The following is a 72,089-nucleotide window of genomic DNA, read 5'->3' as shown; positions in this document are numbered from 1 at the left end:
ACACCACAACAGTACCCAATAAGTGTCAATACTAACCTCGATCAAGTAGTGACGAGATCAGGTCAGGGCCCTACTGGTATAAATATAATGAAATAAGACAGAAAGAATATAACAGTAAAATAAATACGGAAATCTAACAGGAATAGAACTCAATGGAAGCCAACAACTCAGAACACTGTAATAGCAACAGGGGAATCTCCTGGGATACCATCACATAGTCCCAAATGTAAATGTGCAGGGGGATCTCCCGGAATACCATTCCGTAGTCCAAAAGTAAATATGCAGCTCAACCAAACAAAGATAACAGTTACAGCAAGAAACCGCAATTTAGGCTAAGTCTGAGTCAAGGAAGAACAGAAAATTTCACTAAAACATGCTGCACAAAGTTCAGATAGGCAGTCAAGGCAGTTAAGATAGTTAAGGCACGTAGGTATGCTTTCCTAGACTACACAGGATAGTTACATATGCTAGTGTTGCTAAAGTAAGGAAAAACATATATTTTCTTAAATGAAAATGGGGGGTTTTCAACAAATAGCCCATGTACGTACTCGTCACCTCACGTACACAACGCTCATATATCAAACAGTCCCAAAATCCTAGGGGAGTTCCCCCACACAAGGTAAGGCAAGCCACTTACCTCGAACCAAGTTCAATCAATCCGAAACAATGCTCTTTCCATGAATATCCGACTCTAAATGGCTCAAATCTAGCCAAAACCAATTAAAACTAATCTAGCTAACGAAATCAAAGCTAAGACAGGAAATTAGAAAAATGCCAAAAAAGCCTCCCCGGGCCCATGTCTGGGAATCGGGTAAAAATCAAAATTATGAACACCCATTCACTCAAGAGTTCACTCGTACCAATATTATCCAAATCCAATGCCAAAATCCCACTCAAAACTCATAAATTTGATTGGGGAACTTTCCCCCCATGTTCACAACATTCTCACTCAAATTTCTTGATTAAATGAAGAAAACAACAATAGATTGATGAAATGCAACCAAAATCGAGTGAGGAATCGTTACCCACAAGTTTCCTCTGAAAATCCCTCGAAATTTCGCCTCAATCGGAGCTCTCTAGGTCCAAAAAAGATAATGAAATCAAACCCTCGAATTCTCTCTTTTCTGCCCAGCAAACTCGCTTCTGCAAGCCCATAACCGCACCTGTAGAAAAACCATCGCAGGTGTGGACTTCACTTAAGGTCCAAAATTCACATTTGTGACACACGGGTTGCACCTGCGCACCTGCTCCTCCGGAAGCCTATCCGCATCTGCGACCATTCAGCTTTAGGCCTTCCACTTCTGCGCTCCACCTTCCGCAGAAGCGACTCTGCTTCTGTGGTCCCTTTCTCGCACCTGCTCCCACAGACCAAACTCCTTTAATCCGCACATATGCCCTATGGCTCGCTTCTGTAGGCTCGCACCTGCGGTCAATCTTGCACAGGTGCAATTACAACAGATGCAGCACACTTTAGCCATTTCTCCCAAAGCTCAACTTCAATATTTGATCCGTCCAATCCTAAAATACCATACAAACTTAGTCGAGCCCTCAAATCACATCAAACACACTAAAACACAAATCACCCTCCAATCCAAACTTAATGAACTTAAAACTTCAAATTTCTATAACGGATGTCGAAACCAACCAAACCACGTCTGATTGATCTCAAATGTTTCACACAAGTCACATTCAACACTGCGGACCAACTTCAACTTCCGAAATCGGATTCCAACCCCGATATCCAAATTTCCACTACCAGCCCAAAACTTCAAAAGTTTGACTTTTGCCATTTCAAGCTTAAATAAGCTACAGGCCTCACAAACACAATCTGGACATGCCCCTAAGCCCAAAATCACCCCACGGAGCTAACGGAATCGATGGAACTCCATTTCAAAGTCGTCTTCACATAGTTTCGACTACGGTCCAAATTTTAAGGCTTAAGCTCCCATTTAGGGACTAAGTGTCGCAAAACACTCCAAAAACATAAAGGAAACCTCCCAGCACGTCAAAATAGCATAAATAAATATGGAGAAAACAATTAATAGGGGATCGGGGCTCTAACTCTCAAAACAATCGGCCAGGTCGTTACAAATATATGAATTATTGTGCGATTCAAATACCTTATAACAAGGCCCTATTATCATATTAAGAACTCTTATTCTTACCCCAAAAGTATTGCTATGGCAATTCACTTCCCTTTGGCGAACTTCGTCAAAAAGTATTTTCTTTGATTTGAATAACCCTGAATTCTTATGAAACTTACTTATCACCTCAATAAAACTCTCTTAAACTTTTGGATGGATCATAAACTCTCTGGGCTTATATTAGTTAACAAATGATGCAGTTGAAAGTATGGGGTTTAAAAAAATGAAAACAACCTACCTTTGGAAAGAGCAGTGCTAGTGGCTTCTATTATGTTCGGGTACCAATAAATGTGGGTGGCATAATGTTGGCCAATATCACTTTAGTAGCACAACAGGGTAACACTTCCTACCCCTACCCCAGCACCATCATGGAGTACTTGATAGATGCCAAACTGGAGTCCAAACCATTTGATACTAAAATTAAGCCTACCGGCCCCTTTGATCTGTACAAGTTGCAAAACCCCAGGAACCTAAAGAAGATCTACCAGCCTTCCACTACTACTACCCAGTCTGATGAGTCTATAGTAGTAGCTCCCGGTCCCTCTGATATCCCTTCCTTTTCAGCTGAGCCTTCTACCCTTGCCAGAGACACTGCTTCTGAGCCACCAATATCCCCTTCTCCATTCCATACACCAGCTCTAAGGCCGGTTCCTATGCCTACTGGACCACTATCTACATTGCAGGTTTCTCAGAAATTGGTGAGTTTTAACAACCAGATGCAGACAGCTATGTCAAAGTTTTTTGAGCTATCTAGTGCAATTACGGGACAGTCCTATACACAGTTAGACTCCTCTGACATTGATATGAAGATCACCAAGGTCTTGGACAACTAGAAGGTGATTATGGACACACTTGTTCAGCATGGTGCAGTGATTGAAAGGTTGACTAAGTAGGTGAAGAAGATGAGGAAACCTCAAGCCAGCAAGAAGTTTAGTTGTTGTGGGCTGAAGTGACTAGGATAGTTGAGGAAGGCAACTTGACATTTAACATGTTGATTGACCTTGTGCAGTCTCACCCAGCTCAGACTTCTCAGGATGCCAAGACCTCTCAGGCTGAAGAGCCTTCCCTGCATCCATCACAACTACTAAGGTACATGACACGTTCATATCTCAAGTAGCTCCCATGGATGATGATGATACCATCTAGCTAGCTGATCTAGCTAGGATTGGCCCAACTAGTAATACCATGATTGTATATGGCAAAATCGGAGGGTCTAATTCCTCATCATCGAGGCGCCCCAGATAATCATCTTGAAGGCTCGAGGCTGCAAGGCTATGGTCGAGTTTTCTCCCTCGAGGTTCATCGATGCTCGGCCTAAGGACAATGTTGACCACGATTGTGATAGAAATGGGGAGTTCTCAAGGTACATGACTAGGACTAACATAGCCTAGTGGACTATCCTAGCCCTAAATTAGGGTGTCATGTAGTTGTCCCATTACTTTATCTTTATAATTAATGCATTTTGTACTATATTAGGATTCCCCTCATATATAAAGGAGATCCTTACCATCTTAGATAGGCATGTTGCTTCAGCTGCTCCACACAAAATATACAAGAAACATTCTCTTTGCTCTTATTTATTAGCTTCATTGTTGTTCATCATTTATTGCTTATCATTGGCCATAAACAGCCTTTGTTGATTTTATTATAACTATTTCCCATACTTTGACCACCCCCGATAGCTCCCAGCCGAGCTCCGGAATCGACCTCGAGGCCCCTGAATCGACAAGCTCAAGACCCCGATAATTAACCTATCGGTTTGATTATCACTCTATCTTTAACTCTCATTTCGTTTCTAAGTTTCACATACATAGCATCAGCTGCTTAACAAACTAACATAAAAATAGATCACGTATTTTTAGAGTCCCATAATCAAATTTAATTGTTATTACCATTTTCACGGTAAACAGCTTGGCGCCCACCGTGGGGCTAAAAATAATAGTGATTATTTTCTTGCTGGTTTTACTACATGACACAAGTTATCTTTCACGCTTTCTCTTGTCCAAGATCTTTGATTTCAAGTCGAAATGTCTAATTCAGTGAATGGAGGCAAAAACAGCAATCTTGAGGACCACGAGAAAAACGGTGTGGCTGTTCTAGGTGTTGGTGTGCCATCACAAAACCCTGGGAATGCACCAGAGCCAGTTCCCGTAGACGCGGTCTCATGCGACGCCCAACGCATCGACATAAGCTCCCACACTGACAAGAATGTGCGCCAAGGGGATCTAAAAGAAGCTCAAAAAACCCCAACCAGGGAAGAATGGGAGGTTAGCCTTCATGTCATTTTTGAAATGTTGCAGGCACAACCGCTGGCTATTGCTCAGCTACAAAGTCACCAGAAAACTCCTAGCATGGTAGCACCGAGGATAGCTCCCTCATCCGAACAGGTACTAGAGAGATCGAGCAATAACGGGCCGATGACCCATCCCGTCATCGTAAAAATGCTCGAGGACCTCACCAAAAGGATCGAATCGGGCGAGAAAATAATAGAAGCCAATGACAAGAAGGTCGAGACCTACAACTCCAGGGTCGACCAAATTTCGGGCGCACCCCCAATCCTAAAAGGTGTGTATTTGAAGAAGTTCATACAAAGGTCGTTCCCAGAGGAAGCGGCCTCGAAACCCATTCCAAAGAAGTTCAAAATGCCAGAACTACCAAAATACAATGGGACCTCAAACCCCAATGAGCACGTTACTGCTTACACTTGCGCAGTGAAGGGCAACGACATAAAGGACGATGAGATCGGGTCCGTCTTGCTAAAAACGTTCGGGGAAACACTCTCGAAGGGAGCCATGATGTGGTATCACAACCTAGCTCCTAACTCCATAGACTCATTTGTCGTGCTGGCAGACTCCTTCGTAATGGAAAATATCGGTTCCATCAAAGTAGCAATAAGGAAATCTGATGTATTCAAGATCAAGCAGAGGGAGAGCAAAATGCTGCAAGAGTTTATATCTCAATTTCAAACGGAACAAATGGAACTATTGTCAGTCTCCGATGACTGGGAAGTAAAGGCCTTCACTCAGGGGCTGAATAAACGAAGCTCGGTGGCTTCGAAGCAGCTGAAACAGAATCTGGCCGAGTATCCCGCTGTGACCTGGTTGGACATCCACAACCGATACCAGTCAAAGATCAGGGTCGAAGACGACCAGCTAGGATCCCCCTCGGGCTCAGTATACCCAAGTAGGCTTTTGGCAAAGGAACCAAAGCCAAACAAAGAAAGATATCAGTCATACACTGAAGACAGAAAGAACGCCCCGAGGAGCAACCCACCTCACAATGATCGAAGGATAGACCGAGGACAGAATCCTCGGGGACTCATCAACAGAGCTAGATTCGATAGGAACATGGGTCCAACAAAGGCACGTCGCTTATTATATTACAACTTCAATGTAGATGTATCAGACATTGTTTTCACCATCAGCAAAATCAGAGATGCCAGGTGGCATAGGCCAATGTAATCAGATATCTCGCAAAGAAATCATAACTTAGTGTGTGAATTTCACAACACACAAAGCCACAGGACCGAGGATTGCCACCAACTCCGAGAAGAGGTAGCCCGACTACTTAACAAAGGTCACCTCCAGGAATTCCTCAGTGACCGAGCCAAAAATCAGTTCCAAGAAAGAGAGGTGGCCAAGAAGAACAAGACGAATGATCCACAACATGTCATCCACATGATATTGGGAGGCATCGATGCCCCACAGGAGCCCGTGATGAGAAAAACAAAAATACCTATCGTCAGGGAAAAGCGAACTCAGGGATACATACCCGAGGATGCTCTCACATTCAACAACAAGGACATCGAGACCTTGTCTCAGCTTCATAACGACCCACTAGTAATCTCTTTCCTTGTAAATACGATTCAAATTAAACGTGTACTTGTGGATCCAGGTAGCTCGGCCAATGTTATCAGGTCAAGGGTGATAGAGCAGCTCGGACTGCTTGCCCAAATCGTGCTTGCCACTCTATTCCTCAATGGATTCAACATGGCAAGTGAAACAACGAAATGAAAAAACACCCTCCCAATTAACGTGGCTGGCACAACCTAGAATGCCAAATTCCATCATCGATGGAGACATGATATACAATGCTTTGCTCGGGAGTCCGTGGATACACTGCATGAGAGCAGTACCATCCACCCTCCATAAAATGATGAAATTCCCGACAAATGATGGGATAAAAATCGTCTACGCAGAGCAGCATGCGGCAAAGAAAATGTTCGCGGTGCGTGATGTAGCGCCAATACTTCCACCATCAAAGGAGCCAAAGGATAAGCAAATGGTAAAATAGCGATGACAAGTTACATTTTTGGATACGCCCTACTTAATGAAACGAAGGACCGTACCGAGTCCTCATAATAAACGATTGAGTCACACCGAGATCTGAAGCGCCGTTTGTACTAAGGTATGACCGTTTCCCTTTTTCAGTTGCATTTTATACTAACCAGAATACAGGTATCTAGCCAAAACAACCGAATCTCTTCCCGGCCTGAAGGCCTTAGGTTTCAAAAGCATGCGTTGTACTCTTTTCCTTCGGCTAGGTTTCATCCCGAGAAGGGTTTTACCGGCAAGGTTTTTAACGAGGCAACATCTATATGCTACCTAAGGAAGATCCAACAAGTATTCAAGGCTTCTTTTGCAATCAACCTCGAACACTGGGGGGCATCCCCCCGGAAGGTCATCCACTTGGAAAAGCTAAGAAACGCCAAATGGGGTCCTAATAGGAAAATGATGTACTGGGCCAAACGGTCGAACGAACCGTGTCCGTATAGTCGGGCCCCTTGATGGCGAAAACATGTACACTTGTACCAAATAATTGAAGAATAATTTTAATCAAAGCATCTCACACTCTAAAAAAAGCTCGGCGCCTTCATAAAAATGACCCCTTCGCCGAAAACATCCCTAACACTCGGGGATTGACATCAACAATTTAGCACCTGAACGACCTCCAGGTAAGGACTCCATATTTGTAAGCCCTCGATGAGACAACGTGAAAACCACGAAACGTATCCAAAATCGAAAAGTGCCCTGAATACTCGGAGATTGGCATCAAAATCCCAAAAAATGCACGACCTCAAGGTTGGGATCGCCAAAATCGTAAGTCCTCAGTGAGGCAATACCAAGTTTACAAGTAATGGCTCCCGATTCAAGAAACCTTCAACGACTTGGGGACTGCCGTCAAACACCATCTCCATCGACTTATAAAAACCCGAGGCCATAAGACCCCAAGTGGGCAGACTCGATCTTGTAAGACCTATATAAGGCAGCAACAATATATGTAAGACCTCAAGCAAGGCATGAACAATACTTGTACCAAGTATCCAAAACTGTAAGACCTCAAAGGCATGTAAAACTTGTAAGACCTTACTAAAGGCATAAACTCGATCTCAAAGTTTTGGCTATATATCGAACTTATAAGACCCCTAAAAAGGCATACTCTCGATATAGATGTCGAAACTAATTTACTCTGGACTCAAAGGCTCCGACCGAACACAAATGATGCTGGTCACACGGCTGTACCAGCCGAACTAATGCGACTCGGGGGCGCCCGACCGTCGCTACAAAATCACAGACCTTCAATTACTTAGAATATACTTCGAAAAGAACCGGTTAAACAGGCTACCCTTGATATAGGCAAAAGAGCTTCGACCATGTCAGCTCCTAAACATCGGATTTGAGATGCTCAGCCTCCGAGCCAAACCTCCAGAGGTGCTCGATCATCGCCATATAACGGCTCACAATCAAGGCTTTTTATTAATCCGTCGAAGAGTCAGGCAAACATTATTTCAAAAAGTCCTTATCAAGGGAAAAATAAAGCCCATATAAAAGGTCGCATCGGCCTAAGGCATAAGAGCCATTGTCGCCAGCCCACACAATTACAAAACTTAAGGGTCGAATGAGCTCGAGTCGTAACCCGATTCGGAGACTGAACCCAAAATAGTTAACTAAAGACGCCTAAGAGCGAAGCGTAAGAGCCATTGTCACCAGTCTAGTGAGCCTCAAGGCCACATGCATAAAAGGTCGCTTCGACCCAAGGCGTAAGAGCCACTGTCGCCAGCCCACACAAATACAAAACTTGAGGGTCGAATAAGCTCGAGTGGAAACCCGATTCAGAGACTGAACCCAAAATAGTTAACTAAAATGTCGTATTGAACAAGCGCGTAAGAGCCTACGGGCCAGCATAATGAGCCCCAGGTCCATATCACGAATCTAAGGATCCCTACCAACTCAAAGACCAATTCACCTAGCCAAATTCAAGATAGAAAGAGATACAAAAGAAATAAAGCCGCAAGGTTTTCTTTTATACACAAATGCAAAAAAAAACAAAATCTCCATCTACAAACATAATTTGAAAATGTTACATACAGATGGAAAAATATATTCCCCCCCCCCCCCGGGGGCTACGGCCTGCCGGCCTCATTTTCCCTTTCTTCAGCATCGTCCAAAAGTAACCAGGCATCACACTCGTCCGCCCTCACTCACGTTAACTCTTCCGAGAGAGAAAAACCCCTAGCACGGATCTCCTCGAGGGTCTTTCTTTGAGATTTGCAGTGAGCATATTCTTCAATCCTCTCTTCGCGGTAGAGGATCCTTCTCAACTCAGCTTGAGCATTGGTAACATCCTTTGAATAGATCGCCATCTCCTGGTCAGCACTAGTTCGGCACATTACATCTTCAGCCCGGGCATCAACGATCTCAGCCCTGACCTTCAAAAGCTCGGACTCGAGCTCTGCAATCATTTCTGTCTAAACCAAAGTGTTATCACGGGCTAAGCTAAGTTGAGCCTCAAAAGCGGGGACTTTAGCCAGAGCATCCTTCCCCTCTAAAGCCTAAGCCTTTGCCCGAGCTTTTAGCTCATCATGCTCACGCCTAGACCAGCTAACTCTATCCTGAAGGTGCTCCAGGGCCTCCATCTTTTTCTACAACTAAAATAAACAAAGCGTTAGCCTCAGAAGCCAGAAGGTGAAATGTACACTCACCCGGGACAGAAAATCACCTGCTCATTCAAGTGGTTCTCGTAACTCAAGCTCCGGCCCACCTCATACTGCACGTATACCAACTTGACTTCCTTTTCATCACAAAGGATCCTAAGGGATCTCTTCTCATCCAGAACATTCCATAGCCTGGCTTCACAATGAAGCAGCCCGGACATAAGCTTGTCGAATGCCTGCAAAAGAAAACCCAATAAGGAAGGGAAGGCACGAAGCTCGAAAGACCTATGCCGAAACTCACCACAAAGTGAATCCGCTGGGCTTCCTCGAAGGCCGAGCGCACATCTGCCGAACTAGTTTCCTCAGCTCTGAAAGGATCGACTCCGGTCGAGGCACGGTCGCTCGGTGTACGCAACCCCGGATTCCTAGTATCCCTCGATGTACTATCAAGGGGAAAAGAAGGCAACAGTGGCGGGGAAGCCATCTTTCCAAAATTAGGAACCGCATATGCGGCAGGCTCGGACAATGCTCCCGCTCTGAAGCCCCGATCCCGTTTTGACTTGCTTTGAGCGCCATCGCCTTGTAAAAGCATTTATCACTTATCGTTGTCATTCTTTAGCCCGAAAGCTAGCAACCCTTCCCCCTCTATAGAGGAGCGCGGCCTCACCTCGAAAGGATCTCCAATGCCTGCAGCAGCAAGATTAATACGCATAAAGGGAAAATGCCTCTCCAAACGAAGGAAGGGAGAGGAAAAAATAGCACAACACCCATCATGATGTTTTGCCGCCCATCTGCCCCGGGACAAAGCCCGCCACTTGCGCTCATCATAGGTTGAATGGGTCACCAACTTTCGAACCCAATTCGGCAAATCAAGAACGTCGCAGCGCCCATGAAACCGCTGTAGAAAAAGAAAAAAAGTCACGGTTACGAAACCAGCTTTCACCATAGACAAAATTGAGAAGGCACGGGGTGTACTACTTACGTGTATAGTTCCATTCCTCAAGGAATGGTATAAGCTCCACAGGGATAATGTCAGCAGTCCGTACTCGGACGAAGCGACTCATCCACTCCCGGTCTCCATCTTTCTCATCATCAACAATGAAGGGCGTGATCGATTGACATCGCAAGGTTAGTAGACCTCGATGGTGAAAGGGCCGGTACAGCCTAATAAGATGACTGAGCATAAATTCAAGCCCCGCCTTCTCCACGAAAAATCTCACCATCAATGTTGTTCGCAAATATGACGAATGGATCTACGCCAAGGTAACCTGATATATTAAACAGAAGTCAAGCACAACCCTATCAAGGGGGCCCAGTGTGAAAGGATACATGTACACATTCAAAAATCCATCGGCACGATCCGTGATGCCCTCATCCGGGGAAAATGTCTGTAACACTACTTTCTCCCCCATCCGCAGTCTTTTCTCACTAACTCAAGGTGCTCTTCTCCTATCAAAGAAGTACTTCAAAGTATACTCTAGTTGGTCCTGAATGCCGGAGGCGGAACTCTCCCCTCTCTGCCGAACAGACCCCGATGTAGCAGCAATGACTATGGCAAAAATTAGAAAACTAAAGTGGGAATCTATGCAAGTGAGTTAGCACTGAGATAATGAAAGGCCTAACGCAAGAAAAGAAGGGCAACTACTTCAAATGGTGGAATCTCCAAAGGAGCAGAAACAACTCTATTTACATTGAAAAAATGGCGACAATCCGCCTACCTTAAGGTCGATTACAAACGCTGACCGATGTCACCAAATTGCCTCAAAAACTTGGCAACCATATCATACATTAGGCAATGCCATGTAAATGTTTCGAGAGCGGAAATCCCTATATCATCACTAGTCCCGAGGTGGTACACGACCTCGAGGACCTTCATCAGAAAGAAGTTAGACTCTAGGATGCCAATAACATTGTCACCAGTCTCGAGGTGGTACCCAACCTCGAGGTCCTCTATCAGAAAAAAGTTAGGCTCTAGGAAGCCAATAACATCGTTGCCAGTCCCAAGGTGGTACTCAACCTCGAGGACCTCCATCAATAAAAAGTTAGGCTCTAGAAAGTCAATAACACTATCACCAGCCCCGAGGCAGTACCCGACCTTGAGGACATCCATCAGAAAGGAGTTAGGCTTTAGGAAGCCAATAACATCATCACTAGTCCCGAGGTGGTACCGACCTCGAGGACCTCCATCAAAAAAGAGTTAGGCTCCAGTAGGCCAATGACATCATTACAAGGCTCGAGGTGGTACCCGACCTCGTGGAATTTTGCTAAAAATGAGTTAGGCTCCAAGGAAATATGCACTTAAACTCCATCCGTATGGGCTTGGCCCCAGGGTACCGACTGAGTTCAGACAAACCCTCTTTCTGGATCTATTTGCCTATACCAAGATCAAAGCAAGTTTCCAAGAGGTCCAGATATGAACGAACCTCCACCCAGCGTCTGCCCTCGAAACCTCAAAGGCAGTCCCTATCCACGGGCCTCCGAGCAAATTTCCCCTCAAAGGTTACCACGGAGCCTAAGTGATAAATCATGGTTCCAAGGATCGAAGCGTTATTTCCATTCAACTTGAAATAAGGGTCCTGATGACCCGAGTTTATCGGTCCAATCCAAGCTCAATCCAAGGAACGATGAAGGGCTCCACGAGAAGTTGTGTTAATCAATCAGAAATCAGGAAAAAGCACTAACATCTGGGCCTGATATTGGCACCGACCGTTAGGGTCATACATTTAGAATCTCCATAAACCTAAATAAAGGGAAATACAACAAGCATCGAAGACAAATTTGAAGAGACTTCTTTGTATTCCTTACATATGATTACAAAAGCCCATGAAGGGTCCTTACACATAAACAAAGAAGAGAAAAAGTACACATGTAGCAAAAGACAAGGGCCTAATCTATTCTAAAAGGTTTTCCCTTGGCAGAAGCATCTTCGAGCATCATCTCCTCGGGCATGCATCCTCAACAGCAACATATTCGACCGCCACCTCCTCTGGGGTTTCATCTCGGTCCTCCAGGGTAATATCTTTGAGGGCAAAGATGAAGAAGAGGAAAAGGCGAAGATGAAGAAGAGGAAAGTGATGCAGAAGAAGCAAAAAAAAGAGACATAGCCCGCCGAAGCCAGAGGTTGAAGATTCGGCGGGCATCAACCCAACTTGCACGGTTGTTCCGGGTCTGCCTTCTGGGACATTGTGCCATGAAATTCTAATGGCCGGTGGTGCCATTTTATCCCTTGGAAAACCAAGGGGATGAAGTGCCACACTAGGTCAGGGTAGGAGAGTGAGCAGCGGAGTACAGTCCAAACGCTCTCCTGAGCAGTGATGTAGAGTCCAAACATCCTCCTAAGTCGGAAGAAGTCGGCCCTTCTTTCTCATTACCTCAAACTACCAACGATAGTAGCAACAACCTTAACAACAACAACAACAGCAACAAGACTGTATAATCTCGCTCGGCAAAGAAAAGCCCAGTCAAAAGGCCATGACGTGTCTGGTAAGAACTTCGCCATAAGACCTTAAGGCCGTAGACCCCAAACATGGTGTGCAGCAATGGGGGAGGATAGTGAGAAGAAAGGGATGTAAAGGTTTTGAAAGGCACTTAGATAAAAGATAGTACCGGAAGGCCCCCATTTATAGGGGGTGATAGCATGGCCAAAAACGCCATCAATGCCTTTGAAATATGGACCGGCAGGCGTAATCAATGTGCCATTGGAAACTGGATCGACAGTGGTACGGTCATGTTGGAGAATGGGAATCGGCAGCGCATTGAATGACGCTGGAAAGACAAGTCCATGGGATGTCCCGGGTGTCGTGAAAGCTTACGTCATAAGTATGATATCATCAACGTGACATCATTGCAGGAAGTCGGAAGAGTTAGATGTCAAAATCATTTCGTATCACTCCTCTCTAAGAAATGCGGGGACTATCTATATACGGCAAAATCAGGAGGGTCCAATTACTCATCATCGAGGCGCCCCAAATAATCATCTCGAAGGCTCTAGGCTGCAAGTCTATGGTCGATTTTCCTCTCTCAAGGTTCGTTGATGCTCGGCCTAAGGACAATGTTGACCACGGTTGTGATAGAAATGGGGAGTTCTCAAGGTACACGGCTCTGACTGACAGAGCCTAGTGGACTACCCTAGCCCTAAATTAGGGTGTCATGTATTTGTCCTATCACTTTATCTTTGTAATTAATGCATTTTGTACTATATTAGGATTCCCCTCATATATAAAGGACATCCTTACTATTTTAGAATGGCATGTTGCTTTAGCTGCTTCACACGAAATATACAAGAAACATTCTCTTTGCTCTCATTTATTATCTTCATTGTTGTTCATCATTTATTGCTTATCATTGGCCATAAAGAGCCTTCGTTGATTTTATTATAATTGTTAGCCATACTTTGACCACCCCCGATAGCTCCCAGCCGAGCTCTAGAATCGACCTCGAGGCCCCCGAATCGACAAGCTCAAGGTCCCAATAATTAACCTATCGGTTTGATTATCACTCTATCTTTAACTCTCATTTCGTTTATAAGTTTCATATACATAGCATCAGCTTCTTAACAAACTAGCATAAAAATAGATCACGTATTTTTAGAGTCTCATAATCAAATTTAATTGTTATTACCATTTTTACGGTAAACAATGATAACTTAGGATACTTAGGGATTTTCTTCTCCCCTATCTGCTCTTTGATTTTGTCTTATTAAGCATTGGGGACAATGCTTACTTTTTTTTGGGTGTGGAGAATTTGATTGACTGATACATTTGATGATACTGGAATGTAATAGTTGGATGACTTATTTTGTTTATTTTAGTAGTTTGCTACATTTAGTAGTAATCTATAATTTTGTATGTTTTGGTAATGTAAATATTATGCTTGTCTTTTTTGTCATTGATAATTAGCCTTTGGTTTTCTTAATGCCAAGGTTTTTTCCAAAGGAGGTCTCTTGTGTGAGCTAGGTGACTTTTCCCGAGGATGGATAGTGTAACCACTTTTATCCCATATGGTATCCTTCCCTGGACTAAAAAACCTTCATTACAACCCGAAAGAAGTACTATTTAATTTTGAACTAAGTATGCTTACATTATTGGAGATTTACATAAGGGGAAAGCCTTATGGTACTTCAAGCTTAACTTGTGATATTTTTTTGTGAGAGAAGAGTGAAACTTTTGTTGCACTAGAAATTGAGTGTTCAAATTTCAAGTGAGCAATACAAATGGAAGATAGAAGAGGAAGGGTTTGGAGTCCACCATGAATCCTTGATGAATGAAGTTAACTCATGAGGCTCAAATGTTACACTAGAATTACATAAGATGAGCAAATTGCAGCTTTTTGAAAAAAATAATGCCTTGTTTAGAATGCATGAGTGTTGTGGGTAATTAGTGGTCCAAACTGAGTATAAATAACTTGTGGGTGACTCCTTGAAATGATCATACAACGTGGGATGGAGGGAGATAATCTAGTTGCTTGGGATAAGCAAAGATTTAAGTTTGGTGGGGTTGATAAGTGTGGATTTTAACCACTTATTATTACCTTCTTGCCATTATTTTTTGTCGGAAAGTACTAATTTTTGTCTCTGGATCTAATAAAGATGGTTGAATTGTAGGTGTGCTAAAGAATGTAAGCTCAATGAAGAAATATGACTGAAAAAGGAGATGTTCTAGCCAAGTTTAGCAAAGTGGAGAAGTGATAAGATAACTGAGGTCTGAAGAATTCCACTTGTGGTTGCAAAAGCAAGTGTGATCCACAGAAGATGAAATGTGGTTGCAGAAGAAGAATTGATGCTTCAAGGATTTTTGGCAGAAGTGTGGTCCGCAGACTAAAATGCGCGATCACACTTGATCCGCAAAAGAGGTTCGCACTGATAAGCTTGAATGATTAGAGAATGAGCAATTGAAAAAGTTTGAAGCTTCCTCAAATGCAGCCCACAAAAATTTAAGTGCGGCCATAGAAGTTGAAGAGCGACGGTAGAACTTCTTCGATTGAAAGCACAAGCAACATTAACCCAGCAAAGTGCGGACCACAGAAGTTGAAGTGCGGCCGCAGAACCCTTCGAAGGGCAATTTTATCAAAGATTTTAGGAGTACTATAAATAGGACTTTATGACTTTTTTAGAGCATCTTTTCATTTTAGCAGCTAGTAGTTCGTTATTTTTAGCCATTTGGAATAATTTTAAGCTACAATTAGAGAGGATCATCTACTCTTTCAATTATTTTAGTTTTGTGTCTTTAATTTCTTCTTTTTTTTTCTTTTTTCCATGTCTATTAACATGAGTTGCTAGATTTTTATTTAGGGTTGTGATCCACCTCTAGTGTGTAAAACTTATGGGTATTTAATATTATGCTTTTTATTGATTGGGTTAGTGGTATTTAGCCTTGTTTATACTTTAAAGTTAAGAATTGAAGGTTGCAAACATTAATTCATGCCTATTTGAATTTGTTCTTACTTGGGAAAGAGGAATTTAGTCTAGGCAAACTTGGCTAACAAGAAATTGAACTAGATGAGTTATTGATTAGTTTAATTAAAGAATTTGAACTCGAAATAGGGATAATCTATCTTGGACTCATTTTTAATTGCATTTACAGCTACCCATTTCTCCTCGGGAGAGCTAAATTGGGCGTAATCACTCCTTAACTGAGAGGTATTGAGTGAGTACTTAGGTATTGAGAGTCATAACAACCCCGATACACCTAGCAAGCACAAATTTACTTTACCATTAAGTTTATACCTAGGTTAAGGTTACAACCCTAGGCTTTTCTCTATTTGATAAAACTTCAAAAACATTTCAATTATTACTTGTTTGTTAGATTAGTAAAAAATCCTTAGTAGTTTAATTAGCAAACATTTATACACACGTTTATTTGGAAGTGAAATTTAGTTATTTTGAGTTTCTCTCTTAAGTATTTACCTTAACACCTAATCTCAGATAAAATCAATCACTTCTAATTCTCCAATCTTCATGAAAGCACATGTTTCTACCCATTTAGTAAATTAATCAGTCAAAACAAAAATAAATTTTACCTATCTGGGTCCTTGAGGAAAAGGACCACTATATCCATCCCCTATTTCATGAACGTCCATGGTGACACTACTGAATGGAAAAGTTCTACCGGGTGATGTACCATTTGAGCAAGACATTGGCTTTATTATATTTTTGCACAAATGCCTTTGCATCTTGCTCCATTTGGGGCCAATAATAACCAGCTCTCATTAATTTAAACACCAATGGGTCTGCACCGGAGTGATTGCCACAAACTCCTTCGTGAACTTTCCCCATCACATAATCAGCTTTTGTTGGTCCTAAGCACCGAGCCAAAGGACCCTGAAAATACCTCCGGTATAATTTTCCATCAACAAGATAATACGGGGCAGCTTTTGTTAGTAATGCCCAAGAGGATTTAGATTCATCAGGCAGATTACCATGTTGTCCAATCCCAAACCAGGTTTGTTGAGTTGACTTCGCAATAGCCACTCATGTTTAGGATCGAATACAACTGTTGAACAACTACATCAAAATCTATGCCTTTCATCTCCGTAGATGAACCTAAATTATCAACACCTCCGCTTCCATATTCTCCTCTCTTGGAATATGGATCACTGACCACTCCCTGAACCAGGAAAGCAAAATTTGAGCTTTATTTAAGTACTATTGCATGCGCTTTTTGTTTCATCAAAAATCCCATATATTTAATGTATCACCAACTGGGAGTCGCACTTCACTTTGATCACCATGGAGTCTAGTCCCTAGGCTAATTCAAGTCCTGCAACCATAGCCTCAAATTCGGCTTCATTATTAGTTAAAAGAATTGCTCAAATAGCCTATCTCAGGATTTCTCCCGAATGAGTGATTAATACTATCCCAAGACTAGAACCTTTTACGTTGGGTATGTCATCCATAAATAAAATCTACATACCGGAAGCAATCCCCATATAAGAACTGCTTCTTTTATAGCTAAAGACATCATCCCGGACTAAAATCAGCCACAAAGTCATCCAAAAGTTGTGACTTAATCACAGTCTGAGGTGTATACTCAGTATCAAATTTACTAATTTCAACTACCCATTTAACCAATCGGCCTGATAACTCGGGTTATAAAGGACGCTCCTTAGGGAAAAATTTATCACAATGGCTATGGATAACATTGAAAGTAGGGTCTAAGCTTTCAAGAGGCGATTACAAGAACTAGAGCAAACTTTTCCATGTGTGGATAATGTGTTTCCACGCCTGACAGTATTTCACTAACATAATATATATGGAATTGCGTACTTCTTCATCCCGGACCAGAACTGCACTCATTGGAACTTCTAATACTGTTATATAAAATAATAACTGCTCTCCATCCTTTGGTTTAGACATTAAAGGAGGATTGGACCAATACCTCTTCAAGTCGTTTAATGCTTACTGGCATTCCATTGTCCATGAAAAGTCATTCTTCTTCTTTAATGAAAAGAATCGATGACATTTCTCAGATGAACTTGATATGAATCTGCTAAGGGCCGTCAACCTACCGATCAACGTTTGAACTTCCTTTACACTCTTCAATTGGTTAGGATAATCTCTGTGGCTTTAATCTTATCAAGATTTACTTCAATTCCTTTTTGGGAAACCAAGAAGCCAAGAAACTTCCTAGACCCAACTTCGAAAGCGCATTTCTCCGGGTTAAGTTTCATGTTGTACTTCCTTAGGATGTCGAATGTTTCTTGAATACGGGTCAAATGATCCCCTGCACTTAGAAATTTAACTAACATGTCATCAATGCAAACTTCCATGGTTTTACCGATTTGACATTACATTTTATTAACGAGCCTCTGATAAGTGGCTCCAGCATTTTTAAGCCCAAAAGGCATCATATTGTAATAATATGTACCAAATATTGTAATAAATAAAGCTTTTCTTGATCCTCCGGGTGTATCTTAATTTGATTATACCCAAAGTATGCATCAAAGAAACTTATCTCATCAACTCCTGCACAGCCGTAGCATCGATCATTTGGTCAATGTTTGGCAATGGAAAAGAATCGTTAGGGAAAACCTTATTTAAATCCTTGCAGTCTATACACGTTCTAAATTTATTATTCTTTTTGGGTACGCTACTATTTAGCTAACAATCAAGATAATCTACTTCACGCATTGAATCTATATTAAGCAACTTAGTTACCTCCTCTTTCACAAACCTATTTTTGACCTCGGCTATCAGACGCTTCTTCTGCTTTATCGAAAAAAAAATTAAGATCCAAACTTACCTTGTGGATCACTACTTCTAGTGGAATACCTTTCATATCTGAATGATACCATACAAAACAATTAATGATAACTTTAAGAAATTCAATAACTTTGATCCTGAGTTCAGGACTCAACCCCATTCTCAAGTAAACCTTTCTTTCTGGACCCAACTTCAAAAGTGCATTTTTCCGGATTAAGTTTCATGTTGTACTTCCTTAGGATGTCGAATGTTTCTTGAAGATGGGTCAAATGATCCCAGAGAGGCATAACTAACATGTCATCAATATAAAGTTCTATGGTTTTACCAATTTGACATTCAAACATCTTATTTAACAAGCCCCTAATAAGTGACTCTAACATTTTTAAGCCCAAAAGACATCACATTGTAACAAAATATACCAAAATTTAAAATAAATGAAGTTTTTTCTTGATCCTACGAGTGCATCCTAATTTGATTATTCCCGGAGTATGCATCAAGAAAACTCATCAACTCATGCCAGTCGTAGCATCGATCATTTGGTTGATGTTTGGCAATGGAAAAAAATCCTTAGGGCAAGCTTTATTTAAAACTTTGTAGTCTATACACATTCTAACTTTATTATTCTTTTTGGGTACGATTACTATATTATCTAACCAATCAAGATAATCTACTTCACATATTGAACATATATTAAGCAACTTGGTTACCTCCTCTTTCATAAACATGTTTCTGAACACGGCTATTGGACGCTTTCTCTGTTTTATCAAAGGAATATTAGGTCCAAACTTAGCTTGTGGACAGCCACTTCTAGTGGGATAATGTTATATCTAAATGAAAACATGCAAAACAATCAATGTTAGCTTTTAAAAAATCAATAACTTTGAGCCTAAGTTCGGGACTAAACCTCATTCCCAAGTAAACCTTTCTTTTCAAAAATTATGGGAACAAAGCGATTTGTTCAAGCTCTTCTACAATTGAGTTTGTTGCGTCTTTTTTTTCCGGTACCTGGTAAATATCTAACGTCTTTTCATCATTATCGTCTCTTGTCATAACTAAAAGGAAGTTGACACCGATTTCTATAGTTGTTATTTATTGATTCCATCCGCCCTACTACTGGACAAAGTGACAGTATTGATCTCCCTTGCAGTAGGTTGATCACCCCTAATATGCTTGATCTCATCAGGTATCGGGAATTTTAACTTTTGATGATAGGTAGACGTCACAACCTTCATTTCGTAGATCTATGGTCTACCAAGAATCAAATTGTGACCTATATCGCCATCCACAACTTCAAACAAAGTGGATTTCGTCACCCCTTTGGCATGTGTAGGAAATACGATCTCTCATCGGGTCACCACGCTTGTTAGGTTGAACCCAGCAAGAAGCTTTGTCGCTGGAACTATGTTTCCAATAAGCTTTACTTGTTCAAAGACCCTCAATTGGATAATATGGATGAACCACCTGGATCAACCAACATACACTTAATTTTAAAATTAAAAACATTTAAAGATATTACTAGAGCATCATTGTATGGTAAAATAAGGCCATCGGCATCTTCCTCCGTGAAGATAATTTCATCATCTTCTGATGCTTCCCTAATCCTCTTGCCATAAGTGACTGATATCTTCGTCTTTTTTTATAGCTAAAAATGTTATACCATTTACTTCAACCCCACCAAAAATCATGTATATTGTTAGGCAGGGAGACCCCATGGTTGATTTTGCCATTTTTGTTTTATCCCAATTCCTAATGTAATTGCTCTTAGCCTGGTCACTTAAAAACTCTCTAAGATTACCGTTCTTCAACAACATCGCTATCTCTTCACGAAGGTGCCGAATGTCCCTAGTCTATGACCATGTGTACCTAGTACTCACAACACAGATTAAGATCCCTTTGACTGGGGTCTAATCGAATTGGCTTTGGGAACCTTGCTTCCTTGATGTTTCTCATAGCTGAAACCAACTCCACCAAACTAATACTAAAATTTTAATCTGATAACGGGGGGTTATCTAGAATCCCGGGACCCTGATGGTTCTTTATCTTGCAAGGTTCTCCTACTTTGTCTGTGATTTGTCCTTTTGTCTGGTCCAAGTCTTTCGGTCACGACCCAAGCCGATTGGCCGCAATGGGTGCCCCAATCCTACATGTCGAAAATCCTTAAGCATGCGTTTAAGATATAAACATGAATAACATATGTGAGGGAAACCCATCCAAAAGGGATATGTACATATACATGCGGAATACACGTAGGCAAGCTGGCAAGGCTGTTATAGACTACTATATACCCAAAACTAAAAAGTCGACAAGGCCACATACTATCCAACTGTACAAAATTGTCTACATACCTCTAATAGAAATACAACTATACAAAGACAGGACTGAGCCACGTTGCACCCATATATGTATACAAGCATATCGTACCAAAATCAAAAGCAACTCTGTATCAAGTGGAGCACGCCAACTCTTGCTGATCAAGGATCCTAAGAAGGGGGACCATGTCGCAACCCTTTTTTCCTCTCTTTTGATGGGGCAGACCGGGTTTCGACATTCACAGGGTGTAATGACTCATCTCCTTTTGGGAATTGGGTATTTGAAGAGTCGCCACCTAACGGATTATGGTGCGTTAGGGCACCTAAAGTGATTAACCCTTGGGTTGGGTTACATTACCATAAATTAGGGTAAGGGCTCGAAGTAACCTCGAGGGAAGGGTGTTAGGGACCCCTCTTGGTCCACAACTGTGGGTCCCAACTGAACTTATATTCACAAATTAGTCCATTACAAGTAAACAGTTGAATCAAATAGGTCGCAAGCAAAACACATTGGGACAACTCAAGTAGTAAGGTTTGGACAAGTTGTAAAACAAAGGTTTAAATAAAAAGGGAATCTGGTAAAGAGGGATCCTAGGTTGGTTATCCGATAGGATCACCCCACACAATGTCCGGTAAACACTCCTCAATGAGGGGCTACACGTGACATTAGCGCGTAGTCATCATATCCCATATCTACCCTTCCTATCCCCTTATTGGTCATGCAAAGTGAGTGTTTGGTCAACAATTTCTATTGCATGCTGCTACCCGTCCCTTCTTAATGGTCCTGGAGGGAGTTAGGACCTCTACCTACAGTTAATTCTAGACGTACCCCTAAGTTTTTAAAAGGCAAAAATTCTAAGGCGACAATCAAAAACACTTAGGACTTTCAACACATAAAGGGAGTAATTAGAGGCTCAGATTTTCCTCCTCAAACAAACACATAAGCAGCACGACTCAAGCATAGTGAAGGTCTTTTATTAGACAATGTCTTAAAGCAGGATACCTAGGTGAATATGCATAAGACAAATAACCTCTTTCAGACTCAAAAGTTATAACCCTAGCAATTGCCTATGGATTTTTTAAAAGCCTGTTAGGATCATAAAACATTAAGCAATAGGGACGGTTTCGGAGAATGCAGTTTTAAAAATGCCCTAAGGGCTTGCCTATATGCAGAGTAATGATGTCTATATTAATACAGAAACAAAGCAGGTTTTGAAATGGATTTCTGTAATACTTATAGGCATGATATCTAATGAAATTGAGGCAGTTTGAAAGAACTTGTTTTAGGAAATATGTAATACTTAATAAAACCAATTCAGAAATGAACTAGGCGTGATCAAGTTGACTTATTTAGACTAATTTAGATTGAAAGGCAGAATTTCGAATATGATTTCCTATAGGCATGATATCTAAGTGTAATACTGATTTTAACGATTTGCAGGCATGGAAACATACATAACACTCGTTGCACCAGAATCTGGATTAAGTCCTATAGGCATGGCATCTATAAGTTAATCCGATTTTTTAAGACATTGAAAGCATGATTCTTATTACAAAATTATCTGAATCCTATAGGCATGGTTTCTAGACGTGACAAGATGTAAAACCTTATAAGCCTGATTTCTACTTAGTAGAGCAAACAGATTTAAAAGAAAGATCCTAGGAGCATGATTTCTACCTGTATTACCCCATAAAGCATGTATCTACTCACCCTTTTCACTAAATACTCCAATATCTATTTACAAGTTATTACAGGCCAATGAATGAATTACACAAGTAAATAAAAATCAAGAATCTATTCTATAGGGAGCCTTCAATTAGGCCCAGATTCCCCAAAGCCTCCAATGACCTCATATGCCTCAATTCCATAGACAATGACATAGTCTAGGTGCATCAAAGTTCCTTAAGGATCTCAAGGATCCCGGGCAGTGCTTACATATAGACTTGGTAACCAAAATTGAACAAGTACAGTGTGGAAGGGCCAGCCTCAGTATGCCAGAGTTCAGAGGGTTCTCAAGAGGATCCCAAGGCAATACACATACTAGAGGGGGCAGAACTTATTAACTAAGAGTAGAGTGAAAGTGATTTACACAAGTTGGAAGGTTTTAGTAGAAAACTGTATTAAAGCAAAAGTCTTTTTGAAAGTAATTTAGTAAAGCAACAGAGACTGTTTGAAAAAGAGATTGGAGTAGTTAACAAAGTCCAAACACCTTAGGATAAGTTCATACACAGCCAGGAGTCAAAGTATCAAGGCAGGTTTAGTAGTCACAAACAGGGGTAAAAGGGGGCTTTGGAATACATAGGACACATAATTAAGCAAAGATCTGGGGATTAGTATAGCCATGCACAAAAGTAGCTAACTAGACATAGTCAAAAAATCAGACATAAAGAAAAGGCTCACATGCAGGGGGATAGGGATTTGGGGACTTCATGGTGGTAAACACATAACAAGTAAGAGATGATTGGAGTAGACATGCTCAGAAACAAACAGAAGGGGAAATATACTGATCTAAAGGGAGGGGAAGACATGATAACATGCTAATAATGTAACCCTCAACTATAAGTTTCACAACAAAACCACAAATAAAAGCAAACTAGAAACAAGATGAACTGAAACAATAAGAGAATCATATTGTTGTTGGAACTTTGAATTGAAACTAGGACATACCAGTAAAGAGGATAGTGAGCAGAATAAAAGAATAAGAGAACACAAATGGTTAGCCTTGGCTTGCAGCTGGCTAACTTAAAGCAGTAGCAAGTAGCACAAGAGAGAGAGCAGAAATTTTTAAGTATGGGAGATAGTTTTTGAACCAAGAGTTCGTGTGTGTGTGTGTTAATGAGAGAGCATATATATAGTTTGAAACTAGTAGAATAATAAGGTAAGAATCAAAATCAAGCAGTAATTGGAACTAGGTATCAATTAGTATAAAATTAGTAGAAGTACTCCCATTATTAAGGGAGTTAATTTCAAACGGTAAAGACAAATAAGGAAAGAGATCACATATGACTAGAATATAACACACAAGGAAATAGTTTCAGCATAGTGCAAGTATAGAACATGTAATTAAGGCTAAGTACATAATATCTCAATTAAGGAAATAACAGAAGAGTCGGTTGACAGCATAGTCGACCATAATAAGGCAAGGAAAACAACTTAGAGGCTAAAAATCATTAGAGAATATTACAAGAGATTATAAGGATATCAATCATAGGGAATCAAGGATTCCGATATATAATAGTACTGATTAGGGGGGAATTACCATAAATTTCTATGAACAAACGGAATAAACACACGATAGGCAAGAAGAGGCAAAAATCAGAAACCCTAATAGCACAGTAGGGTAAAAATCACACAAAATTAGGGATTCGCATGGAACATAGTACTGATTAGAGGAGTTTAATAGAATAAACATAGTAGAGGTAGAAAAAGCAAAAAAATTAGAAACCCTAATGAGCATAGTAGGGTAAAATCACAGAAAACTCAGGGATTCATAAGAAGCAAGCAAACATATAGATTAAACGAACAAATCATCAAATCCAGACTCCGAACCCAGGGTTAAGACCAAGAGCTAGGGTTTTCACATAGACGAGTTGAAAAAGGAGTAGAAACACAGAATCAGTCGAGATATGAAAAGGATAGAGGTTTAAACATAAAGAAAAATCGGTTTAAACAAGTGTAGAAGAAACTCCGAGAAACCCTAACTTTAAAGAAAGTAAAAACATCTTGAAGTTGATGATTTTTTAAAGAGGTTCGAGAACAGTGTAAAACATAGAAGGAATAGACTTGAATCATTTAAAAATGGCCCAGATCTAAGAGATACATATGAAAATTAGGGTTTCAAAAGAAACCTAAATAGAGTTGGAAGAACCTGCTTAAAACTTCAAAGATCGTAACAAATATAGTGTGACTTTGCCCAAAATCACACCGGAGAAGCCAAGAACAGCCAAAACAGCAATCATAGATACAAGTCGGCATGGCCCAGGGCTCTTGAAGGCCTCAGAGAGGATGAGCAGGGCAATGGAGGAGTCATTGGAGGCTTGGGGTTGAAGAGTGGTCGTCAGAGAAAACCAGAGAAGGGAGGCGGTTGAAAAGGATTTAAGGTTAGGTTGAGAGGAGAGAGGAGACGAGAGGTTTCAGAGGCAGCAAGCTTTGAGGAATGACTAGGGTTAGGGGGTATTAGGATTAAAAAAGGAAAGGGATCGTATGGACCGTTGATCTGGGAGATCAACGGCCAGGATTTGATTGGGTAGATGGGTTCCGGGTTTGGGTAAGCGTGTATAGGGTCTGGGTCAGGTAATTTGGTAGGAAATTGGGCTGGGGTTGGATTCAATTTAGGCTATAATTGAAAGCCAAATCAGGCTATAATTTAAATAGCTACTTTTCACTATTTAATTTATAATAAGTAATAAACAATTTTTGAAAAATAATTTTCCATACCAAAATGATTTAAAATATGTAATTATTATTTTAAAAATATATGGACCTATTTTATGCATATAAAATATAATTATACATTAAATGGGCTAACATTGCAATTATATGCAATTTAGCTTAAAAATACCAAATGTAATTATAAAAATGCATAAAAAATATATTAACCATATTTTGGTATAAGTATAGAAATTAAATAAATAAATCATCATAACAATAATTTGGGGAATAATTATTGGGATTTTATGAATAAAAGGGGAGGAAATAAATCAATTTAAATCCTTAAAATTATGGAAAAAATTATAAAAATCTTTTGCATGATTATATATGCATATATATGCTATTTCAAAGGTATTTATGCATATAAAAATATATAGGAAAAAATTGGGTATCAACAGACCGTCAGCTTGCCTACCTACACCTGCGGGCATGAAATGCAGGCGCCGGAAAATAGAGCGTCAGTACGAATAATGTACTGAGTATGTGAGGCATGAAAATCAGTACATAAAAGACATAGATGAAACATGGAATAAAGAAATCTATTTGTAAATCTGAATAACTTTACAAATTCTGGAACATTTATAATGCCATGTACGTGCGTATACATGTCGTGTCATGCATAGGTGTAGGTGTACATAACATCATCAAGCCTCTGAGGGCATCCATCATATCGTCTTGGCCACTATGGGCAGTATCATCAACATATACCAACTGATCAGGTGGTGGTGCATATATAACGCTGTAACCTTTTCCCATATCCCATATACATATAAATACGCATATATAACGACATCTGGTCAAGGGTCGATGTACATGTATAAATGCATGAAAATATGTTAATAATCTCAATATTTCTTTCGGATAAACTTTATCAACTACGTATTAATTTGAGACCCATGAACAGAAAATATAATAATATGTCACATGGGGAATCAAGAACACAGAAACCCCTAGTATTTCTATGAATAGAGTCATTTATGAAAACTCTGCATTTGCTCGTTTCTTCTGTATAACTTGGATCATGCCAAAAAGAAAGAAGGGATAGTCTTAACGTATCTGCGATTCTCTTGAAAAAGATTACACCGTACTCCCTTAAAATTGTAAAATCTCACGTTAATTTAAATTGTTGAAGGTCTTGGGATGCTCATATGACTTTCGGTTGTCACATACAACATCATATTATGGTGCTTTCATACTTTAAATTTTTCTGCCAACTCTTGCAACTAAGAAGGGCTTAAAAGTTAACTTGGTTGAGAGCTTTTTACATGAACAACTAAAGGATGACTTGAAATTATGTCCACTGCTTCTAACTAGATTGCACTTGTGTGAAGCTTATTTGGAAGTCAAATTGCTTGGATAAGCTGGTAATGTCTGGTTTTGAGAATGTTTTCAATTGAATTAGGAAGAGGTATATGACTCTTACTTTATGACTAAGAATGTTTTGATTTTTTTTGTCCAAAAGAAAATGAAACCGAGACTTGTAATAAGTCTTATATGTTAGAGTCCTAGTCACCTTAGGTAGCCACCTAGCTCATATGACTACTTAGTCATATGTATAAATGGTGGCATACTGCCACGTTTTTTTTGGGGAGGGATTTTTAGTCTTATCTGATAATTTATTAGTTAACTAGGTAATGTCCCGTTATCTGATAATTAATCAATTACCCGCATAATTAAGAAATGTTTCAAATTACTTAAAATTCTACTCATTTTTAATATACTTTATACATCATACTATCACAGTCATATGGTACTAGTCCATAAGTATCTGTATTATAGCTCGGACCGTATTTTATCCCAAATCGACAACCTTCAACGAAACTCATTTTCTTTAATTCTTGTATCCTATACCCTTCATGGCACTTACTTATCGTTTGTTATAAATAGCATAAATATGTTAACCCTAAGATAATCTTATCCCCGAGTCTACGTCGATTAACTGAAGATGAAACTTTAACGTACGAAAACACGAGATGTAACATCCTTCCCCCCTTAGAAACATTTGTCAACTCCCCGGGATCTATATAACTTTGGCAGAGTCACCTTTGTAACAATACTACTACCAACTCTTCTTGTAGAAACTCAATAATTCAACGCCACATAGGACCACAATCACCAATAACGACAATGGCCTCACACGACCAATAACAATAACTAAAACAAGAATCCATACACGTACCTTAAGGTTGTGATGTCTCAGCTGGACCCTTCGCTGGAGGAGGAAATAAGTAGGGATATCTAGACTTCATGTCTTCCTCGGCCTCCAAAATTATTTCTTCCACGTTGTTGTTTCTCCAAAGTACTTTCACTGAAGCTACATCTTTAGTTCTCAATCTCCGAACTTGTCTGTCTAATATAGAAATGGGAGTTTCTTCATATGATAGTTGCTCTATGACCTGAACGTTGTCAACTGACACAACTCTGGAAGGATCTCCGATACATTTACGGAGCATAGACACATGAAAGATTGGATGTACACAATCCAAGTCAGAAGGCAAGTCTAGCCCATATGCTACCTGGCCTACCTTACGTATGATCTTATATGGTCCAATGTACCGAGGGCTAAGTTTTCCCCTTTTTTCAAACCTCATAACGACTTTCATTGGTGATACCTTTAGGAATACCCAGTCGTCAACCTAAAATTCGAAGTCTCACCATCGATTATCTGTATAAGACTTCTGACGGCTTTGAGCTACTAATATCCTTTCCTGTATAAGCTTAATTTTCTCAATTGTCTGATGTATCAATTATGGTCCTACTAACGTAGTTTCCCCAACATCGAACTACCCTATAGGCGACCTACACTTCCATCCATAAAGATCTTCATATGGAGCCATATGAATGCTAGAATGGTAGTTATTATTATATGCAAACTCAATAAGTAACAGATGATCATCCCATCTACCTTTGAAGTCTATCACAAAAGCTCGTAACATATCTTCAAGTGTCTAAATAGTATGCTCAGCCTGTCCATCTATCTGGGGATGAAATGTTGGACTAAGACTTACCTGAGTCCCCAATCCTTTTTGGAAGGACCTCCAGAAATTAGCTGTAAACTGAGCTCCTCTATCCGAGATAATAGATACAGGGACACCATGCAGTCATACTATCTCCTTAGTATAAAGCCTTGCATAATCCTTTGCAGAATATGTAGTCCTAACGGGCAGAAAGTGGGCTGACTTTCTAACTCTATCAACAATCACCCATATCGAATCGAACTTACGCTGGGTACGAGGTAAGACTACGATGAAATCCATATTGATTACTTTCCATTTCTAAGTCGGAATCTCCATATGCAATAATCCAGCGGGTTTCTGATGCTCAATCTTAACTTGTTGATAGTTAAGACACTGATCAACAAACTTCGCTATATCCTTTTTTATTTTATCCTACCAATATACTTCCCTGATATCATGATACATCTTTTTCGCTCCTAGATGGATAGAATAACGAGAATAGTGAGTTTCTCCCATAACCTACCGATGCAACCCTACAACATTAGGGACATATAAATGCCCTCGATATCTAAGGACACCATCTTCTGTAATTTCAAATGGTGTCTTCTCCTTCTAAGGGGTGGTGTCCCTATAATGAACTAACATAGGATTCTTGTACTGGTGTTCCTTGACTTTAGTTACTAAAGAGGACGTTCCCATTTCCTAAATGGTAGTTCCAATATCACCTAAGTCCAGTAACCAAACTCCAAGACTAGCTAACTGATGAATCTCATGGGCTATTTCCCTCTTTTCTGGTTGTAAATATGACAAGCTAACCATAGATCTATGGTTGATGGCGTCGGCTACTATGTTTGCCTTCCCCAGATGGTATAAAATAACAATATCATAGTCTTTAAGTAGCTCCAAGCATCTCCTTTGACATAAATTCAATTCCTTTTGCTTGAAGATATACTGAAGGCTCTTATGATCCGTATAGATATCAACATGAATACCATACAATTAGTGTCTCCATATCTTTAGTGCATGAACCACCGTGGCTAACTCTAAATCGTGGGTCGGGTAGTTCTTCTCGTGCTTTCTTAGCTGTCTAGAAGCATAAGCTACAAACTTACCATGTTACATCAGCATACAACCCAGCCCAACGCCTGATGCATCACAATAGATAACATAATCATCGGTCCCTTCTGGGAGCGTTAGAACCGGTACTGAAGTTAATCTGTCCTTCAATGCCTGGAAACTTCATTTGCAAGCATCAGTCCATTGAAACTTTGCTCCCTTCTAAGTCAACTTTATCAAAGGTGCTGAAAAGGAAAAAAATCCCTCTACAAACCTCCTGTAATAGCCTGCCAAACCGAGAAAGCTACAAACCTCCGTCGGTGTTGTGGGCCTAGGCCAAGTCTTTACTGCCTCAATCTTTTGTGTATCCACCTGGATGCCTTCACCCGAAATGATATGCCCAAGGAAAGCTACAGAGTTCAACCAGAATTCACATTTAGAGAATTTTGCATACAACTTCCCCTTTTGTAGAACTCTGAGCACAGTATGCAAATGATTCGCATGATCAGCCTATGAACGAGAATACACCAATATATCATCGATAAATACAATTATGAACAGATCTAAAAAGGGTCGGAACACACAGTTCATCAAATCCATCAATACTGCTGGGGCATTATCAAACCGAACGACATAACATGAAACTCAAAGTGCCAGTATCTGGTCCTGAATGTTGTCTTCGAAATATTTTTCTCCTTAACTCTTGCCTGATGGTACCTGAACCTCAAGTCTATCTTTGAAAAACACTTGGCACCTTGCAACTGATCAAATAAATCATCAATCCTCGGGAGCATGTACTTATTCTTGCTCGTCACCTTATTCAACTGTCTATAATCGATACACATCCGTAAGGAACCATATTTATTCCTCACAAATAACACCGGTGCTCCCCACGGTGATGTACTAGGTCAGATAAAGCCTTTTTCAAGCAAGTCCTTTAGTTGTTCCTTACTCTTTCAGCTCTGCGAGGCCATTCTATAGGGAGGAATAGATATTGGATGAGTATCTGGTAGTAGGTCAATAGCAAACTCAATTTCTCACTCTGGCAGAAGACCCGAAAGTTCATCTGGAAAAACATCGGGAAACTCATTAACCACAGGGATGGACTGAATGGTTGGTGACTCTACTTCCATATCCTGAACCCGAAATAAGTGATAAATATAGCCCTTTCTGATCATCTTCCTTGCCTTGATATAGGAAATAAATCTACCTCTTGGCGATGCTGTATTACCTTTCCACTCCAAAACGGGCTCCCCTGGAAATTGAAATCGAACTATCTTTGATATATAATCAACGTTGGCATGACAAGAAGCCAACCAATCCATACCCATTATAACATCAAATTCTACCATCTCTAACTCGATTAGGTCCGCTATGGTAGATCGACTATGAACTATTATTATACAACCCTTATATACTCGCTTAGCTACCACTGAGTCCCCAACAAGTGTAGATACCTCAAAACGTTTAACCAATTCAGGTTTTATTCCAAACATACTAGCAACCAACGGAGTAAAATATGATAAGGTGGAACCTGGGTCAATCAGTGCATATACGTCATATGAGAAAACTGATAATATACATGTAACAACATCAGGTGATGGCTCCTGATCCTATTGTCTTGCCAACGCATAAATGTGGTTCTGAGGACCGCTCGAGCTAGATGATCTACCTCTGCCTAAACCACGACTTATTGGTACTTGTGAACCTTTACCGGGGGGCGTACTGATGATGACGAACCAGCTACAGATCCCGCTAGTTGAGCTATGATTGCATCACCTCTCATTAGATAATCCCTCATAACGTGGCCTGGATAACCACAAGTATAGCAAACACCAAACCCTATACGGAACAGCCCAGCATGCTGCTTACCACACTGAGCACATCATGGCAAGGGCGGCCTCATCTGACTTGACTCACCCCTATACTGAGAACCTGAGGCCCTGAAATTCTAACTAGACCCTGAATACGTGGAACGATCAAATATCTTACCGCCAAACTAAGGGCACGCGCTAGCTGATGGATGGGCTAGATACCTCGGGTATTGTTGCCTCTGACCACCTCGAAACTCACCAGAATGACCTGAAGACCTTGCTCTCTTATTCTGGGCCCTATCATGCTTACGATTCATCCTATGCTTCTGCTTACGCCCATCTACACTCTGAGCGTATGCCTGAATACGAGAAATATCCATGCCCGGCTGAAGTGAGACCGACATACAATCATTAAGCAAGTGCAGCTCTAATCCCATCACAAACTGGTGAACCCGATCCTCCATCTTAGATATAATAGTGGAAGCATACCTAGCCAATGAATCAAACTGAAGACTATACTCCAGAACACTCATGTTACCCTTTCGTAGGGTCAAGAACCTATCAACTCTGGCCCGCCTAAGATCTGGTGGCAGATAATGATGAAGAAAAGTTTCTGTAAACTCCTGCCATACTGCTGGAGGGGCATCCTCACCTTTGGACAATTCCCAAGACTCGTACCAATTAACTGTAACATCTCGGAGTCTATAAGAAGCTATCTCAGCGGACTCAGTCACAGTGGCCTTCATTACCCTTAATGTCCTCTATATTCTATCAATAAATACCTGAGGGTCTTCATTTGGATCTGCCCTAGTAAATACCAGAGGGTCTAAATTAATGAAATCACGAACCCTCGCACTAACGGACCTATCCACATGACCAATACCTACTTCCTGACGCCGAGCCTGCTCAGCTACTAATCAAGTTAATAGCTGAATATCATCTCTCATTTCCTGACCTAGTGCATCTGGCTGAGGGCTGAATGTACAGGGGCGGGTACTGGAGCTGGTGCCCTTCGGAGCCCTTCTGGAAAGGACAGGGTATGTGAAGTTTGAGATGGAATCTCACTATGAGACTCTCCCCGAGCCCTAGTAGCTCGTGGTGCTCGACTAGTAGTCCCACCAGCTATAGACTTTCCCTTCTGGGCGGCTGTAGTCTTCGGAGGCATTGCTAAAAACGTAACATATAGGAACATGAATTCTTATATCACACGATCTAAGACAAAAAAAGAAGATAACATCCTATATGTCATGTAGCCTCCTGTTTATAAGTGCGGTGCACAACAAACCCATAAACAAGACTCTACTAGACACGGTCTTTAGACAACTCTAAGACAGAATTGCTCAATACCACTTTTGTCACGACCCAAACTGATGGGCCACGATGGGTGCCCGAATCCTACAAGTCGAAAATCCTTAAGCATGCATTTAAGATATAAACATGAATAACATATATGAGGGAAACCCATTCAAAATTCATATGTACATATACATGCGGAATATAGTGGGCGAGCCGGCAAGGCTGTTATAGATAATTATATACCCAAAACTAAAAGCCGACAAAGCCACATACTATCTAACTGTGCATAACTGTCTACAGACCTCTAGCAGAAATACAAATGTACAAAGACGGAACTGAGCCATATCGTACCCATATATGTATACAAACATATCGTACCAAAATCAAAAGCAGCTCCAGAACAAGTGGAGCATGCCAACTCTCGTTGATCAAGGATCCTAAGAAAGGGGACCATCAGATTGCCTACCTGCACCTGAAGGCATGAAACGCAGTCCCTGGGGAATAGGGCGTCAGTACGAATAATATACTGAGTATGTGAGGCATGAAAATCAGTACTTAAAAGACATAGATGAAATATGGAATAAAGAAATCCATCTGTAAACATGAATAACTTTGTAAATTCTGAAACATTTATAATGTCATGCACGTGCGTATAAATGTGTGTCACACATAGGTATAGGTGTACATAACATCATCAAGCCTCTGAAGGCATCCCATCATATTGTCTCGGCCACTGTGGGCAAATATCATCAACATATACCAACTGATCAGGTGGTGGTGCGTCTATAACGCTGCAACTTTTTCTCATATCCCATATACATATATACACATATAAATACGCGTATATAATGCCATCTGGTCATGGGTCGATGTACATGTATAAATGCATGAAATGCATAAAAATATGTTAATAATCTCAATATTCCTTTCGGATAAACTTTATCAACTGCGTATTATTGAGACCCATGAACAGAAGATATAATAATATGTCACATGGGGAATCGGCAACACAGAGACCCCTAGTATTTTTATGAATAGAGTCGTTTATGAAAACTGTGTGTTTTCTCGTTTCTTCTGTATAACTTGGATCATGCCAAAAAAAAGAAGGGATAGCCTTAACATATCTGAGTCGATTCTCTTAAGAAAGATTACATTGTACTCCCTTAAAATTATAAAATCTCATGTTAATTTAAATTGTTGAAGGTCTTGGGATGCTCATATGACTTTCGGTTGTCACATACAACATTATATTGTGGTTCTTTCATACTTTAATTTTTCTGCCAACTCTTGCAACTAAGAAGGGCATAAAAGTTAACTTGGTTGAGAGCTTTCTACATAAACAAATAAAGGATGACTTGAAATTCTGTCCACTTTTTCTAACTAGATTGCACTTGCGTGAATCTTATTTGGAAGTTAAATTGCTTGGATAAGTTGGGAATGTCTGGTTCTGAGAACGTTTTCAATTTGAATTAGGAAGAAGTATATGACTCTTACTTTATGATTATGAATGTTTTGATTTTTTTGTCCAAAAGAAATGAAACCAACACTTGTAATAAGTCTTACATGTTAAAGTCCTATTCACCTTAGGTAGCCACCTAAGCTCATATGACTACTTAGTCATATGTATAAATTGTGGCTTACTGCCACATTTTTGGGAGGGGGGATTTTTAGTCTTATCTGATAATTTATTAGTTAATTAGGTAATGTTCTGTTACCCGATAATTAACCAATTACCTGCATAATTAAAAAATGTCTCAAAGTACTTAAAATTCTACTCATTTTTAACATATTTTATACATCATACTATCACGGTCATATGGTACCTTGTATGGTACTAGTCTATAAGTATCGGGTATTATAGCTCGGACCATATTTTATCCCAAATCAATAACCTTCAACAAAACTCATTTTCTTTAATTCGTGTATCATATATCATTCATGGCACATACTTATCGTTTGTTATAAATAGCATAAATACGTTAACCTCAAGATAATGTTATCCCCGAGTCTAAGTCGATTAACTGAAGATGAAACTTTAACGTACAAAAACGCGAGATGTAATACTTTCCGATGACTAAAAACCTCTAACTCCACGCCATTGACCTGACCGAGTATCAGACCTGTTGTTTGACAGATAAGGTTGAAAACAATTCATGGATGGTCTCCGATCCATATCAAGATCGTTCTTGAATTTTTCTTGATTCCGATCATGATTACGACACTTAGATGACACCGAAGAACCCAACTGGTCATCTTCAATTCTAATTTTTGATTCATAGCGATTAGGTATATCAGCCCATGTAGTTTCCTGAAATTCTAATAGACTTTCTTTTAATTCCTTGAGGTATTGAAGCTTAAGGTATTGAGACCTTTGGTGAATGCCTCCACTGCCCATTCATCTGGTACTGCCGGCAACAACATTCTCTCTTTTTGAAACTGGATCACGAACTCTCGAAGCAACTCAGAATCTCCTCAAGCAATTCTAAATATATTCGCCTTCCTGGCTTGGACCTTTTTTGCTCCAGCATAAGCTTTATTGAAAGAATATGTAAGTATTTGAAAAGAATCAATTGAATATTCAAGTAAAAGTGAATATCAAGTTAAAGCTCCCTTTGTTAGAGTTTCGCTAATTTTCTTTAGCAAAACTAATTCGATCCGTGCGGGGCCAAATTATTTTCCTTTGTAGTTATGGTATAGGTTGTGATGTGCTCGTGTGAATCTAATGTTCCACCATATTTTGGAATATCCGACATCTTGAATCTTTTTAGAATCAACTCCGACGTCGCATTTGGTTTGAACAGCAACTGAGTATACTTCTTTGAGTCTGGGCCCTTCCAAATCGGAGGTTCCTCTAGGATCTGATCCATTAGAGCATGAATTCTTTAGTATTCTGGTCCATCCGATCATTCATTTCTCTCATAAACCTCATGAGCTCGGTTTTAAAAGGATCATCTATGTTGTTTTCTTTCGTGGATCCGCTTCCTACACCGCTTGCTTGAGTATCACTAAATCTGTATTCCTCCCTTGAAGTGATGTTTCCAGTTCTTGGCGTTGTCCGATTTGCAGGAACGCTAAGAGGGGCTCGAACTCCACCATCGAAATTATTTGAAGTAACCGATAGCATTTGTTGGAGCTTAGTTTTTGTTTGGTCCTCTATTGAGAGATGATACATGATTTTCCTTTGTTGTGCTCTCAAAACTTTTACCGTATCGATAACATGTTCATCATCCTTATCATCGGGGGTAAGACTGTGATGACCCAAAAGGTCATCTCGTGTTTTAAAACCCAATTCGGGGTTTTGAGCCCTTCAAAATCCCATTTGCTTTCTCCTCAATTTGCGTGCATAGTCCGGGCGCGTTTCCGGAAAGCCTTTATGCGAAAATTTGAGAAAATACTAAGTTTTGCCTTAAAAATTAATATAAGTTGACTTCGGTCAACATTTTGAGAAGACGGATCCAGACCCGTAATTTGACGGTCCCGAAGGGTCCGTAGTAAAATATGGGGCTTGGGTGTATGCCCGGAATTGAATTCCGAGGTCCCAAGCCCAAGAAATGAATTTTAAAAAAAAATTAAACTGAAAATATAATGGTTTTTAGGAATTGAATATTGTTTGGTCTTGTTGGTATTGGGTCCGTATTTTGGTTCCGGAGCCCGGAACATGTTTAATATGGTATTTAAGCCATGCCTGTGAAATTTGGTGAGAAAAGGAGTTTATATGACGTGATTCGGACTCTCAGTTGTGAAAATAGAAACTTTAAGTGTTCTTGAGATTTTCATTGAATTTGATGCTAAATCCGTAGTTCTGGGTATTAATTTAGTGATTTGATCGCCCGAGCAAGTTCATATGAGGTGTTAAGACTTATGTGCATGTTTGGTTTGGAGCCCCGAAGGCTCGGGTGAGTTTCGGATAGGCTACGGGGTGTCTAGGCTTAGAAAAGACCTGGTGTAGGATAGTTGCAGAGTTGCAGGTCTCTAAACCTAGGAGTGCGGCCGCGCTGGAAATTTCGCTGATCGCAGTGAGATTTCGCGACCGCGGTGGAGTGTTTCGTGGACCGCAGTGGGTAAGGCCAAATTTTTGAGGATGCGCCTAGTATTTTGCGGCCCGCGTAATGGGGATCAGAGAGGGCTATTGAAACGGGACTTTTCATCCATTTCTCACTTTTTCAAAACCCTAAAACATAAGAGGAGATTTTGCAAATACTTTTTCTTCCCCAAATCATAAGTAAGAGATTCTTAACTCATTTCTTTCAATCTTCTACTTCTTATTACAAGATTTCATCTTAGAATCTAGGGTTTGCATGGTGGAATTAGAGATTTTTGGGTAGAACTTAGGAATTTCGAAATTTGGGAATTTAGACCTCAAATTGAGGTTGGATTCCAAAACCAATTGTGTATCTGGGCTGAGGGTGAATGGGTAATCGGGTTTTTGTTCGAATTTTGGGTTTGGACCAACCGGGCTCGGGTGTTGACTTTTGTTGACCTTTTTCAAAATGACCTAAATTGAATTCCTTGCTATCGTGGGTAGTTCCTAAGGCTTAAATTGAATCGTTTGGTTGGTAATTTGCTAGATTCTATTGGTTCGAAGGCTTGTGTGAAAGTAAAAGTTGTGATTGAGCTTTGAGATTAGCTGTGGAATCGAGGTAAGTGTTGTGGCTAACATAAGCTTGAGAGATTAAGTATTGTTGCCTTATTTGCTGCTTGTTTAGTTGTTGAGTACGACGTATAGGTGAAGTGACGAGTATCTATACATTGTTGTCGGGTCATAGTATGCGAGTGAATCTTATACTTGTGACTATTAAGTTTCTTTATACGTAATGTTCATGCTCAAACTGGTTATTCCTCCTGTTAAACAAGTCTTATTATGTTATTCCTGGTATTGGATATTTGTTGAGTATTGACTCAAGTTGAGATCTATATTGTGAAGTTAAATGTTAAAACGAGGTTGTTTATCATTGATTCCCTTGTTGGGTTGTTATTGATTCTTCTATTTGGGTGAGGAAGAGTGTAAAGCACGAAGGGTGATGTCGTGCAATGTTTTGTGAGTGAGTTATAAAGCACGAAGGTTGATGTCGTACCATATTCTGCGAGTGTTAATGCACTAAAGGTGATGTCGTGCCGTATTCTGATATTGATAATTCATGAAAGGTGATGGCATGCCACGATTATGAGAGAGTTAATGCACAAAGGGTGATGTCGTATCGTTTTAGTTGTTTCTTATGGTAAGGACGAGAGTAAAAGCACGAAGGGCGATGTTGTGCACATGATTGTGGTGTTATACTTTTGTTGGTTCAAAGCATGATATTTACTGTACTTCTGTACTGTACTATTTTCAGAATATTCATAGTCCCCTCAACATGTTTTCTCCCTTCCCTTTATTAACTGTTAAAATTTCGTTATTGTTTTTTTCTTGTATATGATTTAACTGCACGGGTTTATGTTATTTGTCGTGTCCTAGCCTCGTCACTACTTTGTCGAGGTTAGGCTCGGCACTTACCAGTACATGGGGTCGGTTGTACTGATACTACACTCTGCACTTTCTATGCAGATCCCGGTACTAGACCGCACTGATCAGAGTTTGTGTTGCTGCCTTCAGTACACGAGAGATCCAAGGTAGATCTGCCGGTATTTGCAGACGCTAGAGTCCCTTTCCTTATATCCTAGTTTCTCTATTTTCCTGTATTTCTGGAACAGATGTACTTCTTTTAACCCATTATTTGTAGAAAATTCTTAGAGTTCGTGGATTGTGACACCATATCTTTTGGGTAGGCGTGTATTAGTATTTGAAACTTCTATAAAATTTATGCACTTCTTATTTGTTTGGTTTAAGTTATGGTTAATTACTGTTTTGGCTAATGATTAATGTGTTAGAACTATATTTGTTGGCTTTCCTAGCATTCTAAGAGTTAGGCTCCATCATGATTCCGACGGTGGAAAATCTGGGTCGTGACAAGTTGGTATCAGAGCACTAGGTTGCCTAGGTCTCACAATTCACAAACAAGCTTAGTAGAGTTTGAGGGATCGGCACAGAGACGTCCGTGCTTATCCCCCAGAGGCTACTGAGTTTAGGAATAACTTCTCATCTATTCTTCTCTGTTCTGCGATTTGATTTCCCAATGCTAATTGAACTTCTACTATGTTCCTTCGCAGATGGCGAGAACACGTACCGCTTTATCAGCTGATCAGCAGCCCGAGCCCCTAGTGACAACTCCTACGAAGGGCAGAGGACGAGGTCGTGCCAGAGGCCAAGGTATCTGCGAAGGATTAGGTATTGTTGCCTTATTTGCTACTTGTTTAGTTGTTGAGTACGATGTATAGGTGAGGTGACGAGTATCTATACGTTGTTGTCGGGTCATAGCATGCGAGTGAATCTTATACTTGTGACTATTGTGTTTCTTTATACGTATTGTTCATGCTCAAACTGGTTATTCCTTCTGTTAAACAAGTCTTATTATGTTTTTCCTGGTATTAGATATTTGTTGAGTATTGACTCAAGTTGAGATTTATATTGTGAAGTTAAATTTTTAAACGAGGTTGTTTATCATTGATTCCTTTGTTGGGTTGTTCTTAATTCTGTTGTTTAGATGAGGAAGAGTGTAAAGCACGAAGGGTGATGTCGTGCAATGTTTTGTGAGTAAGTAATAAAGCACGAAGGGTGATATCGTGTTATATTCTGCGAGTGTTAATGCATGAAGGGTGATGCCATACCGTATTCTGATATTGATAATGCACGAAAGGTGATGTTGTGCCATGATTATGAGAGAGTTAATGCACAAAGGGTGATACTGTGTCGTTTCTGTTATTTCTTATGGTAAGGACGAGAGTAAAAGCACGAAGGGTGATGTCATGCACATAATTGTGGTATTATACTTTCGTTGGTTCAAAGCATAATATTTATTACGTTCCTATATTGTACTATTTTCAGAATATTCATAGTTCCCCTCAGCATGTTTTTCCTCCTTCCAGTTATTATCTGTTAAGTTTCTGTTATTGTTATTTTCTCGTATATAATTTAACTGCACAGGTTTGTGTTATTTGTCGTGTCCTAGCCTCGTCACTACTTCGCCGAGGTTAGGCTTGGCACTTACTAGTACATGGGGTCGGTTGTATTGATACTGTACTCTGCACTTTCTGTGCAAATCCCAGTACTGCACTGATCAGAGTTTGGGTTGCTGCCTTCAGTCCACGGGAGATCCAAGGTTGATCTGTCAGCGTTCGCAGACCTTGGAGTCCCCTTCCTCATATCCTAGTTTTTCTATTTTCCTGTATTTCCGGAAAAGATGTACTTCTTTTAACCCAGTATTGGTAGAAAATTCTTAGAGTTCGTGGATTGTGATACCAGATCTTTTGGGTAGGCGTGTATTAGTGTTTGAAACTGCTATAAAATTTCCACACTTCTTGTTTGGTTGGTTTAAGTTATGGTTAATTACTGTTTTGGCTAATGATTAATGTGTTAGAACTGTATCTGTTGGCTTGCCTAGCATTCTAAGAGTTAGGCACTATCACGATCCCGACATTGGAAAATTCGGGTCGTGACAAAGACTCATTGCATGTCGAATATTTTGTTCTTCCCGGATTAGAGTTGCTTCATTTCCAGCATAACGAGTTTCACTTGTAGAATGTTCCTGCTGGTCTCCACCATGAAAATTATCCTCACTCTCATTGACGTTACTTGTTCCAACATTGATCGAGTTGTTGACATCATTGGGTGCCATATCTATTTTTTGCTTACTGTAGAAAAACTTCAAAGTATGTTAGTAAAAGACGAATAGCTTAAAGTGATACCACAATTGTCTAGGCCCCATGGTGGGCGCCAAACGGTTTACCTGTAAAATAGTACAGTTGAATTTGTAACATGGTTCATAGACACGTGAATTAAATTGATCCGAAAAATAAAATAATAACGCTCTAAAGCACGTAAAATAAGAATTATTGAAGTAAAGACAAGTTTGGGCTTTTGAATTGATCTCTGTGGAGACAAGAGCAATGCTAAAAACTTAGTATTAGCATAATAGAGTTTTTGCAGAATAAGAGAATAGTGTTAGCCTTTTTTTCATACAAGTATTTTGTCTTCCTCTATGAATACAAATTTCTCTATTTATAGCTAAATTATGGGAGACAAGATTCCCCGATCATGCTCTTCTATAAGGTGAATAAAGACCACTCTTAGTAGATGCATAACGGTTGAGAGTAAATGCTATAATTCTCTGTAACGACTGCTCCTTTAATGCCGTCTTCTTCAGTTGGTGCCCTGCTTTCGCATCTTCTTCTCCGATTTTGATGTGTTTGGAGCTTATCCAAAACCGGTTATATGTTTGTACCCAGTATCAATTATTTGCTAACTCACCTCCGACTTGTCTTTACTATCATGAATTTTATCTTTACGTATAAATTTATCTTAATTGATTTAGTACATATAATATTATTTTTCATTTAATTAACGATATGCGCATAAACCAAAAGGAACATGTTTAGATGATATGTTATCTACTTAATAATTTGATTCCACATACAACATGCGTGCGTAATAACTAGTATAGTATTTTAAGAATATAACAAACAAGCGCCCATGTCCTAACAGTCCTGTACCTCGAGGCTAACGTCCTGCTTCACAACAAATTACACGTAGTGCCTTGCAAACTCTGCCCTTTAATCAAGCACTAGTACTTCATTAAATGTTTGAAACATTTTAGCTAAATTATCTAAAAGTGAAAAAAGGAACATAATTTTGAAATGCTAAAACTAAATCTTAAAAGAGGGAAAAAATTGATTAATCTAGCATCTCAAACATTGTACTCCAACTTGTACAACAATAGAAAGATTACCTCTAGAATATTAGTAGAAAAATCATAGACTTTATTGGGGTTTGGTGTGAGTAGACTGAGCTGATAATAAGGCCATCATATGCATATTCTGGGCGAATAAGTCAAAGATTAATGCTCTTCAAAGTGCATCGTGAGAAGGAAACAATGAATGACATGACAGTTGCAAACATATCAAAATCTACCCTATCAATGTATAAAATATAGTATAAACATTTAACTTGTCCCAGTCTGAAAACACACCAATTTGCACATTATCTGGATCAAGCTCAATCATACATCACTGTATTTTCACAAACAAACATCACAACTGTAATCCAAACACACTGCAACATGCCAACATCACAGCCCCGATTGACAGGGTCTTCATCATCTTATCCAGAATATGTTTATTTATCCTACAAGTGCTGAAAATTAAAGTGCATTAAGGAGCGCCTCTTACCATCCATGTTGCTCGATAGCAATAGAATGATAAGAGGCAGCCTTAACGCTAGCCAAGGATGAACTGCCCCATTGATAGCCAAGGATGACTGCCTTCAAGCAACCAAATGCTGGTAAGATCAAATTCCAACGCATTTGCATTAGGTTGCAGCAAGGACGAGGTCAGGCACAACTAGTGACACCTAACCCCGTTCTCAGCCAAGGCTATCAAACTTTGAGGTTGCAGCAGCTATCTGCTGCTGAAACCCACTTACCGGCCATGAGAATACCATGTCCAGTATTCATCATGTCAGGTATTGCCTGGACCGAAGGTCTCAGGTCCTGAAACAGAAAAGGATCAAGATTTCCCCTAGAGTACATGTTAGTGACCTCTGACGAATGGCAGAACCTGCTGCCAGTTGTTTCTTTAGGTGAGCTTAAATTGCTACTATCAGACTGCAGCACTTCAGAATTCTGGGATCCAGTGGAGTAAAAACTGTGAACGTCACCAGTCTTAACTGTATCGTTGGTTTTTCCACCCTTCATAATTCCATTCATTTTCCTTGTGTTCAAGAAGCGACCACCACAGCCCCTAGGTCGGCGCATTGCATGGAGATGGCGAGAGAGGTGCAAGTATGGCTGTAAGTATTAAGCAGTCAAAATTCAGCAACCACAGCAACCCCAACATTGACAAGGAATATGGTCAAGAGTTACAGTATTACGTGAAAAATTCATAGCTTGTTAAATTTTGAAGACTGAACACAGAATAAATATCTGACCATTTTCACAAAGAAGTTTTGCTCCGTGCTACTGCCCACAGGCTTGTGTATAGGGATGACAGAACATAAAGGAAAATGGCTGGAGTAGGGAGGTAACTGTTGGCTAAAATTTTGTATCACAAGCCAGGACTGCTGCTCTTCATTTAAAAACTTCCTTTGATATTATTCGTATCATGCATATAATGTGTGGTGGTCTTAAAAGTTAAAAAGAGTTGATGAAGATTAACTAAAATATCATAATGATATGTAGATCCACTGTCCATGATCATAGAAATAAAACTTTACCTTGCGTGGTTTAAGAGCTTTCTTCTCCATTTCCTTAGCCCGGGACTTTCGACGCCTCAGTATCCCATGATACTGCTTGGCGTTTACGAATATCGGGCCTTCATCAGAGGCCAAATTCAATGGCAGCATAACACGGCCCTGGAATGTTTGAGAAGTGATTCTATGAATATCAGAGCCTCAAAATCATTCAGTTTGAAGGAGTCGTGATACAATATGTATGACGAAGGGATATCTCCAGAAATGAAGCACAAAAGAGAGTTAAGAATAAATGACACTACAAATGCCAACTATGTTGCCTAGGTACATGATCTATGACATTTTATCAGAAGACATGTGTTTTCCGTTACTGCATGTCTACCAGTAATTATGCATTAATTCGAAAAAAAATTTCAGGTTCCACCTTTTAATTTTGTTATTCCATCATTGTGCCTAATATTTGAAACTGCTACTATTGTAAGATGATTCTCTGAATTAATCCAGGAAAGTAAGTTCAATCAATTGACAAGTTACCCTTCCAATGTTCTCAAGAACTGTGAAAACTTCCCTCCAGAGATAATTATCCTTTACCACTTCTCCAACTATACTTGACGTAATGAGCGAATAATCCCAGTCTCTTCTCCTTTACTCCTTTGCTAATTAGTATAAGAATACCTTCATTTAGCAGATATCTCAAAAGGTATTATCGAAAGCAATGAGCTAAGCATTACAAGGTTATGATGCAAACCAAAATACCATTTGAACAGAGTGACACAACATATCATAATCCTTTAATTATAGAGAAATGATAATTTAGCAAAAGAACTTGGTTGTCATTTATTCCTCTTTGTTATTCAGAGTCAAAATCATAGTGACAACATAATATACTTTGAAGATAGCAGATAAAAGCAATACAATTCCATCTGAATAAAACTGCCCTACCAGCTGAATGTTCAGTATCTGTGACACACCATATATAACATGACCGTTTCCTAGTGTTCTACCAAAACAATTGAAAAAATATATATAATTAACTTAAGTAGAGCTCGTCGAGGGACTGATGAATTGGTCACTAACAAATAAGGACAATATTTTTCTGGACAAAGAAAATGCTTTGATCACAAGAACAGTTCTTGTCAAGATGGTGACCCCGGAATGGTCATTAGCGAATAATTAGAGGATCTCACCCATAGTTCCAAAGAAATAGCTATGCCCTACAGGTTGACAATTTGGAAGCAAATTTTTTTAGAATGAATTTGGAAGCGAATTTTTCTTTCCAAATTCAACTCAACGGGCGACAAATGTGATTCCAGTAATGTTTCTTTGCAAAATAAAATTATCAATCTTTAAATTTTTGACGCCTTTCATCTAGCAAAGTATTTCGTCAAACGCTGTACTACCCCAACTAAAACAGGTACTCTTTACATCAATACAAAAGGTAAGTATGTTTTCATACAGTAAGGCAAATGAATCAAGTCATACAACAGTTTGTGCTTGGAACTTTCATAACTCCTTACAGTTGAGTTCATCTCCTCTATTAACAAGTAAGCCATTCTAGTCTAAGACACCCTAAATCTCATCATGAATGATTAGTTTTTAAGGTTGGGCAAGTAGCTGTAATTTGACTCACCATATTCACATAAAGAGTTTGTGCCCCATTCACGGTTGAGTTTTGTACATTGCGCTGGTAAAGGAAGATTTCTCATATCAAATAGCTAAACTTACCAGATCCAACAGATAAATTTTAGCAATTAGAATTCTTCTTGCATGCTCGATAGCTATTTAAAGGGTTCTCCTCTCTACTGACTCTGAACGCGGCAAGGTCATGAGCACAAAAATTAAAGTGAAAGAGATAAAAGGAAAAACCCTTTGTTTGCAAGTACATAATAGCGGGACAATTCACAAAACCCCGAAAAAGACCGACTGTAGTTGAGTGAAATGGAAAGACTTCTCTTTTAAAAGTCTTACCCTCCAAAATAGGATGGTAGAATCAGTTTAGTGGGAACCTATAAATAAAGTGGAGCGATTTCTTACGCACTTTCATCTATTTAACTGCTTACAAGTATGAGATGAATCTCTTCAGCCAAGAGAAATACTGAGGTGAAAATTGGACCCATTTTCTACAAACTCTCAAGTTATAGAATGTCTATGGAGGTGGCTTCTTCTATACATGAAGCACATTATAACATCTCTATTTGTGAGAACAAACTTCATCATGCCAATTATATCAGATGTTAAAAGTTACACCCATTGGTTACCATTAGTGCCCAACTTACAGTGCCATCTGGGCGACATCTTAGCCCAACCAGCATTTACATGTTTCTACAGACATTCAGTTAAAAGGAGCGAATACGAGACCCAAGGACATTACTTTGCTCTTTATCAATCAATTGATCCAACTAACTTACGAAATCAATGGGCATAAATTAAGATTTCTTGAGCTTTCTTGTGTCTTTTTCAAAAAAAAATTGTCAACTTTGTTATTAGAAGCAGAAAGAAAAATTGTCAACTTATCCAAATCAACCACATTAAGAGTCCAACGACGCTTACATATGATGTGCTAAACAAAATTTTGGCAATATTATCAATGATGGAAATACGATCACTTACTCCGTCACATAGTTATTATTGATTACCATTGTAAGTTTCAAAAGATCTTATAAAGCTGAAGTTTGTTACTCCATCAAAGTAAGTTATGCAATAACACAGCAGAAATGCCTAGAGTAACAATGTTATTTCATTTTGAGGAGTATAACTAATTCCGAAGAAAGGATAAATTACCAAACCATCATATAACTCTAGTGATTGGAAACTGGTGCTATGAGAAAGAAGCAGTACCGAAAGTTGAGGACCATAAGCTGAAAATAACCCGACGGATTGCTCTCCTCCGTAAGGATATTTTGCAGAAATCTATACCATTTAAGAACACATCAAATAAACAGAAGGAGTAAGCACAAAAATTGACATTTATTGATGACGTATGAGATTTTATGATGAATTTTTTTACCAGGGACTGACCAAACCCTAGCTCAAAGTGACATCGATAGTCCATATTAGCTGAGGTAGCAGCAGCCTGAATGTTTGATTGGTTTTGCCCATATCCGGAAGATTTCCAATCACCTGAAGGAGATACTGTCAACATGTTCTTTATAAACGTGTGCTGTAAAGGATAAATCCTCCCAAATTGAATATTTCACTACATAAAACTATGAAAAAATTTTACTCAGTCCTCCCAAAGGTTTTGGCTTATTGTTAGTGATGATTGAGTCGGTTATATTAATGATTGGAAAAGCACTACCAATTCTTTTTCTTTCTTGCCAAGTTTTGCATTTACATTAAATTCTAAGTTAAGAATTTTGTTACAAGAACTTTATTAAAAAGAAGTGGTTTTTAACAATTGTAATCTCACGTTGGGCAAGAACTGAGTGTTTCGTGAAAGAAAGCAAGCTAGCATATTGGTACTAAACATCATTTTGTCAGATATAATACATAAATTAAGAAAGAATTGGATTTCAAGGCCACAATGCGAATGTTTTAACTAAGTCATTTAGATTGATGTTTCTTAAAAATTATCTTGGTGTGCCAAATCAAGTTCAAAAGGAGTATTGGATTTGTAAACTATATTCAACCCAAATGCATATATTTTATCTGCTCAGTTCATGGAGTAGGAGATAAGAAGTAGTAATCTAAGAATTATTGAATTCCTTTGTGACTTATTTTTAATAAGCAAAAAGAAAGTCCTAAGAAATACATGAATTATTAAACAATAACTTCCGACACTGTATCGCGATACAAACGGCAAGATCATCAAGTTCTTTTCAAGATGCATTCTTAAAAGTATTGATTATCAAAAAAGAAAGATCTAAATTTCTCCTGACTGTTAGAAATGCTTTGAGATTACCCTACATTCAGGTCATTGTTATTTCTTGTATTTGCTTTTGGCCCTATGTAAATTGGTGAGCTTTGAACACATCAAACTCTTTACATAATGGATTCCACGTGTCAAAATACTTCAAGGAAAAGAAAAGATCTATCCTCTAACCTTTATTTTTGTTTTAAAATTACCCACCATTATACGGAGCTATAGTTCTACTTATGGGTTAGATAAAACTTAATAGCTTTGGCACATATCTTGCATTCATATTAAGAAAACCCACCTAAGAAAATTCACTTGATATGTATGAATAATTATCTAAAATTTAGTAAATTATTTTTTTTGAATTCAGAATTCATAAACTTAAAGTTCTGGTTGCGTCTCTAATTATACTTAAATAAAAATAAAAGTAGAGCGGCAAATTTATACTATTTTCCGACACGTGAAATTCAACGTGTCAAGATTTTGACCGAGTTGAATGATCATCAGATCATGCTAGATTAAAAAGAAAAATGAGTCACATAAATTCGGACAAGGGAGTGCAAGACTGCAAGGTTTGCATAAAGATTAGTTTTTGTCTAGCCATTATTTGATCTTAACAACTTTGGTACACATTTAATGACGCCATTAATTAGCTAAACTGCCATGTCTTTTTGTAAATAGCAATGTCAAAAGTAAAAGACTGTACAACTACTGAAATAAGGACTCTCACAATAAACATTTCATACAGAATTGGTGATAGGACCAAGGCCTTCTTTATTGTGCTTTTGTTTTTTTTTCCATGTGGACATTTAATGTAAAGCTCAAACGGAGAAGAAAAGATAGCTACTATGTTCAAACAAGAAGTTGCTACTTGTCTTTATGGCCAAGAAATGGTACATCAATGACAATATAAATAAAGGATTGAAAGCAAATTTTCAAAAGTCTTACCTAGCATGTTTCTGCCTCAGACAACCAACCAAATGATTGGAATCCAAGAGACAAGATAAATTTAACAACATTATTAAGTTGAAATAATAAAAAGAATGGAGTATTAAGTTTTCAAAATACTAACAAAATAAAAAAAGCAATTAATCAAAAGTCTTTTGCACCAACTCTTTAGATAAAATATTAAGTTTGTTTTAGCCCAAACAATGAAGTACATCTTAATATGCCAAATAAAAAGACAATATGCCCAGGAAATTGCAGAAATTTTATCAACTAGAAACATCCTAAAATTACAGAAAGGAAGGATAAATTGAAGAAGAAAGTACCAGAGAAAATAGTGAACTCAGTTGCATTCCCCTTTGGCAACTCAGAGTGTTCCACAGATGCAGATTTCAATTGGCCAAAAGGGTCAGATTGAGAGACAAGGCCATTACTCCAACAAGGAACAGTAGTGGACAATGTTGCAACAGGATTCTCAGCAATCTCTTCATTTCCTTTGGAAAATAGAGTATGCATGATGCTCATAAATGCAAACCTCAAAAGCAATTCACACCTTTTTTCTTGAAAATCTAAAGGAAGTTCCTGCAGCTCAATTTTTAAAGCAAACAATATTCATAGGTTCCCTGGAAAATAGAGCCTGACTCAAGATAAAAAGAGAAGTTCTAGGATTTTATCCAAAATTTACAAAATAATATAACTCAACCCCACTATTCAATAATCTTATTCGGAAATAAACAAACCATCAAGGAGGACATAATGGAATTAAAAGCTACTGCATTTAGCAAAACGAGTTCTTTTAAAATATAATAAAAAGAACTTGAAACTTGCAATATGTAAAATAGGATTTCTTAAAAATAAGCTTTATCTGTTTCTTCATCATAGTACGGGCAGAAAAGAAAAAAGAAAAGAAAATTAAAGAAACCCACATAAACAACTAAGATTATCAGATAAAAAAAGTGGTGGTGGCAAAGGACGTAACACTATACGAAGACCCCAAAAAAATCAGAATATGTAACCATCCATGAGTTGTAAAGCATGAACCAGGAATGGGCAAAAGAAGAAGAGAGAGAAAGTGAATATTCTTGAAAAAGAAGGGAGAAGAAGTAGAGTGTCATACCCAGAAGTAGTAGTTGTAATACGTAGTAGGAGGAGGAGGAGGAGAATTAAGGCGTCTGTAATTGTACGGTCAAGAAGAGAAACCCCATTTGCTAGGAGCCATGTCGGTACAATTTGAAGCAGAAAGAGAGGAGAGAGACGGCAACAGGATGGTTTGTTTACAAGTGGAATGGAATGGAACTACACGGCACTGACCAATGAAATATACCCTTCATGCTACCACTTTGTTTTTATGTGCTTTACATATTATTTTCTTCTTTGGCCATAAAAACAATTTCATTTTTTTTTAAAAAAAAATTCACTTTTTCTAGGACATCAGTTCCATAAAAATTTTAATTCTCACTTAGAAATATATTTTAAAATTTTTTGAAAATTTAAAAAATAATAAAAAGTTATTTTTCAAAATTTTTACTTAGATCACTCACAAAAATTCAAAAACAATCCAAAATTATATTTATGTCCAAACACAACTCTAATTTTTAAATACTATTTTCGCTTGAAAAAAAAAGACAGTTTTTCTTAGAATTTTACAATTATTATGTCTAAACACCCACTTAATCATTAATCACCCAGCTCCCAAAAAATTAAGTTTGGTATGTTTTTTTTTTGGTTTGTAGCATTGGTGTCCGGATCTAACTTAGAGATAATTTTATCCATCAAGACTTAGATAAATAATAAAAATCACCTGATATCTTTTATCTTTATTGAAATTTAAAAAATTTGATTTATCATAATTTCACTCATTTTATTGATGATTGAATGTAGTGGTGGCAAAATGGATAAAAGAAAATAATTATCCACTCATATTATCCATTAAAAATGAATTGGATAATGAACTTTTAAAAAACGGGCCAAATATGGATAAAAACTATATTATCCACTTAGAAAATGGATAATTAATGGATTTAACTTTTATATTTGTAAAGTTTCAAATTGGAAGTTCCTCGTGTAGAGACTAGGAATTCTTTTAAAGGTATTCAAGAAGTTATGGAAAGAATATCCGGTTAACATATTTTTTTATCTGTATTAAAAATAGGTAGGATCAGATAATTTATCCATTTTACATTTATCCGTTTTGACCCACCCATATCGACCAGACCCATCCGTTTGTCACTCCTGATCGGACGACACCCTTGCATTACTCCTTATATTTTTCCTAACTTTTTTTTGGGCCTAATATAAGCTATGTAAGTTTGGAGTACTTTGTGATGACCTGCCATGTCATCATACCACATAGGCGTCATTTGGCATATATTAATGCCATGTGAAAGCTTACATAAGAAGAAGGCTAGCATGTGTGAAAAGATTCTAGAGAGGTATGGACATTTCCTTAGAAAGAACCTAGATCCTTATGGATTTGCTAGGAAAGTCCTTGGAATCTTCTAGGCTTGTAGAGAATTCTAGAAAAAACCATTATCTTGTAAATATCAAGGTCTTGTGTAATAATTAATATTTACATACTAACCCCTAGGAGACTAGTATATAAAGGGGGTCATTCATTTGTAATTCATCAAGCAAACAATTCAAGTTCTCTCTAATACAAAGCTTTAACAATTCTCTTATGTTCTTTCTTCCATTCTCTTAGATCTTGAGTGTAGTAAGGCTGACTTGAGATAGAAAGAACGTGAGCAAGTTGTGCAAGATCGTGAGCGAGTTGTCAAGTGTCGCACGTGTACTTAGTTAACAACTAAGGACGTGACAACGTGGTATCAGAGTGAAGGTTTCAACTAAGGGAATGGTGAACGATGGAGAAATTAACGTTGCCAACACCCAAGCCAACGTCATCCAGGATGTTGCTGGCAAGAGCGGCCGTAACAAAAAGAGGAATGTCACCAACAAGAGCCAGGAGGTGCCACCTGAGGTTGTGTCAAACGAAGGGCTTACATCCCAAGAACCATCTGCCACTGAGGCGAGCAAGGATGAAGTGGAGGTCGTTCCAGACGACGTCTTGCTCGGTAAAGAGTGGGTGATGAAGATGAATGCGGGGATGGACGCCGTGGAGATCTTTGGCCAATGCTTGGGGAAGGTGGAAGGCACCCTTAACGTTCTTGAGGGGCACACTCTTGAAGAGATTGAGAGTATCCGAAATGACTTAGAGGGACGTACATAGACTGAGATGGAACTAAGGCAAACTATCACTGCCTTAGAGTGCAGACTCATGGAGGCTTTGAGTACTATCGATGCTATGAAAGCAAAGATAGAGTCACTCGATGAGCATGTCAATGCTGGCGTGACCGAGGTAGCCAGCAATGTTGTGGTGACGAGGGAGGCCAAGATCGAGGTTCCCAAACTCCCAGTGTTCAAAGGTGTTCGTGATGCACAAGAAGTGGAAAACTTCCTTTGGCACTTGGATAACTACTTCAGGCACGGCAAAGTGAGGGACAACGAGGCCAAGATCAACACTGCGGTATTGTACCTCTCAGAGACTGCCATGCTATGGTGGAGAAGGAAGATGGCCGACGTGGATAAAGGTCAAAGCGGAGTTCAAGTGACAGTTCTTTCCAAACAATGTCATGTACGAGGCAAGGCGCAAGCTTAGGGAATTGAAGCAAACAGGGAGCATACGTAACTATGTCAAGGAGTTCACTACCCTTATGCTTCAAATCCCCAACATGACCAATGATGACTTGTTGTTCCACTTCATGGACGGGATGCAAAATTAGGCTAAGCAGGAGTTGCAACACCGACAAGTCACTGATATAGACCAAGCCATAGTGGAGGTCTAATCATTGATGGATTTAAGGCATGACAAGCACGACAAAGGCAATGTCAAGGAGTCAAAGGTTAACAATGCCAAAGGTGGGGGAGACGTGGCAAATTCAAGGAGATACAACAACAATACTCCAAGACTCAAGATTTCAAAAAGTCGAGTGGTTGTCAGGGCTACGCCGAGAAGAAGGCACAGGTCGAGAAGAAGGGATGCTATATATGCGGAGGGCCACATGGCTTCAGGAATTGTCCTGACCTCAAGAGCCTCAGTGCCATGGTACGTGAGCGGAAGGAGCAACCACAAGGAGAGAGTCCGGGAACCGCAAAGTTGGGTATGATCGGATTATGTGGTGCTGTCACGAAGCAAGCTATCCAACCTACCGAGAATGGCAATCAGTACATGGATCTCACCATCAACAACAAGCCCGCTCGTGCAATGGTGGATACTGGAGCAACTCATAATTTCGTGACTGAGGCTGCCGCAAAGAGACTAAAATTGAATCTTGCTCCAACCAACTTTCGCGTCAAGACCGTGAATGCTGAGATACAAAATGCTTGTGGGGTAGCTAATGGAGCTGGTGTCAAATTGGGAACTTGGAAAGGTATGACAAACTTTATCGTAACCGCTATGGTTATCTTTGACATCATACTAGGGCAAGAGTTCTTTAGACATTGTCATACTTTAATCGACCCCTACCTCCAACGTCTCTTGGTTATGGAGCAAGAAGGAGTTTGCATGGCACCTACAGTGACTATGCCACACGGACAGATCCAAGCACAACTCTCAGCTATGCAGGTTGTCAAGGGGATCAAGAAGGGGAAGCCGACGTTCGTGGCAACCATTGCAAGTCTAGAGGAAGACAAAAATTTTCAAGAGATAGTGCCGCCTTGCATAGAGAAGTTGCTTAAGGAAAACAAAGATGTCATGCCCGAGGAGTTGCCTAAGTACTTGCCGCCCAGGCGAGAGGTAGATCACAAGATTGAGTTGGAGCCAGGGGCTAAGCCACCCGCATTTTCCCCATATCATATGGCACCTCCCAAGCTAGAGGAGCTCAGGAAACAATTGAAGGAGCTGCTAGATGCTGGTCACATTCGCCCATAAAAAGGCACCTTTTGGCGCACCAGTATTGTTTTAGAAGAAGAAGGATGGATCATTGCGTTTATGCATAGACTACCGAGCACTTAATAAGGTCACCGTGAAGAATAAGTACCTGATCCCGCTCATTACTGACTTGTTCGATAGTCTTGGGCAAGCCAAGTACTTTACCAAGGTGGATCCTCGAAAGGGCTACTACCAGGTTCGCATTGCGGAAGGGGATGAGCCAAAGACAACATGTGTGACGAGATATGGAGCCTTTGAGTGGTTGGTGATTGTAAGCACGTGATTTTTGCTTCACGAACAATCACTCCAAAAGAAATCAAAATAATTGCAAATGGCCTCGCCATACAAATTTTCAATTTTTACGTGACATGCGCTGGTAGCCCTTTGTATTTATATCCATTTTTCATTGAATCTTATCAAATAAAAATACAATAAGTATGCCGTGTGTAATCGGGCCGTAATTCGGTTTTTAAAAGAAAATTCACAAAAAATATGCAGCTTTTACTCTAGGCTGTGATTTAACCATTTTTTAAATTCTAATATATGTCTGTTAATCGTTGTAGGTGTCACCCAATATGTGTATAAGCTTATTTTAATTTTTACATTGTTTTAGGAATTTTTGTTTAATTTGTTGAATTAAAAAGGGAAAGGAAAATCGGTTTAGACCCCAAAAATTAGGCCCAAAGCCAATGCAAAGACCCGGTCCAGACCAGGCCTGCCCAGGAACCTCCCGAAACGACGCCGTTTCAGGAAAATCGATCTGAGCCGTCTAAGCCTCTTGATCCAACGGTCCACATACGCACCCGTGACCCGACCTGTTTAGCCGGTCCAACCCGATCCATCCCTTAAACCCAAACGACACCGTTTTAATACCAAACGGCTTCGTCTCACCCCTCACCATCAGATCCAAGCCATTGAGATCATCTGATCCAATGGCTCAGATCTAAACCCCTAGACCATATATAAGCCTTCCCTTACACCCCACGCCCCCTATACGAATACCCCATCCCGTCGTCCCCAAAGCTCAAACCCAGACCTCCCATTAGAAACCCTAGCCGCCCCATCTCCCTCGCCATTAAAGCCGGCGGCATGGACGCCGGTGGCCACCTCCTGAACACCCTAGGACCACCTCACTGTCCTAAACATGGATCTGCTATCCATTTGCCTCGAATCACCTTCCTTCGTCTCGAATCTTCATTTGAAGATTTGAGTCGAACTCTGATCTATACCAAACCACCCCATCTTCATACCAGACACTCCCCTGACCCTCCTCGTGACCAAACCAAACTTGGTTTGGTCCGAATCTACCCACAACTCCTAAAAAACCAGATCTGAAAATCCAAAACCTAGAACACGGATAGCCTTGGAATCCAGCCGACCTTAACAAAGGTTCGAGGTCTAATAGACCTTAATCAAGGTGTTCTCATGTGAGAACACCCTGATTAAAGTTTGTTTGGCCTCAAATGGTCAAAGCTAAGTCGGACTTGGGTCATTTCGGTTTAAACTTCCCCAGTAAGTGTCCTCTTTCCTTTTTAGTTTTGATTGAGTTGTCAGCATGATTTGTTGTTTGTTATTATCTGTTATTTTTCCTGATTTCTTCCATCTCTAGCAAAGACCTTTTATTTGGTCGGTTGATTTTCTATGTGTGTTCTGAATGTACTCTGTGATATACATGCTCGTCAATTAGATTAATCGTCAAATAAGTTAACTCATATAGGTTCCCAGTAATTGAACAAAAATGTTTTAAGTCATTCGGGACCCTGTACGTGTTGTTTATATGAGCGACTGATTATTACCTGTTATATTTAGTATAGTCGACTCGATAAACGTCGTCGATTAGTTTTCTATAACTAATGGATCAAATGAGCTAATAGTTTCACGTGACTAACTGAACCTTGTCACTGACTGAATGCCCGGCATCGTCTGAAATGAGTTTGTTTGCATTGCAAAATGACTGAAAAGGTTCAGTCCAGGGCAGTCCTGAATTTGAACTTTCATGAGTTCAAAATGCCCTGATGCTGCAATGGGCAGGGCAGTAATAATCAAGGCTTAACAGGGGTAGTCTGGGGTTTGAAAAGAACAAAAAGGCTTAGTTTAAATGAGCTGACAAGTAGGGTACTAATTTGGGATTAAACTAATACCAAAGGGGAACAAGACACAAGAGTATGGGGTTTAAAATGAATAATAAAATGAGCTCATAACTCTTGATTAAAGAATAAGCCAGGCGTGGGGAACAAATGGCTGGCACCAAAAGATGCTTAAGCATGGGTTTAAAGAGTATGGGCAGTCTGCAAGTGGGAGGATCCAGGCAGCTTAGCTGTACTGGGTCGTTTGGCTTATAAATAGGCCATTTCAAAACTTAAAAGGGGCTGGACTTTTAGTCTTCAGAAAAGAGAAAACAAAGTGAAATTTCCAGAACACTCTAACTAAACACTGCCCAAACTGCACAAGGAACTAAGTTGGTTGAGCTGTTCTGGCCAAGTCAGTTATTCTAACTAGGGTCATTACTGTTCCATTAAGAGAAGGCTGTGTGTTTTCTGCTGTGATTGTTACTGCACTGAGTTTTCTGTGTGCTTTGGATTGAGTTTTAGCCTTCCTGATTGTTGGAATTGTACTGGATATTTGCTGAACTTTGTGGTTGTTGGGTCTTCTGTTTCTGTTACATTCGTTATCTTGGGTTTTCTGCTGGTTTATTACTCTGTGTCTGGGAGTGTTTGTTTGGTGCTCGACCACCTATTGGGTTTTCCTTGTTCTGGAAATTGTTGCTGGTTGTCTGTGGACTGTGGAAAACACTTGTGATTGTTGGTTTGTTGCTGTTTGTTGTTGTATATCTGCTGTTGCTGTGCTTACTGCATACTGCCCAGCTGATCATTCCTCTCTTCTTTTGTTCTTCTATACCAGGTACACAACTAATACTGTCAATGTAATCTGAAGTTGAGTATGAATACAAAGAAACGGGTTGAAGATCATTTATTTATGTATAGTCTGTACACTGAATGATCCGGGATGTATGATAGCTTGTATTTTGTTCAGATACTGGTTTAGCTTTAACACATAGCAACTGTATATGTAGGGTAATTTGACATCCAATTGTATATGCAGGCTGGTAGATAGAAGCATGCCCAATGCAATAGGTTGTATCTTAGATTTAGTTTAATGGTGTAGTATAATTCTGTAATGTATGCCAAGCATGAAAATCGTACTCTACTAGTTAAGTTCTTTCCTTTCCGATAAACTGTTTCATATAACTGGTAAACCATGTTTTAAGACAAAGAACACATAGCTTGAAATCTCAACCTCGCGAAGGTCGAGCCCAGGTCGAAACGGACCAAGCAGGCCCGCATCGAACAAACCATGGCCCAGGTCTGGCCCATCACGCATGGGCTGGATTTGGGCCCGTGATTATTTATTCGGCTGACTGTGCACGCAGCCTCGTTCCTGATTTTTAAGCACTTCCGAATGCTGTTATAGATAACTGGCAAGCACGTAATCAATTAGGACTATCTACTGTTTTCAATTAGTAGAGACAAATACGACAAGGAACGTAGTTGCTATAGGATATCCTTTTAAAATAAGAACGAGATGAGCCTCGACAAAAATAAATAAAATTGCACAAGCTGCGGGGCCCTCGTTAAATGTATATTATCGAAGCATTCAGTTTCCAGGACGGGTCGTTTAGCAAATCTCACAGCCCTCCCAGAATAATAACGCGATAGCCTCTTTAAGCGCGTATCTAATAATTTTACCTTCTTAAATTCGGGTGCGCATTTATGTGACCCAAATCTAAATCTCAACGGAATCGAAATATGTCTCTAACCACGGGTACATTGATTGTGACGTGGTTCGAGATACATTTTCACAACGTTGCAATTCTTGATAAAAACAGTAAATGATAAAAGCGGTTAAAAGTTAAATTTTGCACATAAGTTCACACTTGTATAAAATCAGATAATCAAGCCGAATATAACAGTTGAGCGACCGTGCTAGAACCACGGAACTCGGGAATGCCTAACACCTTCTCCCGGGTTAACAGAATTCCTTATCCGGATTTCTGGTACGCAGACTGTAATATGGAGTCATTATTTTCCTCGATTCGGGATTAAAATTGGTGACTTGGGACACCCTAAATCTCCCAAGTGGCGACTCTGAAATAAATAAACAAATCCCGTTTTGATTGTCCTTTAATTGGAAAAAACTCCCTTGTACCCTCGCGGGTGCGGAAAAAGGAGGTGTGACAGCTCTGGCGACTCTGCTGGGGATGGACACCCAGAACCACTGGTTCAAGGTTAAGAATTCGAGTTTAGAATAATTGTTATTATTTGGCTTTATTTATTATCTGATTTTTACATGATGTATGCCTAATGTGCTAAATGATGCTTTTACCGCTTTAATATTATTTGAATTATGAATATATACAACTGTTACGAAACCCCCTTCTTTCTGAGTCTTCTGAATTTATGGTGTACACGTGCGCGTGACCCACCTTTCTGTTAAAGTCATACCAAATAAGACGGAGTTGGGACAAGTAACTAGGCCGGGCAGACTTTCGTGCTCCCGGTACGTTGCCCCCGCTTCGGCTCAAACTGTCTGTTTGGGTAAGCCAGGTTTAGAACAATCAACCTCAGGTTTTACACTTAGAATAACTCAGCCATGTACCGGATCCCTAGTAGGAACGTTTATTTGCATCACGTGCATTTGACTTAGGGGACTCAACACAGGGGTTGGGTCTGTCTAAGACAGGTGAACCCGAAATAAAAAGACCATCCTGATGCATCCTACTTGCTATATGTGCATTCATTTGCCTCGAACATGCTTGCTGACCGGCTTAAATGAAATCATGGTAAGAGCCGAGGAATAAAATGGGTTTTTTTTTCATAAAAAAAATAATAATAAAAAAAATATAATAATAAAAAAAAATATAATGAAAATTAAAAATAAAAAGGTAAAATATAGTTTTCAAATCTTGAAATAAAGGTATTTAATCTTGAAAATAGTTTGAAAAATTCCCAAAAATAGTTTTAAATCTTGAAAATAGTTTTGACTGAAAATGATTAGAGTATGTTTTCAAAATGAGTCTTGACTTTATTAAATTAAATTTCAGATACAAAATGAGCACCACACAAAACCCCTCATCCGCAAATACAGAAGAGTTTCTATTCCAGCTTCAAATGTGGTGGTGTGAATTAGGCGAAGATGGTCAAAAGTGGGTCATCAAGCATTTGGGAAATCTCCCGGACATTATGAAAGTTAAACCCCGTGATAATCTGATTGCGGCATTAGTAACTTTTTGGGACCCTGTTCACAATGTCTTTCGTTTCTCTGACTTCGAGCTCACTCCTACATTAGAGGAGGTAGCTGGATATGTTGGTTTTGACGGAAGTTTAAGGAATCAAAGCTTGATATTCACGAAGGCTCCCTCGGTACATCGATTCTTCGGTCTTCTGAACATCAGCAGTCAAATCAGGAAAAGCAATGTCGTCAACGGATGTTGTTCTTTCAACTTTTTGTATTCAAGGTTCGGAAAGTCAGATGGGTTCGAAATTCATGAGAAAGGCCTTACTAACAAACAAGACAAAGACGCATGGCAGGTTCACCGTCGCTTCGCCTTCATGGTGGCTTTTCTAGGAATCATGGTCTTCCCGAACAAAGAACGAACAATCGATATTCGCACCACAAAAGTTGTGCAAATCCTCACCACCAAGGAAAACCACACCCTTGTCCCCATCATTCTCTCAGACATTTATCGGGCTTTGACTTTATGTAAAGCAGGAGCGAAAGTCTTCGAAGGATGCAAAATTTTGTTGCAAATGTGGCTGATTGAACATCTCCAACAACAGCCCAAGATCATACAGTATGAGCCGAGCAACGATAATTACATCGAGGGTTATGAGGAAAGAGTGAAAAATTATCAGGTTCCAGAAGGGATAGAAGCATGGGTATCTCGGCTAAGGGCTCTAACGGCAAATCAAATTGAATGGACTCTGGGATGGCTACCGATGAGAGAAGTGATACATATGTCAAACTCAAATAGTTATCTGCTACTATTGGGATTGAGAAGCATCCAGCCGTATGCGCCATTGAGAGTCCTAAGACAACTAGGAAGATATCAAGTAGTTCCTGATGATGAAGATTTGAGTACGCAAGAAATCGAATTATACCCAGAGGCCACTATTCCTGAGGCGTTACTTCAGCAGATGTGGAATGGATGTCGATACTTAAAAAGTGATACTCAAGTCCCAGACACTACAAAGGGTGAGATAAATCCTGGATATGCAAGGTGGTTCGAGAAACGGTCTCGCGTGGATGATATACCATAACCTGAGCTGAGAAGGCCAACTAAAAGACCCCATATTCAAAACTTTAATGATAAAATCCAAGAGCGGTTGATCTGGGGAGAAAAAGAGAAGGGGTACAAAGCAACTATCCATGCCCTAAAGGAAAATCTAAGGAACCTCAGTCTGGAGAAGGATTTGCAAGCACAAGAAGCTGAAGGCGAGAAGAAGAGTCTAGCCTGTGAGAATGAAAGTCTTCATGCTCGATTTCTGAGAATGAAAAAGGCTTCTGAAACGCCAATGAGGAATTGGAAGGATCAAAAAACCATCGCCAATCTTTTTGAAAGAATGCAAGATTATGATTCCGTTCTTGCTGCAAAAGAAAGGGCGTTGAGCAAAGCAAAAGAAAGGATCCAACAATTAAACGAAGAAGCCAGATCTGATAAGGAACGCCAAGATAGGCAATCCGAGAAAGACAGGGCACAATTCATGAAGGAAAAAGACCATTGGATACGATCAGAAGACCAACTTCGTGCACAACTAGAAGAGGCAAGAAGGTACAGAGAGCATCAACAAGCGGACACTGATAGAGAAAGAGCGCAGATGAGATTAGAGCATGCCAGACTCCGAGCTCTATTAGAGTCAGCCCTAGATCGTGAAGTCCGTATCCGAGATATAGCCACCACTCGCCAGCAGCAGTTGCAGAATCAAGGCCAACATCTCCAAGATTTCAGGGCACAGATCCACGACCTGGCGGTCTACACCTCTCAAAGTTATGTAAACTGCCAAGGAATGGATTATGAAAGGTTTACAGAGCATGCACCCACCTTTGCCCGTCATCTAGCAGTGGAGTTGGAAAGGATGTATCGAACATTGGGAGATTATCCGGGTCAAGCCTCGCCTTGAGCAAATGATCTAATAATTTACAACACAAGTGGAAAGTGGGGCACGTTATGAGATGTTAAGAATTGTATCTGTTTATTTCAATTTGAATGTGTGTATTTCAAGACATTGTTTTTTACAAAGTTTTCAAATGTAATGTTTGTTCATCTTTTTTATATAAATGTTAGCCTCATGGCAGAACTACGCCTGGTCTGATTCACGCGGGGACGTGATACGTAGGCAATCCCCATAAGATTCGACCGCTTTTAATAAAGAAAGAAAAGAAAATACAAAATAAAATAAAACACAGGGTTTCCCAAAGTACTTTAAAAGGGGACGAATGAGCAAACCGGGATGACGCATGTTGTTTGAAGCAAAGCATGTAGAAACGGTTAAATTCCTAGGTGCATTGCATCCTCTATGTGTTATGATCAAATCTGTTAAACTCTAACGCTAACAAAGTTTGTTGTTGTCTGAATCAGACAAGTTAGTTGTTAAAGAACTCTGGCAACACACTCATACCAAACCAGATCCAAAGGACCGGTAGCAACAAGCATGACTACTTCAGAGAATAGTAATGAGGAAGAGAGGCCAATGAGCCAGTTGCTAAAAGAAGCGATGGAAAAGATTGAAAGGATGGGACTAGAGATGAATGCAATGCAGCTAGCCATAGCCAAAACACAAAAGAGCCCTGAAACACTGGGACACATGCCAGAATACCCTCACTCCGGCCCTTCCACAAGCCGCCCAAATCCCCTTTATCATCAAGAAAGAAGCCCTCATGATTCCCAGGCTCCACCACCCCATCAACCTCTCCCAACACCCAATATTCCCATTTTTGTGGGACCAACATCAGCCCCTTTGCAAAGAACGACCAGTGAGCCATTGTTTCAGGCTCACGATACACAATATTATCCCCCCGAGCCTACGTTTCATGCCCCCGAACCACAGGCTTACAATCCACATTTGGAAGTGCCGGCAGAGATTGAGAAGCCAGCTAAGGCCCCTGAACAGGATGAAGTATTGAGAAAGTTCAAAAGCCTGGAGCAGTCCTTCAGGAACTTGCACGGGCTGGGCAATCACGTCAGCGTAGCATACAAAGATCTGTGCCCTTTCCCAGACGTCCAACTCCCGGCTGGGTTCAAAATGCCTAAGTTTTATTTATATGAAGGGCACGGTGATCCCATGGCACATTTGCGGGGATTCTGTAGCAAAATGAGAGGGGCAGGCGGCAAGGATGAGCTGTTGATAGCTTATTTCGGCCAAAGTCTGAGCGGATCTGCACTAGAATGGTATACCAGGTAGGATTCCAGCAGGTGGTACACGTGGGATGATCTGGCGCAGGCTTTTGCAGGTCATTTCCAGTACAATCTCGAGATAGTTCCTAACCGTCTCACATTATTGAGAACTGGGAAGAAACCCGGGGAAAGTTTTCGCGAGTTCGGGTTCCGCTGGAGAGAACAAGCAGCTAGAGTCGATCCTCCCATGAGAGAGGGAGAGATGGTGGACTATTTTTTGCAGACATTGGATCCAACCTACTTTGGTCACTTGGTGACAACGGTTGGAAAATCTTTCAACGAGGTGGTCAAGATAGGAGTCATGATAGAAGAAGGTCTGAGGTCTGACAAAATCTTAAACTATTCAGCACTCAAGGCCACAACCCAGGCTATTCAAAGCGGCACGGGAGGTGCGCTGAGAAGAAAGAAAGAAGAGGTTGCCACGATCGAGGCAGGCAGTTGGTCCAGGGCTGGCAGGCCGCACTACAACCAACCCAGACCTCACAGGTCAAACTACCCATACAACCCACCACAAAATTTCTATCCACCTCGAGAACCACATTGTGCCGTACACTAGGCCCAAGCATACACTCAGCCTCCGGTTCGCCCACAATGGCGCGCGCCGGCTCCCCAGAACATATATGCACCACCACAAAACACCTATCCTCCACCGAGGGCGTATAAAAACCCTTCGGGGGCAGGCTTTCGGGGAAATCCAGATGCTAGGAATGACAGGTTGCGAAAGCAGAGAACTTTCACGGAGCTGGGAGAAACCTACACCGCTTTGTTCCACAAACTGAGGCAATTGGGTTTGGTTAGTCCTGTCCAGACTCGAGAACCAAATCCCCCACCTCAGAATTTGGATCGATCAATCAGTTGTGAATACTGTTCAGGGATGCTCGGGCATGATACCGAGAAGTGCTGGAAATTAAGGCATGCCATACAGGATCTTATTGACACCAATAAGATCGAGGTCCAGACACCAGAAGCTCCTAACATCAACCAAAACCCACTGTCAGCGCACCACGAAACTCACATGATTGAGTTGGTGTGCGAGGGAGGAGAATTGAGAAAACCCTCACAAACAGTGATGATGATCCAAGCCGCCCCGAAGGAAGTTTCAACCAGTGAGGGAACGAGGGTACAGCCACAGGGAGAAAGCGTCAAGCCAGTAGTGATATTGGGAAAGAGTCTGTCCGCTATAACAAGGAAACCCGAGCCAAGCAAGTTGGTAATATCAGGGATCCCGCCCACACCGGCAGTCGTGTTAAAAGGGGTATGTAGAGAACTGGTGACCATAAAGCCTGTGGTCCAACTGCCGATGATTGACAGCAGGACTGTGCCTTGGAAATATGAAAAGGCGGTGGTGATGTACAAAGGAAAACAGGTGGAAGAAGTCAGTTGTGAAGCGCAAGGGTTGACTCGATCAGGTCGATGTTTTGCTCCGGCAGAGCTAAGAAGAACCAACCCAGTTGCAACCAAGAAACCTGTGTCCGAAGAAGAGGCTGAAGAGTTCCTGAGGAAGATGAAAGTACAAGACTATTCTGTGATCGAATAGCTGAGAAAAACACCGGCCCAGATCTCACTGTTGTCATTACTGATCCATTCTGAGGAGCATCGTCGGGCCCTGTTGAAGATATTGAACGAAGCTCATGTACCCAGTGAGATTTCTGTAAACCACCTGGAAACCATTGCCAGCAAGATTTTCGAGGTGAACAGGGTAACATTCTCAGATGATGACCTGCCGTTGGAAGGTACGGAGCATAATAAAGCTCTATACCTAGCTGTCAAATGCGAAGACTCGGTGGTAACCCGAGTATTGGTGGATAACGGCTCAAGCGCCAATATTTGCCCACTATCTACCTTGAACCAGTTAAAGATCGACCACGGAAGGATCCACAAGAACAGTATCTGTGTCCGAGGGTTTGACGGAAACAGAACAGCCACTGTGGGGGATGTTGTACTTGAACTGACCATCGGTCCAGTCCTGTTTACCATGGAATTCCAGGTATTAGACGCCACAGTATCTTACAACCTGTTGTTAGGACGACCATGGATTCATGCAGCCAAGGCGGTGCCTTCCACCCTACATCAGATGGTGAAGTTCGAGTGGGAAAGACAAGAGGTCGTGTTACACGGCGAGGATACAACGTGCACCATGGGCGGAACCATTGTACCTTTCATAGAGACCGCTGATGACAAAGGTCCTTGGGTCTACCAGATTTTCGATACAGGGTCGGCCAACAAAATTTCTGAAGGAGAAATCATCCCGCACCCTAGGGTAGCTGCCGCAACAGTCATGATGGTCTCAGAAATGCTGGGTAATGGATTTGTGCCGGGAAAAGGCCTGGGAGTCGAGCTTCAAGGGATTGTCCAACCTGTCTCCCTTCCTAAAAATCTGGAAACTTTCGGATTGGGGTTCAAACCAACCGCAGCAGATAGGAAGCAAGCGCGAAAAATGAAGAAGAGGGTCTGGTTTCTGCCTAAACCAGTGCCACGCCTCTCAAGGTCTTTTGTCAAAGCAAGTGCCAAGGGATCACCGGTCCCAAAGATTCTAGGACCTTTGATCGGTATAAATGAAGACCTGAATCAGAGTTTTGAGAAGCTATTCGCGGATGTCAGTATGGTGGAAGCTGGAGAAGTTTCCAGCAGTAGCAGAGATACAGTTTGTGGGGCCTGAGGCCAAGACCAACAATTGGACAGTTACTCCTCTTCCTGTCCGAAGGGAGTCTTGGTAGTAGGCTTTGATTTATGTTTTGTGTGTTTTGTTTTGTCCGGATTATTCAAGGGTGTAATCCAAATTTTACTTTCGTTTTTGTAAAAGTGTGAACCCTTTTATCCCACAAGTTTAATAAAGTTCTTTTCTTTTGTCCCATTTTAATTTTGTTTTGTTCTTTTTCTTTCTGAACAGATCTCTTTTTACTGGTTCTAATGACATGGCATGCACAGCGGATCTTCGACCTAGTCTAATAAATCAATCTGAATCCGACTCAATGATGCAAGAGGTCGTTTGTGACGATGAATCTGAATGTGACGAAGGGGGAGCCTTCGAAGAGATAAACCGAGAACTGTGCCAATTTGAAGAGAAACCCAAGCCTAACCTAAATGACACTGAGGCTGTGAATCTAGGAGACGCTGATAACGTCCAAGAGACCAAAATTAGCATCCATATTGAGCCGAATGTCAGAGAAGAATTGATCAAAACCCTCATGGAATTCAAAGATGTTTTTGCATGGTCATATGACGATATGCCTGGATTAAGCACCAATTTAGTGGTTCACAAATTGCCCACTGACCCGGCATACCCTCCGGTCAAGCAACAACTAAGGAAATTTAAAACAGAAATGAGTGTAAAGATCAAAGAAGAAGTGATTAAGCAGTTGCAAGCGAAGGTCATTCGTGTCACTCGATATCCCGAGTGGTTGGCCAATGTGGTACCAGTCCCAAAGAAGGATGGAAAAATTAGGGTGTGCGTCAACTACCGCAACCTCAACAAAGCAAGTCCCAAGGACAATTTTCCGTTACCCAACATCCATATCTTGATCGATAATTGCGCTGGGCGCGAGATCGGATCCTTTGTAGATTGCTATGCGGGTTATCATCAGATCCTAATGGACGAGGAGGATGCAGAAAAGACAACGTTTATTACGCCATGGGGAACCTACTGCTATCGGGTAATGTCGTTCGGATTGAAGAACGCCGGGGCAACATACATGCGAGCAATGACTGCTGTGTTTCATGACATGATACACAAGGAAATCGAGGTGTACGTCGATGATGTGATCATCAAATCTTGGCGTCAAGAGGACCATGTAGCAGACCTAAGGAGATTTTTCCAAAGACTCCGGAGGTATGATATCAAGCTTAACCCGGCCAAATGCGCATTCGGGGTTCCATCAGGAAAGCTGCTAGGATTCATCGTCAGTCGACGGGGGATTGAGTTAGACCCATCCAAAATTGAATCCATCCGAGATTTGCCACCGCCAAAAAACAAAACAGAGGTAATGAGTTTGCTGGGTAGACTCAATTACATCAGCAGGTTCATCGCTCAACTCACAGCAACTTGTGAGCCTATATTTCGGCTGCTGAGAAAGGATGCTGCGGTAGGTTGGACGGCAGAGTGTCAGGAGGCCTTCGACCAAATCAAAGGGTATCTGTCTAATCCACCCGTCTTGGTCCCACCTAAGCCAGGGAAGCCTTTAATTCTTTATCTGACGGTCCTGGAAAATTCATTTGGTTGTGTACTGGGGCAACATGATGACACAGGAAGGAAGGAGCAGGCCATCTACTATCTTAGCAAGAAATTCACAGTACATGAGGTCAAATACACTCAACTCGAGAAAACATGTTGCGCCCTAACTTGGGTAGCTCAGAAGTTGAAACACTACCTGTCTTCATATACTACTTATCTCATATCCCGTTTGGACCCATTGAAATATATCTTTCAGAAACCTATGCCCACGGGAAGGTTGGCAAAATGGCAAATTCTGCTCACAGAGTTTGATATCGTCTATGTGACGAGGACAGCCATGAAAGCCCAGGCGCTGGCCGATCATTTGGCAGAGAACCCCGTTGATGAAAAGTACGAGCCTTTAAGAACATACTTTCCTGACGAGGAGGTAATGCATACTAATGAGATGGAATTAACTGAGGAACCGGGTTGGAAGCTTTTCTTCGATGGAGCTGCAAACGCAAAAGGGGTTGGAATAGGAGAAGTACTCATTTCTGAAACAGGACACCATTATCCTGTTACGGCTCAACTACGCTTCTATTGCACCAATAATATGGCCGAGTATGAAGCTTGCATCTTGGGTCTGCGCTTAGCTGCTGACATGGATGTCCAAGATGTCTTGGTATTGGGAGACTCGGACCTCTTGGTACATCAAATTCAGGGTGAATGGGAAACACGAGATCTAAAACTCATACCATACCGACAATGCTTGCATGATCTGAGCAAGCAATTTCGATCGGTGAAGTTCAAACACATCCCGAGAGTTCACAATGAGGTTGCGGATGCCTTGGCCACCTTAGCATCAATGCTGCACCACCCTGACAAAATGTATGTTGATCCTCTACACATCCAGGTCCGTGATCAGCACGCCTACTGCAATGCCATAGAAGAAGAAGTAGATGGCGAACCCTGGTTTCATGATATCAAGGAATACCTCAGGATGGGGATATATCCAGAACATGCCGCTGGAGACCAAAAAAGAGCCCTTCGGCGTTTGTCGAATGGTTTCTTCCTCAGCGGAGGAGTATTGTACAAAAGAACCCCGGATTTGGGATTATTGAGATGCATAGATGCCAGTCAAGCAACGACGGTTATGGCAGAGGTACATGCTGGAGTTTGTGGGCTACACATGAGCGGATATGTATTGGCAAGAAAGATCCTTCGAACAGGGTGTTATTGGCTCACCATGGAACACGACTGTATCACTTTCGTGAGAAAATGCCATCAGTGCCAGATACATGGAGATCTGATTCATTCTCCGCCAACAGAGTTACATACGATGTCAGCACCCTGGCCGTTTGTAGCATGGGGCATGGATGTCATTGGACCTATCGAACCAGCAGCATCCAACGGCCATAGATTCATTCTAGTGACCATTGATTACTTCACCAAATGGGTTGAGGCTAAAACCTTCAAGTCAGTAACTAAAAAGGCAGTGGTGGATTTTGTGCATTCTCATATCATCTGCAGATTTGGGATCCCAAAAGTGATCATCACGGATAATGGTGCGAATCTTAATAGCAGCCTGATGATAGAGGTATGCCAACAATTCAAGATTACACACCGCAATTCCACCCCATATCGTCCCAAGGCGAATGGAGCGGTCGAAGCAGCCAATAAGAATATCAAGAAGATACTGCGAAAGATGGTGGAAGAGTTCAGACAATGGCACGAGAGATTACCCTTTGCTTTGTTGGGTTACCGCACTACCATCCGAACTTCCATAGGCACAACTCCTTATTTGTTGGTGTACGGAACTGAGGCCGTAATACCAGCGGAAGTCGAAATTCCGTCCCTCCGGATTGTCGCTGAAGCCGGGATTAATGATGATGAATGGGTCAAAGCTCGATTGGAACAGTTGAGCTTGATAGATGAGAAAAGATTGGCAGCAGTGTGCCATGGTTAGCTATACCAAAAGAGAATGGCAAGAACATATAATAAGAAGGTGCGCCCCAGGAAGTTTGAAGTAGGGCAGCAGGTATTGAAGAAGATCCTCCCACATCAGGTCGAGGCAAAAGGCAAATTCGCCCCAAATTGGCAAGGGCCTTATATCGTGACCAGAGTATTGTCCAACGGCGCCTTATGTTTGACAGATGTCGAGGGTAGATGTGTCGACATGGCTATCAATTCAGACGCAGTCAAGAGATATTATGCGTAATTTCTTTAATTATGGCAATTTTGGTTTATTTGTTTGTATTTGGCATTTATTGGATAACGAGATGACGGAGATAATTCTTTCTTCTATCCAAACACTTTTAACCCTTGCTTCCCCCTTTGAGCCTTAAGTTATTCTTTCTACCCCTCTTTTGGAATCACGAAAGGAAAAGACATGAAAAAAAAAGGAAAAGAAAATGAAAAGAAGGAAAAGAAAAAGGAAGATAAAATCATAAGAAATACAAAACCGTGGGAACTACGTTTGACCTGATTCCTCAAAAAGGATACGTAGGCGCCTCACGGCTCGGTCATAGTATGCATCATAGTGAATATATGATGCATAATGTACATAGTGTGCATAATAGGCACAGTGTGCGTAACGCACATAGCGCAACATAAGTGTAAAAAATAAAAATTCCCCAAGCAAGAAAACTGGGGCAGAGGTTATGTTTTAAGTTCCAACAAAGGTTTGATTCCAAAAGTTGTAGCACATCACCCATCAAATTATTTTCATAGCCTTTCTTTAACCCCACACCAAAACCAACATCAACGTCCAAAAGACCTCCCGATAATGTCCAAGAGATGCCAAGTCAGGCAAATAAGACCGAGAATAATACACCGATCCCCAGCAAAGAAGAGGACCGTAAGATTGGGAATGAATCGATGATCAAAGGAATCTCCAGAAGAGAGGGTCGTATCTACAACACCCCGATTCCTCGAAAGAAATAAAAGGAGAGAGTCTTATCGGTGAAAACCTTCACAGACACCGAGAGGCGATGTAAGATGAGGGATATGAAATGAGAGAGTCTTATTGGTGAAAACCTTCACAGGCACCATAAGGCGCCGGGAGATGAGAGAAAAGAGAGAGTCTCATTAGTGAAAACCCCTCGAAGGGCACTATGAGGCGACAAGACAGATCAACAAAAGCTGCCACATTCGCAACGAAATGGACACTCATTTATCATCCCCAGCAAGTCAGACCATCGGGCAAATCGATTGATACAAATAGACTGGGTCGAGAATCTATGGTGCACGTCATGATCACGGGGACCAGTCATGTCCTCCAGATAAGTTCTTCTGAGTTTCTTCTCCCCACCAAATATTGGTTCAGAAAGATTTTCTCCTTTTCTAGCTTTTATTTCTCTTCCTAAAATTTGTCTTGAAAAGGATTTTTCAAAGCTTACTACCAGAGACCGAAGGGGAATTCATCCAATGCAGGATAACACAAACAGTCTTAAAAGCCGGCCCTAGGCAATGCAATAATCGTGCCTCGCAGTTTTGGATGAAGTAAGCTCCAAAGGGAATGGTTTCAGGAGTAAAAGCAGATTCCCACAGTATGTGCTTAAATAAAAGCAGAAAAGGGAACAAATTGAAAACCAGCCCCAGCAGGCTAGAGACCCCCAACAGGCAATTTTGTCCACTAACCAATTATGGGGACATAGAGCAAGAAAAGGGGAAGAGAGGAAAAATCAGCCGCCGGAAAGGCACCCTCTACCACCACGATTAAAACTAATTAAATCCTTTTGTCTGCCGCAGGAAAACAAAGGATTGATGATGGCAGTGAGAGGCAACGCCAGGGAAGTCACCAAAAACCGGGGCAGAAAAATTTCTGCCGATTATCAAAATTTTCTCGGAAGAACGGGGAAACAATTTCAAAATACATTTAAGTTCTAGGTCGCCCACAGTATAATGCGGGAATACATTTAAGTTCTAGGTCGCCCACCAGTATAATGCGGGAATACATTTAAGTTCTAGGTCACCCACCAGTAAAATGCGGAAATACATTTAAGTTCTAGGTCGCCCACCAGTAAAATGCGGGAATACATTTAAGTTCTAGGTCGCCCACCAGTAAAATGCGGGAATACATTTAAGTTCTAGGTCGCCCACCAGTATAATGCGGGAATACATTTAAGTTCTAGGTCGCCCACCAGTATAATGCGGGAATACTTTTAAGTTCTAGGTCGCCCACCAGTATAATGCGGGAATACATTTAAGTTCTAGGTCGCCCACCAGTATAATGCGGGAATACATTTAAGTTCTAGGTCGCCCACCAGTATAATGCGGGAATACATTTAAGTTCTAGGTCGCCCACTAGTAAAATGCGGGAATACATTTAAGTTCTAGGTCGCCCACCAGTAAAATGCGGGAATACATTTAAGTTCTAGGTCGCCCACCAGTAAAATGCGGGAATACATTTAAGTTCTAGGTCGCCCACCAGTAAAATGCGGGAATACATTTAAGTTCTAGGTCGCCCACCAGTATAATGCGGGAATACATTTAAGTTCTAGGTCGCCCACCAGTATAATGCGGGAATACATTTAAGTTCTAGGTCGCCCACCAGTATAATGCGGGAATACATTTAAGTTCTAGGTCGCCCACCAGTAAAATGCGGGAATACATTTAAGTTCTAGGTCGCCCACCAGTATAATGCGGGAATACATTTAAGTTCTAGGTCGCCCACCAGTATAATGCGGGAATACATTTAAGTTCTAGGTCGCCCACCAGTATAATGCGGGAATACATTTAAGTTCTAGGTCGCCTACCAGTATAATGCGGGAATACATTTAAGTTCTAGGTCGCCCACCAGTATAATGCGGGAATACATTTAAGTTCTAGGTCGCCCACCAGTATAATGCGGGAATACTTTTAAGTTCTAGGTCGCCCACCAGTATAATGCGGGAATACATTTAAGTTCTAGGTCGCCCACCAGTATAATGCGGGAATACATTTAAGTTCTAGGTCGCCCACCAGTATAATGCGGGAATACTTTTAAGTTCTAGGTCGCCCACCAGTATAATGCGGGAATGCATTTAAGTTCTAGGTCGCCCACCAGTATAATGCGGGAATACATTTAAGTTCTAGGTCGCCCACCAGTAAAATGCGAGAATATATTTCAGCTCTAGATTTTGGAATCAGTAACCCCACCTGAATACGGAAGGTTGAAACAGAGGTCCCCAAGCGGTATACAATAAAATCCCCAGCACCAAGAAGCAGAAAGCTGCAAAGGCAAGCGCGCAATTCAAAAGGAAGAAGGAACGCGTCTCAAAAGAAGCCGTTTGGGAACGTTGTAGCATGCCCAACATAACAAATTTGATAAAGAAAGCCAGACCACTGAAGAAACCATTGAAAGATTTAAAGAAGAAAGCCATGTTCCCAGCAAATCAAGCAAAGTGATGAAAACTGGCATCCAGAAAAGGCAAAGGACCAGCATCATCTCTCAAGTTCACAAAATAAGGGCATCAGAGAAAAGCGTTAGCCGACAAGAAAGCAAGGCAACAAGAACAAGTTGAAGATAGATGAGATCTCTTACCCTAACTTAGCTTCTTGTTTTTCCTTTCAAGAACAATGTAACAAGGAGATCGATTGAGCGGTAGCATCCTACAGCGGCAGGCAACAGCGCACAACAACAGCAAGCACTACAGTGACACGGTAGTCCCAGCTACCAAAAGTTTCCCGAACTACATTGACCTGATTCCTGTTTAGCTCAGGATATGTAGGAAACCTCTGAAGCAAAGGTTCGGTCAAATCTTTTTCAAAAATGCTTCACACGGAGTACTCGGACGAGCAAAAATCGCCCGCTTTATCTTTGCGCGAAAACCCTTCGTGTCCTCGTGCAAAGAGGGGCAGCTGTAAGCACGTGATTTTTGCTTCACGAACAATCACTCCAAAAGAAATCAAAATAATTGCAAATGGCCTCGCCGTACAAATTTTCAATTTTTACGTGACATGCGCTGGTAGCCCTTTGTATTTATATCCATTTTTTATTGAATCTTATCAAATAAAAATACAATAAGTATGCCGTGTGTAATCGGGCCGTAATTCGGTTTTTAAAAGAAAATTCACAAAAAATATGTAGCTTTTACTCTAGGCTGTGATTTAACCATTTTTTAAATTCTAATATATGTGTGTTAATCGTTGTAGGTGTCACCCAATATGTGTATAAGCTTATTTAAATTTTTACATTGTTTTAGGAATTTTTGTTTAATTTGTTGAATTAAAAAGGGAAAGGAAAATCGGTTTGGACCCAAAAAATTAGGCCCAAAGCCAATGCAAAGACCCGGTCCAGACCAGGCCTGCCCAGGAACCTCCCGAAACGACGCCGTTTCAGGCAAATCGATCTGAGCCGTCTAAGCCTCTTGATCCAACGGTCCACATACGCACCCGTGACCCGACCTGTTTAGCCGGTCCAACCCGATCCATCCCTTAAACCCAAACGACACCGTTTTAATACCAAACGTCTTCGTCTCACCCCTCACCATCAGATCCAAGCCGTTGAGATCATCTGATCCAACGGCTCAGATCTAAACCCCTAGACCATATATAAGCCTTCCCTTACACCCCACGCCCCCTATACGAACACCCCATCCCGTCGTCCCCAAAGCTCAAACCCAGACCTCCCATTAGAAACCCTAGCCGCCCCATCTCCCTCGCCATTAAAGCCGGCGGCATGGACGCCGGTGGCCACCTCCTGAACACCCTAGGACCACCTCACTGTCCTAAACATGGATCTGCTATCCATTTGCCTCGAATCACCTTCCTTCGTCTCGAATCTTCATTTGAAGATTTGAGTCGAACTCTGATCTATACCAAACCACCCCATCTTCATACCAGACACTCCCCTGACCCTCCTCGTGACCAAACCAAACTTGGTTTGGTCCGAATCTACCCACAACTCCTAAAAAACCAGATCTGAAAATCCAAAACCTAGAACACGGATAGCCTTGGAATCCAGCCGACCTTAACAAAGGTTCGAGGCCTAATAGACCTTAATCAAGGTGTTCTCATGTGAGAACACCCTGATTAAAGTTTGTTTGGCCTTAAATGGTCAAAGCTAAGTCGGACTTGGGTCATTTCGGTTTAAACTTCCCCAGTAAGTGTCCTATTTCCTTTTTAGTTTTGATTGAGTTGTCAGCATGATTTGTTGTTTGTTATTATCTGTTATTTTTCCTGATTTCTTCCATCTCTAGCAAAGACCTTTTATTTGGTCGGTTGATTTTCTATGTGTGTTCTGAATGTACTCTGTGATATACATGCTCGTCAATTAGATTAATCGTCAAATAAGTTAACTCATATAGGTTCCCAGTAATTGAACAAAAATGTTTTAAGTCATTCGGGACCCTGTACG

At 40.6% G+C, this 72,089-nt stretch overlaps 1 protein-coding gene across 6 annotated transcripts; it reads right to left on the bottom strand.

Moving 5' to 3' along the window:
- Positions 1 to 41,184: 41,184 nt before the first annotated feature.
- LOC107808910 (nuclear transcription factor Y subunit A-10) lies at positions 41,185 to 48,532 on the bottom strand. Of its 6 annotated transcripts, none has more exons than XM_075243531.1 (6): positions 48,339 to 48,532; positions 47,548 to 47,809; positions 45,428 to 45,552; positions 45,202 to 45,330; positions 42,445 to 42,582; positions 41,185 to 42,019 (listed from the first exon to the last, which is right to left on the bottom strand). In XM_075243531.1, the coding sequence occupies exons 2-6, from the start codon at positions 47,744 to 47,746 to the stop codon at positions 41,609 to 41,611; spliced, it is 1,002 nt and encodes a 333-aa protein (XP_075099632.1). In that variant the 5' UTR covers positions 47,747 to 47,809; positions 48,339 to 48,532; the 3' UTR covers positions 41,185 to 41,608. The 6 variants fall into 6 exon arrangements, with proteins under 6 accessions (XP_075099632.1, XP_016488957.1, XP_075099634.1 ...); XM_016633471.2 differs by having other exon boundaries at positions 47,548 to 47,803; XM_075243533.1 differs by having other exon boundaries at positions 45,259 to 45,330; positions 47,548 to 47,803; positions 48,339 to 48,531.
- Positions 48,533 to 72,089: the final 23,557 nt, after the last annotated feature.

The sequence above is a fragment of the Nicotiana tabacum genome, chromosome 22 (genome assembly GCF_000715075.1).
Source record: "Nicotiana tabacum cultivar K326 chromosome 22, ASM71507v2, whole genome shotgun sequence".
Lineage (NCBI taxonomy): Eukaryota > Viridiplantae > Streptophyta > Magnoliopsida > Solanales > Solanaceae > Nicotiana > Nicotiana tabacum.
The sequence above is the reverse complement of the archived record's forward strand: the minus strand, read 5'-3'. Positions and strand labels throughout refer to the sequence as shown.

Excerpts from the sequence above, each read along its gene's own strand:
- LOC107808910 (XM_075243531.1), bottom strand. The coding sequence starts at position 47,746 with ATGAGCATCATGCATACTCTATTTTCCAAAGGAAATGAAGAGATTGCT. Across the intron at positions 45,553-47,547 it reads TGAGTTCACTATTTTCTCTG|TATCTCCTTCAGGTGATTGG; the intron begins GTACTTTCTTCT and ends ACATGTTGACAG. Across the intron at positions 45,331-45,427 it reads TAGGGTTTGGTCAGTCCCTG|ATTTCTGCAAAATATCCTTA; the intron begins GTAAAAAAATTC and ends TAAATGGTATAG.